Raw genomic sequence first — 62,654 nt, forward strand, 5'->3', positions numbered from 1 at the left:
ACCCTGCCCAGGGTTGGTTCCTGCCTTGTGCCTGTGTTGGCTGGGATTGGCTCCAGCAGACCCCCGTGACCCTGTGTTCGGATTCAGCGGATTAGAAAATGGATGGATGTTAAGTCCCATACTGTCGTCATGTCCATTCGTTACAGTAACGGACCTACACACTGCAGCAACAGCTTCTTGGATTAAAAAAAAGCACTAGATAATAAAAGCTCCAGATATATCCAAAAAGTTTATAGATTTTTATGTAGTACAACATTCTCAGCCCTTAGCCATTCTTAGCATGTCCGTTTTGCAAAACAACTTTAATGACTCTCTGTTAATGAATCATTTCCATTTTTGTCCACAGATGTAAATTGTTGGAGGGTCACCACAAACCAAGGTTATCTTTATATCCTGGAGATAAAGCGCATGTTGATAGGCGCACCAGGAATCATGAGAGTTCGGGTTCTTGGCTCTACTGGCTTTGCATTAACTTCTGGCTGGAACTCAAAATGCTGGATCAGCTGATAAAAGAAAAAATGTAGATCAGGAAAATCAGAATATTGAGTTGGTCATATTGCCTGCACAAGTAAAGTTGCTGAAACAATTCCATGTCACTTGACTGATAAGCACTAAAAAAGTACCTCAGGACCAGTTTTAAATATTAATTAAATGCTGGGCCAAAAGGGACACATTATGAAGAGGAACTATATTTGATCATGCTCAAGGGCAACCTTATTATTTGGAGACCTTATACAGGAAAAGGTGATCTTAGGCCAAAAGATACTCCAACACTGACAGTTAAGACAATGTTGTTCATTTAGTAGGAGGCACTTGCTCTGACCCACACTGGCTCTCTGGTAGTATAGGATTTAGGCCATTTTCAGCATTTCTTTAAGACAGTGGTTAACTGACCAACTTGTCTGAAAGTCATTTTGGATAAAGGAGTGTTGGAACCATAGGATGGGGAGGTTCTTTCTTTAGATTAGACGGCCAGCACAGACTCCACTACAGAAAACCCAGGAGTGATTAGGCGGCCAGTTGACTGAGGTCCTAGGACTGTGACTTTTTTAAATTTCACTTTTACATTTTAATCTCCACCGTTGTCAACAGGCCATAGTTCAAGTAATTAATGGACAGAAATCAGTTTCTAACTTGTTCTTTGCGTGCTTTAACAAATTTGCATTTGTATGTGTACTAGTTCTGTATTTAGTTATCAGTATAACCTATACTTCTATTTTATCTGAGAATTATTCCTAGCCTGCACTAAGTGAAGAGCACTATACAAAATAAAAAATATTTTCAGTATCAACGACAAATGTTCCACATCTTTAACTGACCCAAGCAGCAACTGAGATGGTGAACATCCCTCATTTATGAGTATATTTCTGCACTGCTAGATTGCATGAACTATATAAAACTGCCTGGGTTTCAAGAAAGAGTTAACAGCGGAATTGGACAATCTTCAGGTACTGAAATGAATTAAAATTAGGACAACTTTATTACCCTTGCAAGTGCCAAGTACATTTCCAGCTCTGCCACTCTTCTGCCCACACAGGCCCGCACACCAACTCCAAAAGGTACTGAGCTGAAGGGGTGATGTTTGAATTTCTCTGGACCCCTCAGCCATCGCTCTGGAAGAAATTCACTGGCCTTTGGAAAGTTGTCTTCATCCCAAGATGCAGCATAATGGCACAGATGAAACTGCGTCTGCAACCAGAAAAAGTACATTTAATACATTGTTATAAATGGACTTTTTAATTATATTGGTTCTTCCTATGTTATTAAAGTGTATACTGTTAAGTAAGGCTATTTTATTTTTATTAATTTCTTTCATTATTTTGCTAATATCAGCATGCTGCCATTATGTTTGTTGGCTCTCAGTGGGCACTAGTCCATTTTATGCTGTACATACAGGGCTTGAGTTATAATTGAGGTCTGTTGCTATATAAGTTGGAACTTGTGCTGAAAATGTTCACTCATAAAAAATGTCAATTAATGACAGTGAAACAATATTACAGTACTTACAGTATACTACAAAAAACAAATAACTTTATTAAAATGAACCATGGAGAGGTAAAGTATGTTGACCTTATACTTATAAATTCTACAGTTTCTGATAAGGAAACAGTACCTCATTAGAATTAGAAAAGGCACAATGATGGATTAAAAATTATCAGTAAGTAATGATTGATCCCTCAGCAGAGAAATGCTGTCTTTACTAAGGGTATGCTCAGAGTGTCAGCACCCATCTCAGCAACTATACTCCCTGAAGTGACATAGCAGAGATGCATACCTGGTGCCTGGCAAATTATATGCAGTTGTTTCTACAGCTCAGTTAAACAGCCAGCTGCTGATTAAGCTGTTTATCTGTGTCAGAACTTACTGTGAGACTGCTCATGGTCCCAGTTACTTTCAGTGGTACAGTATGTGTGTACAAAAGTGGAAAATGATTGAAAAGTCTGTATTGTGTAATACTATTCCTCACCATTATTGACAACTGTTACATACTGTATCCATCTGCATCAAAGCTTGTTTTCATTGTAAGTAAGAAAAAAAATTACTATGGGAAAATTAAATGAAATTCTAGGACAGGGGTGTTGAACTCCAGGCCCGCAAGCCAGATCTGGCTGGTGGACCTATTTAATGTGATCAGAGTCATCCATATTCAAAACATATTACATACAGCACATGATGACAGGTTGGGTTTCTAAAAAAAAAGTCTGAATATTGTTTCACATATCGATCATATCTGTATATAATTTAGCTGGATTACATTTACACCAGCTATTAAAAGGCATCTCCAGTTTCTGATTGCATTTATTAGCACAGCATATCAAGCACATCACTGCTACTAAACTGTTAGAATGGAAACTGTTAATGACCCAACAGGAAAAAATGTGAAAATAAGGCAACACACCACATTACAATAAAGAACATTATTGATTTAACATGATGACAAGAAGATAGCCAGATATACAGAAAGCTGCCACACTGCTCACTTTTTAAAGCTACACAGATGTTAAGGCTGGTGACTCTTCCATAGTACAGACAGGTCTATACTGTCTGTGATTTTGAAAAAAAGAGTTCAGGCTTTCAGACTCTTTTCATAGAAAGTGCAAAATGGAAACATAAAAAAGCATCAAAAAATGGCAAAAGAAAACAAAAAAAGAGAAAGACAATGATGAATTGAATTGAACGTTTTTCATCTGTAAGCATCTGGTGAGCAATGTGTCAAATTCACATACAGAAACAAAATCAGCATCTGTTACTTGTAGTGAGGACATAAAAACGCACAAGACAGCCTATTACTGTTATCAAATGCACCTAGCGAACGGTTGCACAGAGCACTTACAGTAAAACAGTCAAAAAATGCTTAACTTCCACCATAGCTCACAACCATTTACTAAGTTTAGCAGTTCCACTGACTGACCACTCTGCTCTGGAAATATATGTTCTGATAAGTAATCGACAGTCTTGTGCATTAGAAAAAAAGGGTTTGTACTGTGTTTATTATTTCTGAGCGTATCATATAGTATAACATTGGTAAGAAACAAGTACTATCCATCCATTATCCAACCCGCTATATCCTAACACAGGGTCATGGGGGTCTGCTGGAGCCAATCGCAGCCAGCATAGGGCACAAGGCAGGAAACAAACCCCGGGCAGGGCGCCGGCCCACCGCAAACAAGTACTATGTAAGTGAAATTCATATTTATAATGACACCTCAAGAATTTGGAATGACTAATTAGTACAATGTAAAATAAAACTGCAGTACAATTAATTGTTAAAAATGTATTTAACAAAATAAAGGCATGTATATTAATGTTTACGCATTGTTTCAGCTGTCAGTATTATGAATTATTGTTGTATTTTAATAACACAATGATGCTGACTTAAACCAGGAAATGTCTGTAAAAGTAAAGTACTGTATATAATCTATATATATAATTCACTAAGGCAAGACAACCATGTAAAGCATGCCGGAAGGGGCGTGGATTCACTAAGCCGCCGACAAGTGAGATGCCCATGGCGCACGCAGGAAGGAGCCACGCTCACCAACTCTAAGACCATTGGATACGACGACAACTCGCAGAACCACGCCCACCAAGTTGGACGCGACGACACAGGAAAAAAGCCGTCATTTATGTTCGTCTGTCGTAGAGTCCACATGCAGCTCTGAGCCACGTTGACTGTTCATAGAGACATGTTTCTTGCGGAAGTAAATCGCTATATGCAGCGTGTAAAACAGTTTGCGAGGGGTATCCCATGGGATCCTTAAAACAATCCTTTAAAACTGAGGTTAAAACACAATGAAGGAAGCAGTCTTTAAAAACCAATAAGCCCTGTGCCTCTGTTTCATTACCATCTCACCTGCTTCACCAATGCAGGCCCTGCAACAGTCGAGACGCTCTCTCAGCAGCTGGGGCCTCATGTATAACACCGTGCGTAGAACTCGCACTATAACATGGCGTAAGCACAAAAGCCGAAATGTGCTTACGCACAGAAAAATCCAGATGCAGGAATCTGTGTGTACTCCAACTTCCACGTTCTTCCGCTACATAAATCCCGATCAGCGTGAAAACTAGCGCTCGTTACACGCATTATGTAACGCCCCAAATCCTCCCAGAATTACGCCTAATTGAATATGCAAATCAATATAAATCGCCCTTAAGCGCAGCTTTCTGTGAAAAGACAATGGGAAAAGCACGGGGGGAAACATAAGAATTTCAGCGAATACCAAGTGGAGGCAAATGAAAAACATACTATTTGTTCAAATAAACCGTGGTATAATCAACAAAAGGAAGTTGATCGAGTGATATAGCGTGTTGGAGAAACATGAAAGCTCACATCCACAAAATCGCACAGTGCCGGAAATAAAAAGAAGTCACATATCAAAGTCGCGTGGAAAGCCGAGTTGTAAGCCCACTGTCTGAGTGTCATATGAAAGCTTATTAGGGTACAGAGAAAAAAGCCACACGGTAGGGAAAAAGCACGAAAAGTCCACTTCAATCTCGACATTTCCACTTTAATCACGTAGTTTATTTTGTCATTAAAGTAGAACATCATAAAATTCATCTTAAAATCGTTTAATTAACCAGTTTCTAAAATCACATCGTAATTAAAGTAGCACGTTAAATGCTTTGTTTTGTATTTGATTTTCTATGTGCTCTATATGTGTGAATCACTACTTGTTTCTTAAACCGGCTCTCTTCCTCCAACTGGACACAGAATCCATTACATTCGTGATATTACAGCTCTCTGAATAACTAAAATACTGAGATGTATACGTGATGTCATTTTCATGATGATAGGAGTTAAAGCACGTTATTAAACATGTTTCACTTCGATGAAATAATTTATTGCAGCAGTACTCAGGGGTGGCTCTGAGCTTGTGGTGGCACTGGGCATAGGAAGAATCGGTGGCTGGCTCCTTCGCCCGCAAATGTCAGTAAAGTATCTTATGCACGGTGGATGGCCACGTATGTTGCAGACACTAGCCGCCTCGTGCTCATGACACAAGCATTTAACTTTTGCCGAAATTTGTCGCTGCGTTTTTAGCTGTGTTGTAATTTTATCTTTCTGTTTTATATTCAATATATATTGGCGTAGCCGTCACTGCAGTCAGTGCTTTTCTTTCCCCAAGTAACCGATCGCCATACAATCAGCTCTGTAATAGACGTTAAGCCATCTGTAAGCTTAGCGCCGATTCTTCTAAACGTTTAAAGAACATTGAAATATCTTCGTAGTACATTTTAATTATTCTATCCTTAAAGACACTCCCAGTGAAGAATATAGATTATTTAAATGAAGTTAAAGTTTTATCTGTATAATTTAACAAACATATTTTGCTTCATTTCACCTTAAAAATGATATCGTCATCATATGTAAATACGCGCTTTATAAAGTGGCTCAGGTTGTGCGATATTATAACTATAGTGCAAGTTTACAGTGGGGTGATTGTACTTATAAGTACAAACAGTTCTACAAGGAGCACTTGATTGGCTGCATTTAAAGTTCTTGGGATTAAACTGTTTTGAACCGCGAGGTCCGTACAGGAAAGGCTTTGAAACGTTTTGCCGTGGCAGAGACAGCGTGTGCTTAATGCCGTATACCGATAATTCTCTTTCCGATCAGCTGCTGCTGTGATTCACACTCAGATACAGTGATATAAATACTCCGAGTGGTGCAGTGAGAGAAATATGGAAAAACATGATCCGCTGTGGCAACTCCCAACAGGAGGAGCTGAAAGAAGAAGAAGAAGTGAGAGTAACAACGCTAAAGCAGTTATGGCATTTGGAATACTATGGCTGTTCCCTGGACCATTATATTGTTACGAGTTAATTACAATCAGATGCATTACACTAATAAACAATATGCGGTTAGTTTCTGTGTATTTATAAAGCCGCGTCATGAAAATAATGAGTAATCACACAAGAACAGTAGCACTGCTTTGACGCTGGGTGCCGCCAGTTTGCAAAACCGAGCAGAGAACTTGCGTACGACAAGACATGAGGTACCGTGGAAAAGTGCGTGGCTTTACGCCAAGTGTAGGTTTTATACATCGCGATTTGAACGTGGAAAAGTTCTTACCCAACATTTCTGTGCGTACACACCGTTTATACATGAGGCCCCTGATCTTCTCTGTGCCTGACCGGTTCACACAGGCGCCACACGACGCGGCAGGACTATCTAAGAAGAGGCATGTTTGTCACGGATGTAAATCACTGTATGCGGCGTGTAAAACAGTTTGTCGCGGATGTGAATCATTGTATGCAGCTTGTAAAACAGTTTCCGAAGGGTTTCCCATGGTCTTAGACTCGGTGGCCGGGTCTCTGTCAGTTGCTCTTGCGACCGGGCTCATGACCAGGGGCCTCATGTATAAGGGCGTGCGTAGAATCCGCACTATAACATGGCGTAAGCACAAAAGCCAAAATGTGCTTACGCACAGAAAAATACAGACGCAGGAATCTGAGCGTACGCCAACTTCCACGTTCTTCCACTACATAAATCCCGATCAGTGTGAAAATTAATGCTTGTGCACGCGCTTTATGTAACGCCCCAAATCCTCCCAGAATTACGCCTCTTTGAATATGCAAATCAATATAAATCGCCCTTAAGCGCAGCCTTCTGTGAAAAGACAATGGGAAAAGCACAGGGGAAAATATAAGAATTTCAGCGACTACCAAGTGGAGGCAAAGGAAAAACATACTATTTGTTTAATTAAACCGTGGTATAATCAACAAAAGGAAGTTGATTGAGTGACATAGCGTGTTGGAGAAACTTGAAAGCTCACGTTCACAAAATCGCACAGTGCCGGAAATAAAAAAAGAAGTCACATATCAAAGTCGCCGTGAAAAGGCGAGTTGTAGGCCACTGTCTGAGTGTCATATGAAAGCTTATTAGGGTAGGCCTACAGAGAAAAAAAGGCACACAGTGGGGAAAAAGCACGAAATGTCAACTTCAATCTCGACATTTCCACTTTAATCACGTAGTTTATTTTGTCAATAAAATAGAACATCATAAACTTCATCTTAAAATCGTTTAATTAACCAGTTTCTCAAATCACATCGTAATTAAAGTATAGCACGTTAAATGCTTTGTTTTGTATGTGATCTTCTATGTGTTCTGTGTGTGTGAATCACTATGTGCTTCTTAAACCGGCTCTCTTTCTCTGACAGGACACAGAATCCATTACATTAATGATATTACAGCTCTCTGAATAACTAAAATACTGAGATGTATACGTGATATTATTTTCATGATGATAGTTAAAGTATGTTATTAAACATGGGTTTCAACTCCTAACGGGAGCAGCTGAAAGAAGAAGAAGGTGCAGTGAGAGTAACAACGCTAAAGCAGTTATGGTATTTGGAATACTATGGCTATTCCCTGGACCATTATATTGTTACAAGTTAATTACAATCAGATGCATTACACTAATAAACAATATGCGGTTAGTTTCAGTGTATTTATAAAGCCGTGTCAGGAAAATAAAGAGTAACCACACAGGAACAGTAGCATTGCTTTGACGCTGGGTGCCGCCAGTCTACAAAACCGAGCAGAGAACTTGCGTACGACAAGGTATGAGGTACCGTGGAAAAGTGCGTGGCTTTACACCAAGTGTAGGTTTTATACATCGCGATTTGAACGTGGAAAAGTTCTTACGCAACATTTCTGTGCGTACGCACCGTTTATACATGAGGCCCCAGGCAGTGTGTATGCTTCGAGTGCGAGGGTGGACGCAACAGGACCATCTAAGAAAAATCATGTCGTGGCTGTGAATCGCTGTATGCAGTGTGTAAAACGGTTTGTTTGCCGCAGATGTAAGTCACTGTATGCGGCGTGTAGAGCAGTTTGCGAGGTGTATTCCATGGTCTTACCGTTGGTGGGCGAGTCTCTGTTAGTTGCTCTTGCAAGCGGGCACATGACCAGGCAGTGTGTGTCCTTCGAGAGCGTGGGAGGACGCGACAGCACCATCTAAGAAGATTCATATTTGTCACGGATGTAAATTGATGTATGCAGCATGTAAAACTCTGTATTGTATGTTGCCCTCTCCAGAGTTACATCTTTTCATTCACCTACAGTCATATACACAATGAAGCAACCAGTCTTTAAAAACCGAGTTTTGATTCTGACGCTTACAACCGCGTGCACCATAGCAAACTGTTTTACACGCTACATACAGCAATTCGCATCCGCGACAAACATGCGTCTTCTTAGATGCTCCTGCACTTTGTACACACCGCCCTCCCACCTCGCTACTACCATGGTCGTGTGTCTTGGTTGATTATATATAGAAAGGCAGCCAAAACCGCACAGAGCAATGAAAAGTCTACGTGAGTCACAGGTGCATCTGGACTGTGCAAAGATGACAACGACTCGAGTGACGAGTTGGAGGTGGGCACATGAGCAGGCAGTGCATACTGGACGAGAAATCAGCAGACTAGCATGACGGAGGGAGCGGAGTGGACGTCCTTCTCCTCTCCTTCTGTTCCACCCTCCGCGCCTGAGCGCCACATGGACGATTGTGTGTTGGTTCGTTCCGTGCATTGTTACAATGTTGCTTTTCTTGCTGATTTATTACATTACTGATTTTTCAAATGTTAATTTTCACCCTGTGCTTAAAAATCATTGAAAAAACGGCCTGATTATGCGGCGTATTGTACGCCGCGGGGTTGACTAGTACAAAATAATGTAGAATCTATGCATTATCTTAAAGTTCTGATCAACCTTGTTTAGCTTTTTTCTAACATTACATTACAAAAGTAATGAGAAGTCAAGCAAAATGACATCTTTTATTGGCTAACTAAAAATATTACAATATGCAAGCTTTCGAGGCAACTCAGGCCCCTTCTTTAGGCAAGATGTAAAAAACTCTAACACTAAACAGTGCCCGAGCAGAGGAAAACCATATACAGTGGTGTGAAAAACTATTTGCCCCCTTCCTGATTTCTTATTCTTTTGCATGTTTGTCACACAAAATGTTTCTGATCATCAAACACATTTTACCGTTAGTCAAATATAACACAAGTAAACACAAAATGCAGTTTTTAAATGATGGTTTTTATTATTTAGGGAGAAAAAAAATCCAAACCTACATGGCCCTGTGTGAAAAAGTAATTGCCCCTTGTTAAAAATAACCTAACTGTGGTGTATCCCACCAGAGTTCAATTTCATAGCCACCCCAGGCCTGATTACTGCCACACCTGTTTCAATCAAGAAATCACTTAAATAGGAGCTGCCTGACACAGAGAAGTAGACCAAAAGCACCTCAAAAGCTAGACATCATGCCAAGATCCAAAGAAATTCAGGAACAAATGAGAACAGAAGTAATTGAGATCTATCAGTCTGGTAAAGGTTATAAAGCCATTTCTAAAGCTTTGGGACTTCAGCGAACCACAGTGAGAGCCATTATCCACAAATGGCAAAAACATGGAACAGTGGTGAACCTTCCCAGGAGTGGCGGCCGACCAAAATTACCCCAAGAGAGCAGAGACGACTCATCCGAGAGGTCACAAAAGACCCCAGGACAACGTCTAAAGAACTGCAGGCCTCACTTGCCTCAATTAAGGTCAGTGTTCACGACTCCACCATAAGAAAGAGACTGGGCAAAAACGGCCTACATGGCAGATTTCCAAGGCGCAAACCACTGTTAAGCAAAAGAACATTAGGGGTTGTCTCAATTTTGCTAAGAAACATCTCAATGATTGCCAAGACTTTTGGGAAAATACCTTGTGGACTGATGAGACAAAAGTTGAACTTTTTGGAAGGCAAATGTCCCGTTACATCTGGCGTAAAAGGAACACAGCATTTCAGAAAAAGAACATCATACCAACAGTAAAATATGGTGGTGGTAGTGTGATGGTCTGGGGTTGTTTGCTGCTTCAGGACCTGGAAGGCTTGCTGTGATAGATGGAACCATGAATTCTACTGTCTACCAAAAAATCCTGAAGGAGAATGTCCGGCCATCTGTTCGTCAATTCAAGCTGAAGCGATCTTGGGTGCTGCAACAGGACAATGACCCAAGACACACCAGCAAATCCACCTCTGAATGGCTGAAGAAAAACAAAATGAAGACTTTGGAGTGGCCTAGTCAAAGTCCTGACCTGAATCCAATTGAGATGCTATGGCATGACCTTAAAAAGGCGGTTCATGCTAGAAAACCCTCAAATAAAGCTGAATTACAACAATTCTGCAAAGATGAGTGGGCCAAAATTCCTCCAGAGTGCTGTAAAAGACTCATTGCAAGTTATCGCAAACACTTGATTGCAGTTATTGCTGCTAAGGGTGGCTCAGCCAGTTATTAGGTTCAGGGGGCAATTACTTTTTCACACAGGGCCATGTAGGTTTGGATTTTTTTTCTCCCTAAATAATAAAAACCATCATTTAAAAACTGCATTTTGTGTTTACTTTTGTTATATTTGACTAATGGTAAAATGTGTTTGATGATCAGAAACATTTTGTGTGACAAACATGCAAAAGAATAAGAAATCAGGAAGGGGGCAAATAGTTTTTCACACCACTGTACATAAAAGCTATGTGTTCAACTTGCTAACAATGTGGGCTGACTGACCACCAGCCAACCCAGAAGGTGTAATTTTGCTAGCAACAAGAGGACCGACATGATGTGTTGGTATCTTGAAGAGAAACTGCAGTAATGTCTGCAATCAGAGGGTTTGATAAAAACCGAAATGAACTCCTAAAACAATGAAACAAAGTGCACTAAAGATTCTTCTATGTGACTGGAGAAAGAAACAAAGCATTCATTATACCAGAACTATAAATACACCCGCTATGATTCTGAGAACTATTACTTTGTAAGTTAGTAGTTAGGACAAAGCCAGCTAATGTATTGTAGTATTGGTGTAACTTTAAGTGAAAGCTGATAGTCTTTATGAAGGAGAACCTGGGTTAAACATCTTCCAAAATCCAGAAACAAAGTGCAGAGCAGCAATTCATCCACATGTGGACACAGGAATTATGTGTAGGGGAAACTAAGCAAGCACAGAGGCTACAGTATCTGTGAGTAGATGAAGCCACTTGCAGTGAATACAAGCTTTATAACCAGCTAAAGAATGTATCTATCTTAATCACATGAGATCATGTGAAAGTAAGTCTATAGCCACAATGAAACACAACAGAGAAACAGCAAGTGTTTAATGTGGACTTATGCTGATCTGTGATCCTTATTCATAAATTGTACAGATATTTTTATATTTCTGTTGTTCAGGGTGGAAGTGAAACAGAGATACCTCATTCAGCCTACATTTAACCTGGCATCCCTTAGGGGACATCTTGTTGATTATTTTAGTAACGGCATCGCTGAAGGCAAAACTGATAGTTAATGAACTGAGTGATCATACACTCCTTCCTACAAAGGAGTCAATATCACAAAGACATGATATGCAGTTAGGTCCTAAGTATTTGGACACAGTTTTCATAATTTTGGCTCTATACATGACCACAATGGATTTGAAATGAAATAATTACACGATTGAGGCTTTCACCATTAATTCAAACGGTTTAAATTAAATATTGTGTGAGCCATTTAGGAATTACAGCCATTTTTATACATAATCCCCCCAATTTTCAGGGGCTCAGAAGTATTTGGATAGTTGATGGACAAGCTGCTCAATAGCCAGGTGTGAGCAGGACCCCTCATTATTTCATTAACTATTAAACGGGTAGAAAGTTTGGAGTCACTTCCAAGTTTGGAATTTCAATTTGGAAGTGGTCATTGATAGTTCTCAATATTCGGACCAAAGAGCTGTCCATGCAAGTAAAAAAAAAAGTCATTATTAGGAAGGGAAAACAAAAAAAAAAAACACCAGAGAGAGCAAAAATGCCAGGTTAAAGAGAAGGAACACACTGGTAAGCTCAGCAACATCAGAAGGCCTGGACAACCATGGAAGACAACTGGTGTTAGATGATCGCTGAATTCTATCCTTGGTGAAGAAAAACCAATTCATGACATTTAGCCAAACCAAGAACACTCTCTGGGAGGTAGGACTATCATTTCCAAAGTCTACAATCAAGAGAAGACTTCATGAAAGTAAATACAGAGGGTTTACCACAATGTGCAAACCATTGTTAATCCTCAAACATAGGAAGGATAGATTATAGCTTATCAGAAAATATAAAGAAAAAAATAGTTCAGTTTTGGAACAGTTTTCTTTGGAGAAATGAAATTAAGATCAATGTGTGCCAGAATGATTGATAGAGAAGAATATGGAGAAGAGAAGGAATGACTCATGATCTGATGAATACCACATCATCTGTAAAAGGTGGTGGAGGCATAGGTATGTGACTGCCAATGTAAGTGGGTCACTGATGTTTACTGATGATATATGACTGCTGATAAAAGTTGCAGGATGATTTCTGAAGTGTACAGTGCTATACTGTCTACTCAGATTCAGACAAATGCTGCAAAACTGATAAGACGATGTTTCACAGCACAGATGGACAATGGGCCAAAACATACTGTGACAGCAAACCAAGTGCTTTTCAAGACAAACAAGTGGATTATTCTTTAATGACCAAGTTAATCAACTAACCTTAACCCAATTAGACATACATTTCACTTGCTGAATACAAAAGTGAATTCAGAAAAAACAACAAACAAACAGCACCTGAAGACAACTTCAGTAAAGGCCTGGGAAAGCATCAGTAGGGTGGGAACCCAGTACTTGGAGAAGGCCTTGGGTTCCAGCATTCAAGCAGTCATTAGGGTTAGGGATTTTCAACCAAGTATTGAAAATGATTGTTATATTCAGGATTATGTAAGTTTGTCTAAATACTTTTGAACCCCTGAAAATGGGGGAACTATTTATAAAATGTCTTTTCAAATGGCTCATACAATGTTTTTGTTAAATGCCTTAAATGAAAACTGCAAGTCTACACTTCAATCACATCTTGATTGCTTCATTTCAAATCTATTGTGTTGGTGCACACAGCCAAAATTATGAAAAGTGTATCACTTCCAAATACATATGAAACTAACTGTATTTTCTTTTAAACAATCCTTTTGTTAACAGCACAAATATTTAGAAAAGTATTGTTTTCTTTTCTGTTTTATAAAACATAAACGTCTAGTGGATGGACTAAACCTTTTCAGAATAAGCAAACAGAGACTATGAACAAACAGCTTATGTTGGATGGCACCGTGGCTCAATGGTTAGCACTGCTACCTTCTAAATTCAGGGACCAGAGTTTTAATATCAGCTTAGTAGCTGCTTGTGTCGAGTTTGCACTTCCTTTGCAATTTTAATAGCACAGTTGAAGGTGTAAATTGAAAAGTCAAGGACTTGTAAATCGAGCCCATTACTGACAGATTGTGTTGATCATAATGAAGGAACTACACATTCCTGTTATCAGTGCGAAGCATGTGTGGAAGACGAATGTTCTCTTCGTTCCCTTGTACTAATTCATGTCTGAGAAGTAAGCTTTACAAAACCATGTAATAGCATGCTTTGTTTTAGCAAACAGAAAAATGTTTGTGCAAAGGACTCAAGGTCTGAGCATTCCACACATGAGTCTGCCTTATCACGTTTTCCCTTAGCTTACATCTGAACGCCATAACAAAAGGAGCCAAGAAATCAAGTTGCACAAGGGGCGTTGAAGGGGCTAAAGGTTTGTGTATAATAAACGTGTTGACTGTTACATTTTATAATGATATTAAATTACGCATTCTAGGGGTATAAAACTGGACCCCACCCAACAGACGGGGTTCAGAAGAGCCCTGACGCTGTCATGTATATTTGATTGTCTGCTTTTCTGAAACTCTTCTCACCGTGACTTTGAAAATAAAGCTGCTTTATAACCGCACCTGCTGTCGGGTCTGAGATTTCGTCCACAGTTTTGGCGCCAGCGTGGGGCAGGAGGCGGCAGACGGCTCCTCGTGCAGGATCGTCCAGATGACCGTGGTGGAGCCGATTCCGGCCGGATCGGGTCCAGCTTCGATAAATGTAGGATTGGCCTGCCTTGGGCGTTTCTTGCGTGGGGAGTCCCTGACCTCCTCTTAGCCGATACGAGGCACGACTTGACGGGCATTTCCATGCAGGTGGATGGAGTCACGGTGAGTAGATCGGGGGATTCCTGTTAGTTTGACTGGTGTGCTGGAAGTAATATGAATATAGAAGGAAAAGGAATAAAAAGCATATGCAAAATAAAGAATAAGAAAGCATACTGTATGGAAAATACATAGGAGTGTTCTAAGGGCTCACGGAAAGTGACTTGGGACCCTACGGAAAACGGCACAGTGTGAATGTTAGCTAGTCACCCCTGTGGAAAGGATTAGAAAAGGGGCGAGTGGCACGCTCCTATAATAATTTGAGGAACGGGGGTGAAAGGGCGTATTTAGAGAATGTGTGTCTAAATAAACGGGAGGTCGAGTTTTTCATCTGCTGTCTGGTCATACTCTTGTTTCAACGGGTTGCTAAGGTGACGGAGACAATACCCTGGCAGATTGACGCATACAAACCGTCTGATGAAGGGATCGGGTAAAACCTCCATATCCTGGACTCCACGGGCGTATTGATGTAGGATTCTGCTGATGCAAATAACGGACACGAAGTCACCTGAAGCTGTAATCCGGGAATAGGAGCGGACGGCGGGTGGAACGGGGTTTATCGAGGGCTGAGTCACTTTCTGCTGAGATCCTGCCACTCACTATGGGAAAAACAATCAGTAGCCAGTCAAACAGTCCCCCAAGAGTCCTAAAAACCTAACGTTAGAAGGATTATTTTCGGGGGATCGCCAGGCTCCTAGTGCGCTGTCGGGATCGAAGGCGGGTTCCCTAGAAAGCTCATTGAAAAGAGACAGGATTAAAAAAGCATGTAGGAGGTGGAATAAGGACAGTGGAGGTGGATGGCCAGTGGAAGGAACTGGAGATATGAATTAGAAAAATACTGTGCAGAAATACACAGGGTTGTTGTAATGGAGGTCCTTATCGGATGGATATTTATGACAGATGGGAATTGGTTATTAAAGACCGTACGTTGGAAGCGGCACAAAAACGGAATGAGCTTTTAGTTGCTGAACTTAAGAATAGAAAGGAAAAGAAGAGCTGCTTATAGCTTTACAGAAAGTGTAGGCTGATACGGGACCCCAGTCTGAAGGAAGGAGGAGAAGGAGTGATAAAAAAAAAAACTTTTATATCCAGTGCTCTCTTCCGCAACACTTTACCCACAACCCGTACCACTGCCACATTCACTCATTGCCCCAACGGCTCCTGTGGTTACCGATGCCCCAGTTACTGATGATTTCTTTGATGAACAATATCAAAGCGACCCCTTCTCACTTACACATCCTGATGATGAGACTGACGGCCACTTGTTAGGGGCTATGGGAGGCTTTTCTAACTTACACAAAAAGCCCTCCATTTCACAACGTGCTAGAACCAAAACCCTCAGAGATAAGACCCCTGAAAACCTTACCCCGTTTAAGTCCCCTAAACCTTTAGCACCCACATTTTCATGCCCTTTAATTGAGGTTCCTAACCCCGACACGATCCCACACTCCCCAGGAAAGCTAACCCCACTACTGTAATGATACACGTAACTGAGATATTCAAGAGCTGAAAGACGTAGTGTCCGAATTGCCTGATCGTAAGGTAATCGGTGGGTTGAAGTTTGTGGAACAGGTGCAGCAACTAGACAACATATATAACCCAGTGCGCCGAGTGGACCCAAGTGCTACGCAGAAAGATGGGCACCATTTGAGCTACTGTCAATTATGGGCAGCATAATGGAGTACAGTGGCATTGGAATGAGGCATTGCCTCGTGGACAAAATAATGAGGGTCCTTTCCTTGCCAAATGGGAATCTGTGAAAACTGCAATAGCTGCAAAATATAAAAAGGGCACCGACTGATACCTTTTCAGCTGCCAAACAAAAGAAAGATGAGACAGTAGATGAATGGGCACACCGCATTCAGGATTTGATGACAAACCATTCTGGCTTAGAAGCCCAGATGACCGTGTCAAGGCAGCAGTTCCTCCTTTTCTGTCAGGACTCAGAAGTGATATTCAAAATAAAGTACGACGTCCTGTATTTGGATGGGAAAGTGCCACTTTTGATGAAGTTAAAAAAAAAGACACGCGAGCATGCTGAACGACAGACTAAACAAAAAGAGTCAGACACTCAGACCAAGTTAATCGCGGCACAAATGAATTATTATGCAGGTGGAGCTCAGGCAGGGGGAGAGGACGTGAAAGACGTGGATTTTTCCGAGAACAGGGGCGAAGCCGGGGGAGAGGTAGTGGATTTTTACTTCCTAATCCGAATTCTTCGTCTGCTCAGCCGCCTCTCCCCTCAGATCAAGCACCTACACATCTTGCCTGTTACGATGGGACACTTCTGCAGCAATTGCCCACATCAGCTTCCTCCCCCGCCTTCCTTACCTGAACCTGAGGATATTCCTTTCACAGGGACCCCAGCCACTCTTTTCAGTTGCCTTTGCTCACTTGCCATGGGACACAGATCCTTTATTGACTTTGCTGAATGGCACTGAAACTGCTTTCTAATCTGCCTCGAACGATACACTGACTGTTCTTAGTGCTTCTGGACAACCACATTTTTGCTGGTGTCTAAACCTCTTCGGGTTCAGCTTCATTTCAGTGGTTCCACTTTGATGCACCGTTCTTTGTTAAATCAGCTCTGCCCTGTTAATCTGTTCAGGAAGGGATGATGACTACGCTCTCCCTCTCTATTTCTCTAACCAAACGAGGGTTTCACTATTCTATTCCTAAATTCCTGTGCCAAACCTCCCCCCACACTAAGCCCTCTTTTGCAGCCTGGACCCTGAACATCTCCTCACACACCATTCTCCTTAAAGCCCTACACTCTTATATTCTTTTCCCCACTTGCAAGTCCCCAACACCCTCCACTGCACTGCCCAGTACTTCCCTGCTGAAGTGGACACACCTTGGTTAGAATCTTTTCTCTCTTCAGGTAATAGCCCAGAGACCCTCCATATCCCTTGCATTTTTTTCTCATGCACACACAGCTGCTGCTGTCAGTGCACTTCACATATTCCCAAAGCGTTTTCTATTTCGGAGGTTCGGTTCCCCATGTTTTTCTTTAGCCAATTATAGCACCGTTCACTGAGTTGAAATTGGGGATTGGGTGGAACAATGTTTCAATAGGACGGACTGGCTACATGTTGCTTCGGGTATCTTTGATACCTCAGATCATTTGATAACTAAAGTTTGTGCTTCAACATGATTTTTTAGTACATCGTGCATTGTGCTTTTTCATTGCAAACCGCCTCTCCCTCTTGGCTTTCCTCACTTCCCGATGCACTTTGGTCCCAGGGGAAAATGATTATGGAAGGATAGCACACTGTGAGCCACTGGTGATTTACCCAAAAATCCTCCTTCTGCCCGCATCGCTCCCAGTATCCTCTGTCTCCAGCAGCAGAGGCTGGCATCTCCGCCGTACATTCCGATCTCGTGAAATGTGGAGCAGTCATTCAAGTTAAATACTCTCCAGTCAACTCCCCCGTTTTACCTGTTTAAAAGGCTGACGGTTCATGGCGTTTTTGTTTAAGATCTTCGACACGTAAATTCTGCAGTTTTCCCTAGGGCACCTATTGTTACTAATCCTTCCACTATTCTTTCTACGATACCCTCGTCCGCCTGTTATTTCTCTGTTATTGACTTTGCTAATGCTTATTTTGTATTCCTTTGCACCCGACTCTCATTTCTGGTTTGCCTTTACTTTCCAAAACCCGCCGTTGGACATGGACCGTTATGCCTCAGGGATATATTGTAGCCCTTGTGTATTGGATAAGCTCTTGCTCAAAATTTAAAAGGCTTTTGGCGGAAAAGACAGTGTATTGATACAGTATGTGGAATGTTGTGTAGTACTACGAAGCAGATTGTGCACGGATACTCAGCAATTGTTATTATTTAGCAGAAAATGGCCACAAAGTTTCTAAAACAAAACTGCAGTTAATTCAAACAACTGTGAAATATTCAGGTCATGACATTTCTTGTGAAAAGAGCTCTCTCTCTCTCTAGCGACCGTATAAACACCATTCAAAATCTTCCTAGACCAAGACATGTTACAAAGCAACAGGTTGTGTCTGTATTAGGCATTATAGGATACTGCCGGCAATGGATTTTAAACTTCAATGAAAGAGCACAGCTTTTGCAAACTTTAGCGGTCACCCCTGATCTCCCCCTTTCTGGTCAGGTGGCATGGAAAGATCAAGCTGGGAAGGCTCTATGTAACTTAAAAAAAAAATGCCCTACTGTTTGCATGCGTTGGGACTGTTGACTATCTCGTCCATTCACTCTGTTTGTGGACGAAAAGGGGATATATGAATGCATTTTTTACACAACTCCATGGAGAAAAAACAAAGGCTTAGCCTATTTTTTGAAAAAATTGGATCCAGTGGCTGTGGGACATCCAACCTGTCTCAGAGCTGTAGCAGCCACAACAGAGGCCGTGCTAGCCAGTACAGATATAGTGCTCATGAGCCCCCTAGTGGTAAAAGTGCCTCACGCCGTACACTCCATTTTAGTACAGGCTAAAACCTCACATCTCATTACTGCTAGGGAAATACACTACCAAAATATACTCTGTACATTGTCAAACGTTACCATAGAAAGGTGCTCCACCTTAAATCCAGCTACATTGCTTCCAACTGAAAATCAAGGGGACACAACTGTCATGATAAAATAACTAAGGTTATAAAACCTAGACCAGACCTACAGGAAACACCCTTAGGAACAGGAGAGATATTTTTGTGGATGGATGTTCTTTATGATTGGAAAATGGAACACCTTCAACCAGCTATGCAGTGGTCAAAGGTGACCACCTGCTGGAAGCAAACCGAATTTCTTCAAGTTTAAGCACGCAGGCAGCTGAGTTGATAGCTCTCACCCGAGCTTGTCAGTTGTCAGAGGGAAAAATTGTAACTATCTATACTGATTCTAGATATGCTTTTGGAGTCTGCCATGATCATGGGGCATTATGGAAACTCAGGGATTCAAGACCAGTACTGGCAAGCCCATTCAACATAAAAAACTAAAAGAATCCCTCTTAGAGGCCATAACGAAACCATCAAAGCTAGCGATCATTAAATGTCAAGCTCACATAGGAAAACAGGATCCTGTCAGTAAAGGAAACAAATTAGCTGATCATTTTGCTAAACGGGCTGCGTATAATAACACACCAATCTTTTATTCCAACAGAGAAATGACCAGGACACTGATAATCAAATTATTTCTTTACAGAATGCAGCCACGGACACAGAGAAGAGAAAATGGTCCAAAGAAGGGTCCCTCTCTGATGGAGTCTGGACCCATAAGCAAACTAACAAACCTTTCCTCCCAAAAGCTTCTTTCCCAGGTATGGAAAAAATCGCCCATGGCCTAGACCATGCTGGAAAAGACGCCATGGTTCAAGATGTTGAAAAATATTGGGAAGCTGTAGGTTTCTCTACATATGCAGAGCAGTTCTGCAGGTGCTGTGCATTATGTCAAAAGTTTAATGTAGGAAAGGGCACCCAGGTAAGTCCCGCCATTACACCTAACCTAATGGGTCCATTCGAACACCTTCAAATGGACTTCATTGAATTAACACCATCAAAGGGGTACCGATACTGTTAAGTAATTGTTGATGTGTTCTCCCGATGGGTGGAAGCTTTCCCTTCCAAACATGCAGATGCCAAACCTGTGGCAAAAGCTTTGATAAAGGAAATCATTCCTAGATGGGGAATACCACAGAAATTACAAACTGATAATGGCACCCACTAAATTCCATTATAAATGAATTAACCACCTGGCTCCAGATAAATGTGCATCATTATTGCAAATACCACCCCCAGAGTGGAGGTATTGTGGAACGATGCAATGGTACCTTGCAATCTAAATTGGCTAAAATCTGTGAGCAAACAAATTTAACTTGGCCTGATGCTCTGCCTCTGGCCTTGATGGGATTAAGGGGAAGAACACATTGGCAGTTAGGGCTGTCGCCATTCGAAATTCTGACCGGATGGACCATGCCAGTCGGCATGGTCATAGGTAATGTTACACTGCATACTGTGGACAATGATCTTCTTTCCAGTCTTACAGGTCTCCGAGCTTCTCTGAAGGAAGTCCACGAGCAGGTGAATCAGGCCTGGAGAACTAGTCCTCCATCAAAGGACTCCCGATTCCATTAGGAACCTGGATTCTGGCTAGAGATACTCGAAGGAAACATTGGCATCACCCTCGTGGAGAGGACCGTTCCAAGTTCTGCTGTAGACACCACATGCTGTTAAAGTTGAGGGACTGCCTGCTTGGATTCACATCTCACATTGCAAAAGATGGCACCCTTGATTGTGGTCCTACTATGTCTTTCCATCCCCTTGTCGACTGCTCTGGTCACCTTGACTTTTCCTTTCGGAATCACCACATCAGTTCAGGTGGATTTCTGTTCTATTATTGACTGTGGGACTGATCGACAAATCCAGTGGAACTGGTCTGACAAATGTGTGTGTAACTGTTACAAACTCTGGATTCGAAGTAACTGTGACATGTGGGACTGGGTTTTGGCTAATACTGGAACTGATGACTGGGGTTTATTAACCCTATAAGGCCCAGAAGTATGGTCTGAAATATCGTTTTCTATTATAAAAGGACATGCCCCTCATGAATGTGCGAATACCATTGTAACCCTTTGATCATTACTCTGAAGAACCCTTCTTTACATGATTCAGGAACCTGTATTTTAGGGGCATATGTATCTGGAATAGATCCTCTAGGGAGATTTCAAATTAAGGTTGAGAACCCTGTTACTAACACCTCCCATTTCCCCACACACACACCTCTCTCTCTACCCCTGGTCCAAACCCGCCCCCTGTCAAGGTCATGAATATTTCCACCTCTTCTTCCACTTTTTCTATTGTAATTGGGTATGGGGATCAGAACCGTTGGCTGCAATGGGTATGATATTGGCTAGACAAGTGAATCAATCTGATTGCTATGCATGTGCTATAGCTAGGCCACATTTGGCCACTGTCCCTTTTCCTCTTTCTAACATATCTGATCCTACTGGCCTTCCTTGCCTACTTGCCCTTTTTATCTCTTCCTCTATTCCAATCGACTCTAATTACATTACACTTTCCCTTCTTTTCCCCTACTCTTCCCATGACTCCCCCGATGTTCCAGCCTGATGAAGGTATTTATACCTGTTTTTTTAGAAACCTTACTTCCTCTCGTGGCACAAATGTTGGTAATATCCCATCCTCTTTTGTTTCCAAACTTTTCCGATTAATTCTTCCTCTTTAGCTTCCAAATTATCAATTTTTCTGATTACTCAGAATACTGATATTTGGTGGATGTGCCATAGGTCTAAATTGCTTGACATCCTTCCACCTGACTGGACTGGCACTTCTGCTTTAATACAATTTGTTATGCCTTTCCGACTTTTCCCTTTAACTGCCTTCCATGTGTCGACCATGTTTGGCCGACATCGTCAACCCCATTCTGTGGACCCTTCCCAGTTTTCCCTACATGGCCCTGGGGTGTATTTTGATTCCATTCGAGTCCCTCGTGGAGTCCCTGATAAGTTCAAGGCAAGGGACCAAGTTGCTGCCGAATTTGAGTCTATTTTTCCTCAGGTTACTATAAACAAAAATGTAGATTGGATTAATTACCTCTATTATAATCAACAAAGATTCTTAAATTTTACTAAAGAAGCTGTTGAAGGTATCCATGAGCAACTTGATAAAACATCCCTCATGACCTGGCAAAATCGATTGGCTTTAGATATGCTCTTGGCTGAGAAAGGAGGCGTTTGTGCTATGTTTGGTGATGCATGCTGTACCTATATCCCTAATAATACAGCTCCTGATGGATCAATCACCCGTGCTTTAGCTGATTTGACATGAACTAGCTACTAATTCTGGCATTTCTAATCCTTGGGACAAATGGTTTATGTCCACTTTTGGGTCCTGGGGCCAATGCCCACTCCACTCCATCCTCCTCTCCTACCCTTTCCTACTCAACTCTCCCTGATCAAATATTTTTGTTTGCTAAAAAAGGGGGGAATGTGGAAGACGAATGTTCTCTTCGTTCCCTTGTACTAATTCATGTCTGAGAAGTAAGCTTTACGAAACCAAGTAACAGCATGCTTTGTTTTAGCAAACAGAAAAATGTTTGTGCAAAGGACTCAAGGTCTGAGCATTCCACACATGAGTCTGCCTTATCACGTTTTCCCTTAGCTTACATCTGAACGCCATAACAAAAGGAGCCAAGAAATCAAGTTGCACAAGGGGCATTGAAGGGGCTAAAGGTTTGTGTATAATAAACGTGTTGACTGTTACATTTTATAATGATATTAAATTACGCATTCTAGGGGTATAAAACTGGACCCCACCCAACAGACGGGGTTCAGAAGAGCCCTGACGCTGTCATGTATATTTGATTGTCTGCTTTTCTGAAACTCTTCTCACCGTGACTCTGAAAATAAAGCTGCTTTATAACCGCACCTGCTGTCGGGTCTGAGATTTTTGTAAAAGTCTCTACGGAACAAAGCTATATCATTTCTTTGAACCTACATGAAGGGGTGTATTGCTGTCAAAATGATGCAAGGTTAAGAGCAACAAAAGGTTGTGAAAAGTTAATCTTATGTACAGTATGTGTGTGCTTGTCACCTTGGATAGGCATTATGCCAGGGCACAAGCACAAATGAGGCAGAATTTCAGCCTGGGTAGATGTTTGTGCTTTTTTACAATGTCATTACAGGGCAGGAAAACAGCTGTTGCCAGGAGATCCAAAAGAAAGAGGCTGAGAGAGAGAAGACAGAAAGGATATAATACTACCTGCCCCCTGGAGGACACATAGTCCCATGTAGGAACCTCTTTGACCATGTTCTTCCTTTAATAGAGCGGTTTGCAATAGGGATGCATGAAAGGCTCAGTCCTTTAAAAGCAAAACAAGACCCAGTATGACCAGAGGACACTAAAAGGGGATTCTAGTCTGGTTTTCCTGGAACAAATATAGTAACATCCCTGACCCCGGAAGTGGTTCTGAGAGGATGTATAATGCTTCCTCATTGATAGAGGCATATTGAGCTGAAGGTGAGAGGACTGCAGGTGGTTGTTTTGTCCTCTATTTATATGGTATTTAGTATTCTCTTTTTATTTAATTGTCCTCTGTGGACTCAGTGTAAGAATGGTTGCCCCAAAGACACACTTCTGTCTTAAGTGACTAAAATGATAAAGCCAGAATACTTTTGTATTTCTTTGAGATGCGTCACACACCTTGCTCTGATTCTAATGGAGAATCTCAGCTTGATGTTGTATTCAGGCAACAGTACTATTAAGAAACAAGATACATCTACACAGTCCAATGCTAATAACTATAAGAAATCCAACATGCCTCTGTGCTACTGAAAATTTCTTGATAAAAAGTTAGGGGTTTATGCTTTTCTGCTGTTGCCAATGAACAGCTTAGCTCACTAAAACTGTCCTGAACATGTCACATCGAGGAAGAAAACTGGCACACATGTACTGAAGCCAGAGTAATGTTTGACATGTCCAAGTGGACAAGTTAATGTTTAGCAAGGTCAGAGAGATAAAGAGCTTTTTTGTTGCAACAAATACGTAATGAAGCAATGATTCTGAAGGAGAAACACAAAGGAAAAAGTAGTGACAAAACCAAAATTGTATGACATTTTGATATTGCTTTCATTTATATAGGATGACTTACAGCTGCAAGCCTAAAAAGCAGTATTCTTCATGGATACTTAACATCGAAAAGTCAGTTCATTCAAAGTTTCACAAATATTGCACTGGGCCACTACTTGAAACTCATTTTCTATGTCTGAATCTGAAAAGGTTGCATCAATCACAGCTCAGTGGTAATGGTACAAGCTTAAAGGTGTCTCAGTATTGCAGCGACTATCAACATGCATTGTGTTTCAGCTGGCTAGGGTTCAAATTCCTGATTGATGCCTTATTTGTTCATTTTACTATTTTAGCTATTTTAATATTGTTACTTTTGTTATTTATTTGCATTATTCTGTGTTTTTATTGTTGTTTGTATAATGTTACTTTTTATGTATTCATGCAGGTGTTACTATGTTTCATATATTTTGTGGGTGGATTCCCACCTTCACCATTTACAACAAAAATATAAAATGTCCCTTGTATGTTACATGGGAATCATTTAATGCTCTTTTTACTTAATTTTCACAATTTTCATTTTTAAATCTGAGCATAGTGCTACCACTGAAGTAGTTGCAGTCTTTCAGCATTCAGTGGGAACAAAAAAATTCAGTTACATGGTGTCACCAAGACTCGGTTTGAGAACTACTGCTATAATAAAGAAATTACCATAGTTTAACAGCTAATTAACTGGAATTCCAATCATGCAACCATCAAAAAAAGTGCTACAGTGTTTTAAAGGCAGGACTAGACATCTTGCCACTGGTTTCTTGGGTGCACATAAGCCCATTCTTTTAGGTTGATCATTGGTGCAAAGTTCTACCCCGAAACACTACTCATCATTATGTTGTATCGAGCTGTTTGAGCTGAACGTTTAACTTGTAAAACAAAATGATGGCGCCGAGATATCACTTGGTGATTGATCACTTTATCAGATAGGACATGAAGGCTGCATTCCAAGGAGCGGTCCACTGAAAAACAAGCTGATATTAAGAGTGTTCCCAGTGTAAGTTCCTTGCAAGTTCTAACAAATCTTTGCATCCATTATCTTGCATACCAGTTCCCTAAAGTAACTTTGGAGGTCAGTGAAATGTTAAGTATCCCTAACCTGAAATTGTAAAATCCCAAATGCTCCGAAATCTGAAACCTTTTGAGCACTGACACTATGGCACAAGTGGAAAATTCAGCACTAGAGGTCTATTGAAAATGCACATACCAAAAACAAAATCTGTTTATAAAACCTGGGGCATCCACATTAAGCAATTTACCTTTATACATTTCAGTCATCTTGTAAATGTATCGCCCATGAAGCTGAATGATACACAATTAATGATTTGGGGGTTGGGGTGTCCCATGAAGTATTGAGTGCTCAGAGGAAATGACATAAGATCAAAGATCAGGGACTTTGGGGAATTGGGAATATATGTGAAGCATCAAGTGCCTCAGAGCAACAAAACACAGTTCACAGAGCTTTGTCCCTGTGAAGCGACATAATAACACCTGTACTGAAGTTCAAACGTAGTGCACTGAACCGTTATAATTACTTCACTGGTACCTTAGAGGGAACATAAGCTGGGAGCCTCTCTTCTGTGTTCTGGGGTTTATCAGAATGTCACTACTTACTGTTCAGAAAAGCAGGTTCATTCTTGCTATCTGCCCTTATTGCAATATGACTTCAGTAAATTGCTCTGATCACGTTAGGAAAACTGGATGTTGGCAAAAACATGTTATGTTTTATATATGCACATGAACATCATACAAAAACTGAATGTAGTGCCTTTATTCTTTCGGTCAGTTAATGGCTCCTAGCACAGCATTATGGAGTGTAAATTCACACCACTGACCCTCTTAAAAGGGAATGAAAATACAGTCTCTAAATCATATTTATCACTTTTGAAGTGTAATATGTTTGTCATGTCAACATGCATTATAATAATGGCTAGGTAGTATGAATTATTACACACATGAGTTGTCATTTAGCTGGTTTGTCTCTATTTCCATACTTGATTAAGGGTGACCACAAGATATTTCACTATGTATATACAAATATTCCAAAATGTGAAAATATCTGAAATCTGAAATACTTCTGGTTCCAGGCATTTTGGATTATGAATACACAAATTCTATCTGTTTCTGTATAAAATATCTTTATAACATTGACAAGCCTCACAACTCTAAGAAAGTTCTATGTATGTGTACTGATTAAAGGCATACTGAATTATTTCAGGTTCCTCTAATTAGGAGAAGTCTGCTCTAGACATTTATGTCACTTGCCTCTTTTGGAAACAAGTAGTCTTCAAGAATGACCTCATTTTCCAATGTTATCCTCCCATTCCCAGGCACAACAGGGTATAACCTTAGCGAAAAAAAAACAATCACAGGTATAATTAATAAAATCAAAAAAGAGGACTATAACCCAGCCACAGGGGATGCACAAACCAGCATTTCTTTGTACTGGCTCCAAGCCCAGATAAATGGGGAGGGTTAAGTCAGGAAGGGCATCTGGTGTAAAATTTTGCCAAATCAATATGCGGATAATAATACAAATTTCCATACTGGATCAGTCGAGCCCCGGGTTAACAATGACCACTGGGTGCTGGTGGAAATTGGGCTACTGTTGGCTGAAGAAGTAGAAGACGACGGTGGAGATGTGTCCTGAGGCAGGAGGAGAGGAGGACAGTAAAGAGAGTGGAACTGAGGATAGGGAGTTTGAATGTTTACTGTATGACTGATAAGGGGAGATAATTAGCAGATGATGGAGAGAAGGAAGGTTGATATATTGTGCATGCAGGAGACTAAATGGAAGGAGAGTAAGGCCAGGTGGATAGGAGGTGGATTCAAATTGTTCTATCATGGTGTAGATTGGAGGAGAAATGGAGATGGGGTTATTCTGAAGGAAGAGTATGTTGAGTGTTTTAGAGGTGAAAAGAGTGTCAGAAAGAGTAGTGATTCTGAAGCTTGAAATTGGAGGAGTGATGATGAATGTTGTTAGTGCATATGCATCGCAAGTTGGGTGTGAAATGGATGAGAAAGAAGATTTCTGGAGTGAGTTGGATCAAGAGATGAACAGTGCACCCAAGGGACAGAAAGTGGTGATTGGTGCGGATTTCAATGGACATTTTGGTGAAGGGAACAGAGGAGACAAGGAGGTGATGGGTAGGTATGGTGTCAAGGAGAGAAAAGAACATCAGATGATAGTGGATTTTTCAAAAAATGATGGTCATGACTGTGGTGAATATGTATTTTAAAAAGAGAGAGGAACATAGGGTGATGTACAAGAGTGGAGGAAGATGCACACAGGTAGATTACATCCTATTCAGAAGAGTCAATCTGAAGGAGATTGAAGACTGCAAAGTGGTGGCAGTGGAAAATGTGGTTAAGCAGCATAGGATGCTGGTCTGTAAGATGACGCTGGAGATCAAGAAAAGGAAGCAAGTGAAGACAGAGCCAAGGATTAAATGGTGGAAGCTGAAAAAGGAAGACTGCAAAATTGAGTTTAGGAAGGAGGTGAGACAGGGACTGGGAGGCAGTGAAGAGTTACTAGACAGTTGGGCAACTAAAGCAGATGTAGTTAGGGTGACAGAAAGAAGGGTGCTTGGTGTGACATTTGGACAGAGGAAGGAGGAAAAGGAAACCTGGTTGTGGAATGTGGATGTACAGGACAGTATACAGAGGAAGAGGATAGCGAAGAAGAAGTAGGATAGTCAAAGAGATGCAGAAAGTAGACAAGAGTACAAGGAGATAAGGCACAAGGTGAAAAGAGAGGTGGCAAAGGCTAAAGAAAAGGCGTATGATGAGTTGTATGAGAGGTTGGACACTAAGGAGGAAGAAAAGGACCTGTACCGATTGGATAGAAAGAGGGGCTGAGTTGGCAAAGATGTGCAGCAGGTTAGGGTAATAAAGGATAAAGATGGAAACATACTCACAAGCGAGGAGTATGTGTTGAGTAGATGGAAAGAGTACTTTGAGGGGCTGATGAATGAAGAGAACGAGAGAGAGAAGGTTGGATGATGTGGAGATAGTGAATCAGGAAGTGCAACGGATTAGCAAAGAGGAAGTAAGGACAATTATGAAGAGGATGAAAAATGGAAAGGCTGTTGGACCAGATGAAATACCTGTGGAGGCATGGTGTTTTGGAGAGATGGCAGTGGAGTTTTTAACCAGATTGCTGAATGAATCTTGGAAAGTGAGAGGATGCCTGAGGAGTGGAGAAGAAGTGTATTGGTGCTGATATTTAAGAATAAAGGGGATGTGCAGGACTGTAGTAACTACAGGGGGATAAAATTGACAAGCCACAGCATGAAGTTATGGGAAAGAGTAGTGGAAGCTAGGTTAAGAAGTGAGGTGATGATTAGTGAGCAGCAGTATGGTTTCATGCCAAGAAAGAGCACCACAGATGTGATGTTTGCTCTGAGGGTGTTGATGGAGAAGTATATAAAAGGTCAGAAGGAGTTGCATTGCATCTTTGTGGACCTGGAGAAAGCATATGATAGGGTGCCTCGAGAGGAGCTGTGGTATTGTATGAGGAAATCAGGAGTGGCAGAGAAGTACGTAAGAGTTGTACAGGATATGTATGAGGGATGTGTGACAGTGGTGAGGTCTGCGGTAGGAGTGACTATGATGTTTGCTGATGACATTGTGATCTGCAGCAATAGTAGGGAACAGGTTGAGGAGATCCTGGAGAGGTGGAGATATGCTCTAGAGAGGAAAGGAATGAAGGTCAGTAGGAACAAGACAGAAAACGTGTGTAAATGAGAGGGAGGTCAGTGGAATGGTGAGGATGCAAGGAGTAGAGTTGGCAAAGGTGGATGAGTTTAAATACTTGGCATCAACAGTACAGAGTAATAGGGATTGTGGAGGAGAGGTGAAAGAGAGAGTGCACGCCGGGTGGAATGGGTGGAGAAGAGTGTTAGGAGTGATCTGTGACACATGGGTATCGGCAAGAGTGAAAGGGAAGGTCTACAGGACGGTAGTGAGACCAGTTACGTTATATGGGTTGGAGACGGCGGCACTGACCAAAAAGCAGGAGACAGAGCTGGAGGTAGCAGAGTTAAAGATGCTAAGATTTGCACTGGATGTGATGAGGATGGATAGGATTAGAAATGAGTACATCAGAGGGTCAGCTCAAATTGGACGGTTGGGAGACAAAGTCAGAGAGGCAAGATTGTGTTGGCTTGGACATGTGCAGAGGAGAGATGCTGAGTATATTGGGAGATGGATGTTAAGGATAGAGCTACCAGGGAAGAGGAAAAGAGGAAGGCCTAAGAGAAGGTTTATGGATGTGGTGAGAGAGACCATGCAGGTAATGGGTGTAACAGAACAAGATGCAGAGGACAGAAAGATATGGAAGAAGATGATCCGCTGTGGCAACCCCTAACAGGAGCAGCCGAAAGAAGAAGAAGAAAAAAGATGCCTATTAGTTTTTAAAGAAACACCATTATATTCCTGGCAGTAATACATAAAATCCCTACCGCAGAATCTCCTTTATGACAGCTTTCATGTATGTCATCTGGGAAAGGTGTTCCTTAGTGGGAATCTGGTGGTCCGGGCAAAGTGAGGAGACTTCAAGGTAAAGGCGTTCTTGCACAGCACAGTCTCTAGCCAAGTGATAGAGGGTCCATGACAGGGTGTTGGATGTCTGGAATCAAGAAGGAGGAAAGTGATCTGTTAAATTAGGTTAAAACATTTGTAGTATGCCATAAGCCTTTATCTAAACTTAATAAAAAAACTCTGAAGGAGATACAGTATAGAGATAAATGATCTACAAGCTAAATAAATCAGCGTGATGGACTGAATGTTCTCTTCTCATGTGTGACACATATTACATTGTAACTATGATAATAAAACAGCAACAGTCTTCCTTCATTATATTAAGAGCGGACATAAGCCGGTAGCACATTACACGTCTTCTAGTCAGAGAGGATGTAAAACTTGATGATTGGGACAACTAAAGAAACTGAAGAACTAATGTATAAATCCAGGCAGCATTACTATGAACACGGAGAGAAAGCTAATAAGCATTTAGCTCAACAAATCGACAAGCAAGAAGTTCGCAATGCAATCCCAGTAATCACCAACACGAACGGAAATGAAATCATTGACCATAAAAATATAATGCACATATTTAGAGACTACTATAAATCCTTATATTCAACTGAGTTTAAAGACGACAACACACAATCTAATGCATTTCTGGATACATTACAGATGCCACAAATAGATACTTTTAGTGCGGAGGGACTGGATAAACCTCTGGCGCTATCAGAATTACTAGAAGCTATAAAGTCACTTCAAGGCAGGAAAGCAACAGGCCCTGATGGCTACCCTGCAGAATTTATAAGAAATTCTCCGCTCAGCTAGTTCCCCTCATATTAGCAACATTTACAGAAGCTAGAGACGATCAAATTCTACCTCAAACTTTTCGCCAAGCATTAATCACTGTCTTTCCTAAACAAAATAAGGACTTATTACAATGTGCATCATATAGATCAATTTCACTTCTGAATAATGATGTTAAGATACATTCAAAACTCATAGCTAGAAGGGTGGAGAAAGTGCTGCATTCGGTCATATTGCAAGATCAAAGTGGATTTATCAAGGGTCAACACTTATCTTCCAATCTTCGACGTCTGTTTAATAGAATATACTCGCCAACAAAGTCAAACACTCCAGAAATAATATTATCATTGGATGCAGAAAAAGCATTTGACATGATTGAATGGAAATACCTTTTCACTACATTAGAAAAAATTTGGGTTTGGCCTGAACATTTGTTCATAGATCAAACTACTGTATACCAATCCAGAAGCTTCAGTTTTTATTACCAACATTTGTTCAGACTACTTTAAACTAGAATGTGACACCAGACAAGGACGCCCCTTGTCACCATTGCAATTTGCAATCGTCATTGAACCACTGGCGGTTCACTGTCGAAATTCTCATCAGTTAAAGGGAATTTTCAGAGAAGGACTGGAACAGAAAATCTCTCTCTATGCAGATGATATGGTACTGTATATATAAGACCCACAAAATTATGTGCCTGCCGTCTCAACAGCACTTACAGAATTTCAAAAGATCTCTGGTCTCAGAATTAATTTGAACAAAAGTGTACTCTTTCCAGTGAATTCTCGAACATATAATAATAGATTGGACACCCTACCTTTTATCATTGCAGATCAGTTTAAATACCTAGGGCTAAATAGCACAAGTAAATACAAAGCTCTTTATCAACAAAATTTTGCTGTCTGTATGAAAAAAATTAAGCAAGACTTGCATAGATGGTCAACCCTTCATCTCACTCTAGCTGGAAGAATTAACATTGTTAAGATGAATATTCTTCCTAAGCTTCTTTTTTATTTCAAAACATTCCTATATACATCAATAAATCATTTTTAAGCAATTAGATTCAACAATAACCACATTTATTTGGAACTCAAAACATCCACGTATCCAAAGAGCGACCCTGCAAAGAGCTAAGGCAGAAGGTGGCATGGCTCTACCTAACTTTCAGTTTTATTACTGGGCAGCAAACATACAAGCTATAAAAAACCTGGACACATATAGATGAACATACACAGGCTTGGTCCACAATAGAAGTAAAATCCTGCAGTACTTCTTTATATTCCCTGCTTTGTGCCCCAATAAATGCAAGTTATCGGCAATATACTGATAACCAAATTGTGCTTCACTCACTCAGAATATGGAACCAATATAGAAAGCATTTTAAGATGGAGAATCTTTTATCTGTGGCACCTCTGCAAGAGACCCACCTTTTTCAACCCTCGCAAACATATGCAGTTTTTAATATCTGGAAAACATTTGGGATTAAATTGCTTAGAGATCTTAATACAGACAACATCTTTGCATCCTATGAACAATTATATTCCAAATTTAACTTTCCAGCCACACATTTCTTTTACTATCTTCAAATTAGAAACTTTGTTAAACAGAACCTGCCCGATTTTCCTCATCTTGCACCCTTCCTCCATGCCGGAAAAAATGTTGCTCAATTTCAAGGACTTAGACACCATCTCTGCAATATATAAAATTATTTTGCAGTCCCTCCTTTTTAAAGATCCAAGAGGACAATGAGAAAAAGATCTCTTAATCAATATATCAGAAAAGGAGTGGAAAATAGCAATGCAGAGAATTCACTCGAGCCCCTTATTCACAAAGCATACAATTATTCAACTCTAAATTATATATCAAGCACATCTGTCTCGCCTAAAACTGTCCAAAATGTTTCCAGGGCAAGATCCAACCTGCGAACGTTGCAATCAATCCCAGCCTCACTCGGTCACATGTTTCGGACCTGCACCAAATTAACATCATTTTGGACCAAGATTTTTAAGTGCCTTTCAGACAGCCTTGGTGTCACAATCCCTCCTAACCCACTAGCAGCTGTGTTTGATGTTCTTCCAGATGGGTTTAAAGTGGAGAAGGACAAACAAACTGTGATTGCATTCACTACACTTTTGGCACGCAGACTTACTTACTTACACGACTCTTCAATTCCACCCGGGGGAGTAAATGCGAACATTAATTTTATTTTAATTTTTTTTCATTTTTATTACTATTTAATTTAATATTGTTTCTTTGTATCAGTATACTGCTGCTGGATTATGTGAATTTCCCCTTGGGATTAATAAAGTATCTATCTATCTATTTTGATAAACTGGAAGAATCCTAACTCTCCTCTTTTAAGTCAGTGGGAAACCAATGTTTTATACTATTTGAAATTGGAAAAAATCAAATATTCAGTTAGAGGATCTGTACAGAATGTTTTCAAAACCTGGTAGGATCTAATCAATAATATTTTAGAATAAGCTCTTAATGCACAGAGGAAGCAATTATCTCCACATTTCTTTTTCTTCTCCATTCATCTCTATTGCCCTATTAAACTCATCAATTTATGTATGTTTACAAGCCTTAAGTTTTACTCTGTTGGCCATGCTCTCTCTCTCTAAGGGGTGGGGGGCGACTTGTTTTCAATCCTATTTTTTGTAAAAATTGATCTATTGGTATGGAATAATTACAATAAAATTAATAAAATTAAAAAAAAAAAAAACTTGATGATTGAAATTGCTGATCTCATCACCTGAGGATGTCAGATTAAATGGCAAGAAATCACAGGAAATTACATGAATCTATGCCAACTTCAGATTTCCAAAGTATTGAATGCTTGCCCCTTTTTCTGACAGCCAATAAAGTGCTGCCTGACAAATGCTGAGCAGTATGACTTTCTATTCTATAGCAGGATGTAAAACACAATCAGTTAGGTAGATATGTCCCTCTTTGGTTTTTGAGGTACAAAACACCTACGTTCCTTATTCCTCGCATCTGCATTACATGCATTGTACTTCCAGTTGAATCGGCCCAAGGACTTAAGATAAAATCAAAACAGGTTGATTCTCATCTCCATTACTGGGTCACCTAGCCTGAATGTTATACCAGTCTATTGTTGGTCACATTCACATACTCATTCTGGGCCAATGCAGAGTCACAGATTAACCTAACAAGTATGTCTTTATACCGGAAAAATTGGTGCATTTTAATCATAACAGGTATTTAATAATAAAAACTGGCACAGTGCATCACAATGACCCATATAGACTATTTAATTTAATTTCTAAACAACTGATACTTCAGCAGAATGTGGTTGCCTCTATTGTTTTCAGTATCAACTCCTCCGTAACCCTGCATTCATTTGCACAGTTTGCACAGGCTCATTACAAGTACTTTATCTATATAGACCTGTCCCCTCAAGCATTGGCCCTTGACTTTAAATGTAATATTGGCCAAAGGTACCTAAGATCTAATTTTTAACAAAAGAATACATATATGCAGTAGACTGTATGGACCAGAAAAGAGTTTTAACAACATTAAAAAGTATGACAGCTGTTTTGATATTACAGTAGAAGGAGCTCTAAACTAAAGTGATTGGTGTATATTATTGGATGAACCAGAAATGAGACTTCTTGGCAAAAAGTGAACACATACTTTCTCTCAAAATTTAGTAAACTGCCATCAATATTGGGCATTCCAAAGCTGTCCTAAAACTCATATAAAGCCAAGGAGAGCACAGAAATAAGTGTTTATTATAAAAACATACAAAAGGGATTGATACGTGTATGGAATAAAGCAGTACAAAAATGAACAAAATCTTAACTGCCCCTTCATGGGCTAGACCAAACAGGATTTACACCACTGTCTAACTAGTTAAGTCCCTTGTGCACTTTCTCACCAAAAGTAGCCCACAAACACCAGTACATAATGGATTGACTGTGTCTACACTGGACCCTACATTAATATAAGAAATAATGTCTCCTGTAAATGACATTCCAGCTCCATCAGCTTGGCTGTAAGTATTTCATATGTCAGCAGACCCTCTGCCAGGCCAACATAAGACCTGAACAATATTCAAAATACTTGCAGCCCTGGTCTCAAACTGAGTACCTCTTATACCAGGTCATAAATTTGAAGTGGAAACCTCTGGCAACTTTTAAAAAGTATTTAGATGACATACTGGAACGTTTTAACTATTAGGTATCACTTCAAGAGAGGCCCACAGAATTCACAAGCTAATTAAAAAGGCAAACTCTGGACTCCTTGGTGGTAGTAGCAAAGGAGATAATTAAAACAAAACTGAGTGTCATTATGAACAATGCTCTCTCTGATACACTAACACTGAGGACTTTCAGCCAACAAAGTTCTCAGCAGAAGTGTGTCAAGAAACACTACTGGGGCTCCATTATGCCAATGGCAATACGTCTGCATAATGCGTCACTGTGACTGCGACAGCAATGTCAGAAGTTTTCTTTCTTTTAAATTTTATTGCTTTACATTCATTCTGGTGTGTTCAGACCAAAGCAAGCATGTATATATCACAGGCGGCTGGCTGCGGTCGGCAATCAGCCGCCTATTTAAGGAGCCGCCGCCCTACAATCAAGGCTGGAGTTGGGTGAGGAGGAAGACGAGGTCGTGGCAGAGGAGGCGAGGAGAGGCCCGAGTGATTTGTGTCTGAAGACAGTGACTATTGACTTTGGGGAACTGGGGGTTTGGTGGCGGTACACTTGACATTTGTAAATAAATGTGTGGTGATGGCAGAAACGGTGTCCGCCTGTGTGTGTCCGGGTCGCTCCATTTCACAATATATTTAATTATTCACTTAAAGAGCTTCCGTAAAAAAAACTCATTTTCCCCGGGGACAAATAAAGTTCTACCTAATCTAATCTTACAGCTTATTACCCTCTAATTTTTCAAATATCTTGCACTCTTACTGGACAATGTGTAAGTGTAAGTTCCTTAAAAAAGTCGTTAGCAGAAATGATCAAGAATAAAAGACCTTTGTACTTGAATCAAAAAACAAAAATTAATACAGGATAATGGGAAAGGCTAACTCAAACACAAGAAATAAACAGTATTAAATCTTCTGAAATATCGTCCTCGCCATTAACATATTTATAATACTATCTAGCCGTTTCCTGCGGCTCTGCCCACGTAGCAGTGAAACAGAACAAACTTTAAAAACCAATAAACAAACAGCTATCGCTAGCTAAGCAGAGGCAAGGTGTGCTTCAACATGTGGCAAGAGGTACAGCGACTCGAACGGAGACTGGTGTGTGAGTGCGGAGGGCCCTGCCCGGCTCCCTACTCCTGATGCCACGCTTCCCCCTACCCTCGGCCCGCAGCCTCTGCTTTGGAATAGCGCAAATATATCATTCCTGCAAGCGAACTATGATTCATAGCATTATGAGAGAAGTCGCACAATCAACCAGAATGTTCAAGCAAATCATAGAAAAAAGCAGATCTAAATCCATTAAGTAGTTCTTTCGCAAAAAGCGGACAGACATACAGCAGACAGACAGAAATTGGATTTTACATACATAGAGATGGACCAATACAGCTCCAAATAAGTCCCTAATCACACAGAATCAAAGAGAGAAGGGATACCACACAAAACCTTGAAGGTAAGGCAAAGCCGAGTAGCTAAATCTCACTGCAGATGATCATGAAGCCTGATTGTCATCCAAAACACTAAACTAACATATTAAAAAAACCTACAAAAAAAAGACATAGGAGGAAAAAAGTGACAATGTCACAATGCCATCCATCATGCTTTCTAACATGTAAGTCAGAATTTCACTGTACTCTGTACATGTGATAATTGTTACAGCAACACTGGTGACCCCAAGCCCAGGCGCAACAGTCTCATTGTACACTCACCGTGTCAACTCCTCCCAGCAGGAGCTCCATCAAACTGCTGTACACTTCACTAAGGGAAAGTTCACGGCTGACAAGCAAATGTGTGAGATACATCCCATCCACTACCTCGCCTTTCTTGGTCTTTTCTTCAATCTCCATTACTTTTTGATCAATCAGTGACTTTGCTGGAATTAAAGAAACATACAATCTTTCAGGACTGCAATTGGATTTTTTGAGGTAGACTTTGGACCAGAGAGCACAAACTACATCATAGTTTTAAGCTCCCAGACTAGGCACCGTCTCTGTGAAGAAAAATGGTGTTGCAAAGACATGCAATGTTAAGCTAACTGATTACAGTAAACCACACCATTCTGACTGGTGTCAAATCCAGGACTGGTTTTTGCCTTGCACATAATACTGGCTGGATAGCCTCTCGCTCCTTGTGACCCTGTAAAGGGATAAGTATGTTTAAAAAATGGAAGGACATGTGATTTTTAGGTAGAATAAATAATTGTTTCAGAAATTTTTCACTTATCCTGTAGCATCCCACTTAATACATATAGATACACACACATATACAGGTATGTTATATATATACTGTATATATATATGAATATGCTATATGCATGCACATACTAGCTGTGTTGCCAGGTTTCACCAAAGGAAATTTTGTATGACAATGGTTTTTGCCTTTAGGCTTTAAACCCTCAGGTTGTGGGTTCCAATTTCTGCTCCTGACACTATTTGGCCATGAGCAAGTCACTTTACCTGCCTGTGCCCCTACTGAGAAATAAAAGAAATGTAACTTTTATTTGTAACTGCTTATCCCAGCTTTTCTGGTACATTTGTAAATATTGCAAAATGCAATTACTACAGTGGCCATGTCTTTCAGACTGTCATCCTGTCTGTCTGCATGAAACAACCAGCCTCCCAGAGGACCAATATTGTTAACTGCATCCTGCTAAATTTAGCACTTGTCCATCATTTTGTTTGTATTTCATCATATTATTACATCACAAATAAATTTGGAGGATTTGATTAATCTGAAGCACATGGGTTTACTGTCACCCCTACTCATTACTAGACCCCATTTGGGGAACATGAAAGTCTGATTCCGGATTGCAAGACACAAGTGTGAAGATTAGGGATATACCTGTATGTTTCATTGTGCAAGACCACTAGGTGGCATGGTGGGTAGTATTTATATATACAAACATCACATATTATATAGTTTCATTTTTAGAGGAAACGTAAACACTCTACAAAGAAAAAGTCAGGACATGAGATTTAAACTCAGTACACTAGATTGTTGAAGCTTTGTATGTTTACTATCTTGGTTTTGTTTGCGATAGTAATGTCACTGGTGTAAGTAGTTTTACTATAGTGGCCCAGCTATGCTGTCTGTGCATGTAGTAGCCAGGAAGGATAATATAAATATGGTCTCCCTCACCACTATCTGTATAATCCACATCATAGACTACCTAGATTCAAATTCTCTTACCTACGTTATACATGTCATCCCAGGCGCTGACAAATTTTTTCCAGAAGGGTAAAAATGAGCGGGTCCATTTGGGGAACAAGGGGACTGTCTCTGAATGAGTTAACATATCCGCTGCAGCTTGAATGAACTTCTGTGTGTCCTTGGGAATCTCCTTATCTAGGCAGCCCAAGCGAGTTTCAAAAAGGATGCTTGAGATACCTGGAGAAACAGGCAAATAATCTCAGGGTATATGAGGAGGCACAATGCACCTTGCATTTAATGACCTCATTCATTTAGAAACAATGCACATCATTACTTGTGTTGAATTAAAGCAGGGACACAAACCAATGCAGTCATGTTTACCTTCAAAGCCAAACTTGTAGAGTTCTCCAGCTAAGTTGTTAACTGTAGTTCCATCAGGATTCTGCTCTCGTAGGTAGTAGATTCTATGCAGAAGGTCTGACACCACATTGTTCACCACTGGTACATAGGCATTCACTTCATTGAGCTTCAGCATTTTAGGATTAAGTGCACTGCGAATGTGGTACCACTCCTTTCCTGTGCTGCGCAATGGAGAGCACACATTTCAATCGAAGCAAAATCATTAACAGGAAAAACACTACATTTCCCCATCAAACTGAAAAGCTTTACAGTATGTCAAATCAAGTGATGGCATAAAACTGAGTATGTTTATGTTTTTAGTCTGGTTGCTGTTTTAGTAAAATACACTGATGGAGACTTTCAGTTTCACAATGAATTTTATTTTAATTTCAATTTTTTAAATAGCAGAAATATAATAAAAGTGACAAGTTGAAAAAAAAATGTATGTTAAAATTTAGTATCCCACCAATATGCAATAATGCTCAATGCTGACTTATACTTTCCTTAAATCCCTGATGAAATTTTACTTCTTCCAATTTTAGAGTCCAGTAACTAAATTGCTCTATGAAGAGATGCAGCGACTTATTGCAAATTTAGCAATTACCATTATGCTATTTAAGAAGTATCCTCCTTGTGTAGCTGCTGAGCAAAAACCTGAAGCCATGCAACATGAAAATGCTCAATGAACTACATTGGACATACACAAAGCAGCAAGATAGTTCCTTGGCATTTACTGACATAGTAAATTATAAACTGCCAAATTCTAGAAATTTTTAATTAGTATTTCCTTGAACACAAGGTTCCCCCATGCACTTTACTGCATTTTTTGCTCAAACGCTCTAAAGATGTACATGTTAAATTAACTGGATATTTAAAATTATATGAATTTTATTTCTGTTTTTTCAGGTGAAGGTAATGGTAGCAACACAATGAGCAGGGATGAGGAAGTCTACCTATTTCCAGCAACTTTCTCCAGACCTTAATGGGGAACACCTAGATACTCCCAGGATGTTTGAGAAATATAATCAATAATCAATACATCACTGTGATTTATGCTTTACATGGTTATGCGGGCATCTGCGATTTATATCACTGAGACAAAATGTGGCATTCTTGAGCTAACGTTAAACCCAAAAAAATGTAGAGGAGTACAAAGCATATAGACATTTTGTCAAAAATGCTAATAATTGAAAGCTACTAGGCGTTGCAAAAAAGATACAAAACAATAAGGAAAATACAACATATCTACAGCTACAGCCACTGTAGATCTTCAAAGACAAGATTGGGTAACCATCAAGTAAAGTCAAGTCAAACTTCTTGTTATGTGTGTATATTACCATGAAATCTGCACTTGCATATCTCCACAGAACAAATGGCAATAATACAAAAATAAATAAATAAATAAAAGGTATAATAATGATGCAACATGCTACTTATATGCCATTATATACAATGTGTTTTTGTAAATATTATATGTTTAGGCACACTGTTTCTTATGTTACAATATGTCAATTCTAATAACTGACTTTTTAACAACCTTACAACTTGTAAACCTATCCCTGTACCCATTGGTGCTGTCTGATGGAAGAGAGGAGTGAGAAAACTGAGTGTGCAGGATTGCTGAGATCTTTAATTATACTGTTTCTCTTTCTAAGACAGCAAGTGTTGTATAAATATGTAGGTAAGTCTGGAAGAAAAGGCAGGTAGATGCTAGTGATATTCTGTACCACCACCATCACCCACTTCAGTCCTTTACATTCTTGAGCTGTGCAGGTGAATTCCTAGGATGTGATGCAACTAATGAGGATGGGCTCCACTGTGTATCTATAGATGTTTGCAAGAACATATGGAGAAATGTGAGCTGTTCTCAGATGTTTGAGGAAAAACAAACAGTGGTGACCCTTTTTTTAAGAACCAAAATGTGTTTTGCCCAGTTAAAACTGCTATCTACAGTATTTCTTTCAAAGCAGATGAAAGTCTGGTCTGCCTTTGCTTTCTGAAGTCTACAACCAACTCATTGGTTTGTGGACATTAAGGCTGAGATCACTGCCCTGGCGCTACTGTCGAGTGCCTTTATTGAGGGTCAGCATGGAGGATAATGCCAGTCCTCAGGTTAGGAAGTCCAAAATCCAATGGCAAAGGGTGGTGTCTTAAATTGAGAAGTTTTGTGGTTAACTATGATGGTGCAACAATGCTACATGCTGAGCTGTGATCTATAAACAGGACTATAGTATTTTTTTTTATTATCCAGTTGCTCCAGGATGGTATAAAGTGCAAGGGGTATAGCATTCTCTGTGGACCAGTTGTGGCATTATGCTAAGTGGAGGTGATCATGATTATTTAGAATATTCTGTTTAATGTATCCTGGCACTAGTCACACAAAGTACTTCACATCAAGCAGAATGAGTACCACAAGCTTAGTTTTTCAGATAGTCCACTTCTGTTTTATTGGGCACAGGTTTGATTATTGTCCTTTCGAAGCAGACAGTGGTCTGATACAGTGAAGTATTAAAGCTAATTGGCTGCTACAGGTTTTTAAAATATGCTCTTATATTCCATTCAGACTGGGTGCGTTTTGGACGTTAAGGGGTAAGTTCAGAATTTTTCAAGTCACAGCTTTTTCTTCACAAACATGCTATATATATATATTTGCCATTTGTTTTAAAAGTTAAGAAAGGCTTAAAAACTTACTAAATACAGTACATCCATTTTTCAAGCCAAGACAGCTGTTGGGTATTGATCCATGCCTTCTTTGTTTCTGTCACATGTTTGTGACAAAAAATGGAAATACTCATTTTATTGCAAATTCCTGGTACTATTTTTCTAGGGGTAAGGATATGCTTTCTATTCACTCGTGCAAATTGTCACGTAAATATGGAAGTAGATCAAAATAAAATGAACTACATGGCACAAAAGGTTTACTGTGATTTGGTATTTTGGGAGGAATCTACCCCCTGGAGGGGTGAAAGTTTTTTGTGCAGGAAGACTAAATGCTGAGCTATGGAACATGGCTGGGCTTCTTTAAAAATGGCTGAATCTCATAATATTGGTGTTTTTTTGCTCACAAAAGATATGTATAAACTATATTCAAATGTGTGTGTAACTGCAAGACACAGGTCAATACCTGTCCTGGCTTGAAAAATGGATGCATTTGGTTAAGTTTTAAGCTTTTCCTTCATACCCATTGACTGCAATATAAAACGCCAGTGTAGGCAAGATATTATTTTTAATTTATAGAAAGCGATTAACTTTAGAACACAATGTTGCATGCCAAATGTATATAACAGCATGTCTGTGAAAAAATAACTTTGACTTGAAAAATACCTAGCTTATTCTTGAACTCATTTAAAAATCTTCCTTACATTATGTACAGAAATAATGAAGGATGAATAATGTGGTGTTGCAGGCAATCAAATGCATGGCTACTTGTTGTGATCAAAACAGGCATAGAAAACGTTTAGTTGGTGTGGAAGGGAAAATGAAGATTATATAGGATTAGGTTTTACTTCATAGTGTGTAAGCATCCTTAATCCCTGATAAAGTTTGCATGAATTGTTATCACTGGTAAATTCCACCTCCAGTTTACTCTCATACTGAGGTTTAGCCAGTTTGATTGCTTCTTTGAGTTTGCATCTGCATTTCTTGTATGTTTCTATGTCACCATTTTGAAATACATGGCTGTATATCTTCAGTAAAGTTCTAAAGGTTTCTTATTAAGAAACATACAGATTTCATAGATGCATAGACTACATATTTTTTGATGAATCTTGTTATGGCATTTGCATACTCATCCAGATCTTACGAGGAGTCTCCAAACATGTCCCAGTTTACATAATTATACAGTTCTGTGCTTCTTTAGTCCAGCATTGTGCCACTTTTATTGCCATTTCTTCACGTTTCAACAGTAGAGGGCGATAAACATCTTTTAACTTGGTGTAGCAATAATCAATGGTATTATCACCCATTGTGGGGAAGGTGACATACTGCTGTTGTTTAAGGTCTTTAAATTTGCTTTGTTTAAATCTCTTCCAATAATAAACCCCCCAGGATGTAAAAGATCATATTCTTAATAATGTTGTACAGCAGAGGTGTCCGCCTGGTCAAAATGGCCAGGTCAAAATGACCTACCTACATTAAAAAAAAAATTATATACATTTTTTATTATTTTTATTTTATTACTCGTTACTACCCACCTCTGATACTCAGATAGATAGATAGATAGATAGATAGATAGATAGATTCTATCTATCTATATATATATATATATATATATATATATACAGATAGATACTGAGTATCAGAGGTGGGTAATAACGAGTTACATTTACTTGAGTAACTTTTTAAAAAAAATTGCACTTCTAAGAGTAGCTTTACTGTACCATACTTTTTAGTTTTACTTGAGTACATTTGTGAAGAAGAAACGCTACTCTTACTTCGCTACATTGGGCAACACTCGAATCGTTACTTTTTTTCCATTAGATAAAGTCTGACAGACAATTTACAGTCTGCTCTGTGTAGCATATACTGTTAAGTTGCGCACACGCCTTCCATTGCGTCTGACGTGAGGTTTTTGAGGCGCTGCAGCTTTGAGGACAGATGTTGCATTTTTCGTTTGAAAGCATTAACTGAGCTAATCATATTGACCATGGTTTTGTCTTTTCCTTGCAGCTGTAAATTAAGCTCATTCAACATGTTGGTCATATCGGAAAAAAATCCCAAGTCTAGCGGCCATTGATCATTATTAAGTTGCTTGTATTCTGCATGTTTAATGACAAGGAGAAACTCCTTTTTCTCCGGCCAGGGGTCTTGAAATCTCAGCAGGAATTTCTCCCTAGCCATCTGTCTCAACGAAGGTATCTTTTATCATCTCTCCATCTTGGAAGGACTTCTTATGCTTAATGATTGAGTGACTCATCCGGAACGATGCTTTGGTGTGTCTGCCTTTGCTTTTGAATTCAGCCAAGTGAAAAATGACGGCTTTCCGATTAACTGTGATTTTAGTTCCCTCTCCTTTCTCTTTCTCAGATCGCTTTTCGGAAGGAAGTCAGTTTCATAGTTTTTATGAACAGTTCGAAAGTGCCTTTCCATATTTTCCTTCTTTGGAATAGCCATGATAGATTGACAGATCAGACAAACGCACTTTGATTGTGACATTGTGAGAAAAAGAAATCCTCTTCCAATTCCACATCCAGCCCATAACCAACAATTTTTTTAAAATCCCTTATTTAGTCGATATAAACTGGAAGGCTAAGTAGATCAATTAGATAGCCGGAGGTTTGCAGTAGCTCGCGCGTTTGATCATGCGTGCAGGATGACCAGTGTGTTTGAAGAAAAGAGATCTCAGACTGGCCGCCCTGTGTGTCAATCGAGTGGCAAATGCCATAGGGAGGATATATGATAGACTAACATTTAAAAAAAGATTTTTTTGAATGCAATGCAGTCTACCTGCACTACCTTTCCGATCGCGATCAATGTATTGGGCACCCCTGCTGTACAGATTATTGAGTGCATTGTTTACATTGGCTTGTAAAGGAATATAAACAGCACAACAAAAACACTGGATATTTCCCTCGGAAGATAAACTGGATGACACTTAATCAACAGATATTCCACACCAGGTGAATTTTAGAAATAAGGTGTAGAATGTTTATGACTTATGCAACAGACCAGATCTACTGACAGAGCTCAACAGGCACAAGTACCACTGAAGTCAAAATATTCAAAATATGTGACATTCAAAAGTCCATGGGTTTTACATCATATTACAGAACACAAAACTGAGTCTTTAATACTTTTTTTTTCTAAGCTATATTATTATTGTCTACAATTCCTTCATTGCACCCCACGGGATGAGAAGAGCATGCTATAAATCATACCAGTGAGGGCACTGTTAACAGGCCAGAAAATACAGAAAAACAAATGACTCTCAAACTGCAGAAGGTCATTGCGGGCATAATCCAAGTTCTAAAATATTGTCAAAAAAGACCCTATACAAAAGGCCTACAAGGCTTCAATAAATTTAGATTGCACCCCAACTATGACATGGCTGAAACCACTCATAAAAAACAGTGAAAAATCATCCTGATTTTTTGGAGCTAAGCTAATTCTAACTACTTCAGTTCCATGTGGATGGATGCTATTTTGCATTAAAAAGTGTTCCAGTTAGACAAAAGAGAAATCTACAGTTAAGTGAAATATAGGAAGGCTTGGGTAAAAGATTAAGCAGATCCTATTAACATAGGAATGTTAATGATAGGGTTAATTCTGCGTGCGCTGCTCTAATCATACAATAGTTTATCTGACTGCACTTGTCTGTAGAAAACCAAGTACCACTCCAATGAGACCTAGAGGAGTGTTTGGAATTTCCCATTTTTCATTTTCACTTGCATTTATTCTTTTCTGTTTATTTTTCCTTTTAATACTGTGTTTCCAAGAATAACTAGAATTGAAGAAAACATTATTATCAACACCAAAGTAAATGTAGCTACTGTATATGGAAACACTTTGAAAGTCAAAGGAATTTTGGACAAGTCATATCTCGCTTTACCATATTTCTTTTCTTGTTTGACATACACAAAGGGTGGTGGGTGTCACTTACTGTACATGCAAGCCATAGTCCTGTTTTCGGAGGTCTCGGTACTCTTTCCAATGTGAGAGTATGGTGCGCACTGGATATTTCCCCTCTTGCTGGATCACCTGCTGAATCAGGTCAGCTGTCGCCACATTGACCAGTTCCAAAGAGCCGAAAGTGGAGCGCCAAATTGGACCATAAAGCTTCTTGTGCTCAATCTAGGAAGAAGAATACTTAAGATTTGAACTGTGAAATCATCAACTGATTCCAGTAACCCATAAAATGCTGATAAAATAAGTAAGTTTTCATTCTCTTCTCCTAAGGTTTGCTGCTGACATGAAATGTATTACAAAAGAGGAATGTGAACAAAGAAAATACTACATAATTTTCTAATTCTGAGAAACTTGTCCATGCTTTTATCACATCCCAAATCGATTATTATAACTTCCTACTGGCAGGTGTCCCTTCTAATCTTACATCACAGCTACATTTGATTCAAAACTCTGCTGCAAGAGTCCTTACACAAACCAGCAACAGCGAGCACATAACACCCATGCAACTTCGCCTTCACTTGGTTCTTTTGTCTTACAGGATTAAATTTTAAATTCTGTTAATAACCTACTAAGATTTAAATGGACCTGCACCGGGCTACATCAGCAACTTTCTCCATCACTGTGCTCCTGTTTGCCCACTAATTTCCTCTGATTCTGGTAATCCTGTTGTGCTCCACACTAACCTGCACTCTAAGGGTGACAGGGCATTCAGCTGTGGGTGCCCAGAGTTTGGAACGAGCTTTCTAAATTAATTAGATCAGCTGATTACATTCATTCTTTCAAAAAGCGACTTCAAACTCATCTGTTCAGGAAGGCATTTAACTTCTCTTTCAGTCCTCCTCTCAGTCCAGATGCTCAGTATAATTTTTGGGTGTGTTATGTCACAAATTATGTTATTTGCTCAGGCTTTTCTTTTTAGTATTGAAATAAGAATGCTCCTCTGGTTTATTGTACTTTATTCTATTTAATGCTTTGAAGTTTCCAATGTCACTAATTCTCCAACTTCCCGTGTAGGTGGAAGGCTGAAATTTGGCAGGCTCGTTCCTTACAGCTTACTTACAAAAGTTAAGCAGGTTTCATTTCGAAATTCTATGTGTAACGGTCAACAGCGTCCGCCATGTTGAACTTTCTTATTCATGGCCCCATCTTCATGAAATTTGGTAGGCGGCTTCCCTGCGCTAACCGAAACCAATGTACGTACTTATTTTGGTGGTATGACGCCACTGTCAGCCGCCATATTGAAATTTCCAACGTCACTAATTCTCCAACTTCCCATGTAGGTAGAAGGCTGAAATTTGGTACTTATTTCGGTGGTATGATGCCACTGTCGGCCGCCATATTGAACTTTTCAACGGTCTTTGTTACTTATGGGCCCATCTTCAAGAAATTTGGTACGCGAGTTCCCAACGCTAACTGAATCCTACTTACGTACATATATACGTCCATAGCCTGCAGCTCGGTCACCGTGAGGCGGCGTTGGGTCCCCCATCCCAACGCCTCCCATGTTGTTGGCTGCCTGTCTATATAAGGCCGTCCGTTGCTCCAGTCTCTACATTCCCTTCCTTGCTTCGCCACGGGATTCACGCCTCCCTGCTGATAACTACAGCCTTTTTATTTAATCCACGGCTTCTCCGCTGTTTTACTGTTCATTTATTACGATTATAGTTATTGTGTAGGTATTTTAGACTTACTTTACATTGTTTAGGTACCCATTTCCTTTATCATTCCAACCGTACCCGCATTAACATGTCTATCGAGGTGATCACCATCAATCAAAGAACTGTCACTTACAGAGTGGTTTCCATGCCCGGAGATGGCACCTGCCTTTTCCATTCTCTTTGTTACATATTGCACGGCCATATCAGGCTCACTCTTGATATCCGGAGGAACATTGTGTCTTATGTATTGAATGACTGGGACAGGTTCAAGGTGTGGACTGATGACGGTACAGGAGATAATTATTCTACACAGGAGCACTATAAGAGTGAAATGCTTAAGCCCTTCACCTGTGCATCTGCATGTCAATTGATGGCTGCCGCTGAATTGTTCGGTTGTCACTTTCAAGTGTACCGAAATGGCCAAATATTTTACACCTTTCGACAACCGCCAATGCCTCTTAAACATCTTAGACTCACAGGTGACGATTTCAGTAGTGGACACTTTGATGTTTATGAATGTTTAAACTCTCAAAAGCTGGATGTGAAGTTATCGATAAAACTGGTTGTATACTTACAACGCTTGACAGATGCCGAATGTCTCTTCAACACAAGTCCTACAAATACTGTCGTAATTGAAACAAACCATGAAACTCAAACCGGTTATGACAGCAGCAATCCAAGCTGTGAGATTTCAAACAAGATTACTGTTCACATGGCCAACTGTACGTTGCATGCTCAAGAGTAAGCTCAGCGCACAGCTTGGTCATATTACAACCGGAGGGCCAAACTCACAATGTGGTATACAAAGAGATCCTTAACAAATAATTATTGGTATATTTTCCCTCAGTTTAAAAAGGTTTAATTTTCTTCTTAATAAAAATTTTAAGGCAGTACTTTGCCTGCGAAGCAGCGGGTATTTTGCTAGTCTAAATATATATCACGGATTTTTCGCTGGTTCATGGATTTCTGCGTACAATGGGTCTTTTAATTTATGGTACATGCTTCCTCAGTTTGTTTGCCCAGTTGGATTTCATACAAGGGAATCTATTGGCGGATGGCTAAGAAGCTACCCAATCAGAGCACGTATTACGTATTAAGTAAAACTCCTCAATGATATAAGATATGCTTCCCGCACGGTGCTTCGCACACTTCAAAGCTCTAACAGCCCTACTGATTTTTGATTGTTTACTTCTCTCTCTCCCTCTGACATTCTCTGCTCCTGACGTGCGCACTCCTTTGAAGAGGAACATATGTTTGTATTCTTTTAATTGTGAGAAAGAACTGTCACCTCTGTCTTGTCATGGAGCACAGTTTAAACTTTTGACTAAAGGGTGTTATTTCATGTCTAGAGGGCTCTAATAATGTTAAAAAATGTATTTAGAAGGTCGTAAACAGGTTTTCTATGCTCTAACTGAGAAAATTTTAGATTTATAAATAAAGAATGCTACTTGGTGGAAATTCATTTATCTGTCTGGAGCGGATTAACCGCAACAAACGAGGGTTTACTGTATAACTGTGTGGAGAATATTTATAAACAGTGTGGGAGAGTTTCTAAGGGCTTAAAATATATAAAAATAACCATACAAACATATGGTTTCTACTTCGCGGATTTTTACCTATCGCGGGGGGTTCTGGAACACAACCCCCGCGATCGAGGAGGGATTACTGTAAAATATTTCATTTTCCTGTGGTGGGCTGGCGTCCTGCCCAGGGTCTGTTTCCTGCCTTGCGCTCTGTGTTCGCTGGGATTGGCTCCAGAAGACCCCCGTGACCCAGTAGTTAGGATATAGCGGGTTGGCTAATGGATGGATGGATGGATATTTCATTTTCCTATACAATGGCAATGATAAGTTCCACCCATTCATTTTCTTAAAGGCTATGTCCAACACCAGATAACAGTGAGTCGGGACCTAGTTTGATAGGATCAGACTCTCACTGGGGGCACATTTTCTGTGCAGACACACAATTAAACGTGTGTTTTTGGAAGTGCAAGGAAGACTAGACCAAAGCAAAACAAAATGCCAATCCAATAGAAATTAAACACGCACATATATCTGAAGCCAGCCCATATAGTGCAATTTCAACCTAACTGGAAAGGGGTCTCTCTTTGAACTGCCTTTCACAAGGTTTCTTCCATTTTTTCCCTACAAGGGTTTTTTGGGAGTTTTTCCTTGTCTTCTTAGAGAGTCAAGGCTGGGGGGCTGTCAAGAGGCAGGGCCTGTTAAACCCATTGCGGCACATCTTGTGTGATTTTGGGCTATACAAAAATAAATTGTATTGTATTGTATTTTATAATGATACAGAGAAAAGCAGAATTTTAGTTGGACATTAATGAACCTAAAGTTTTGTGTTTTAAAGGTCGGCTACTTCTAACAATCGAATGTGGGACAACAACTTACCTTTGCCTTGCATAAACTGCATGCTTCACATAAGCAAGTAAAGTGACTTTGTCCTCAGCGTGCTAAGAATTAAACTGCAGATTGACTCTTGCTGGGCAATAACATTTTCTATTAGTGCACTTTGTGCTTTTATACATCATGGTAGCTATCTTTGTATCGTCTGATAACCACAATAAATTGAAAAAGGTGTCAGTTATTATAACCTCACTTACTTACTGTATATGAGCATTTAAATGGGTACTGGGAGAGGAATAAAATCAAACACTCAGCTTTAACAAAAACAGAACTAGCTGCTGAATTTTTAGGCTGCGCTTTATAAAGACAGAAACAGTAACTTCCATTTTATAGATCTTTAGATGGCACCTTCATTAAGAGTTTGGAAGTTCCCCAAGTCTTTTTCAAATGTGTATTTTATCTGCTAATCTAGTGTTTTTATAGTCTAAAAGGTACTTAGGTATGTTGCTAATTCTTTTCTTTTTTTAGAAGATAAAACCTTTTTGCACTAAATTAAAAACCATGCACACTTAACAAAATTGGCACTGTTGGAATGGAAAAGAGTTTCTAAATTTGTACTGAACACAAGTATTATGCAAAATTAATACACACATCTGCTTATATGGGCATTTGTGCGCATTTATCCATCCACCAACTTAATGGACTACCTAATTTAATTACGTTCACAGGGGCAGGAGCATATCCTCACAGTGCTGGATAGGATACCAGCCTGTTACTGGGCACATTTAGAGTGTCCTTTAGCCCATGGTCTATATTTGGTGATGTGAAAGAAAATAATGGAGAACCTAAAGAAAACCTTGTGCAGATGTTAGAAGGACATAAACTCTACACAAAGTACCCAGGATGGGGTTTGAACCTAGCAGTTTTCTTAAAGGAGTGAAACAGCAGAGCTAACCACCATGCCACCAGATCACCTACCATTTGTGATTGTATTTTATTCATGGAAGTGAGGGTCATCAGTACATCAAAGTGTATTGCAAACATAATCTAAGTAGAGATGTGACAGCAAAATGAAAACAGGAAAAAGTTATACATCAACAGTGAACTTAAGTGAACTAAAACAACAGGAAATTAAAAGGTGCGGAGTTGAAGAGGAATGTTATTCCTTCGGACAAAATAAAAAGAATCATGGGGCCGTTACTAAGCACTGAGATGCAACTAGCAGTCTTTCTGGCTGACATACAACTAGCAGTCTTTCTGCCCATCTTCAATGAGACATTTTGAAAATATAACATTATGAATTCAGAATTGTGCAGATGGAGAATATCTTTATAGATTCATCTCAAAGGAGTAACCCTAGACAAGGCCACCATAGGGCCCTCTCACACACACTCTCCCTCCATGGTCACACAGGGCTAATTTAGATCTTTTTATGTCACAAAGACATTCTATTATATTTTTAGATATATTTGTTTTTGTTTAAGCCTGGTATGGGTAAGAAAGAGATATTATTAAGTTCAGTTTTGTGTCACAAACAGAGATAACTGTATACTGAATGGGTCTATTAAAACAAGCAAAAACCACACCAGACACTGAATATGAAATCATTTTTAAGATACTTTTATTTTTTCATCATTTTTGCTGAAAAAATTGTCCTTTTGCAAGCAATTTATTAATCCAAATGTAACTGGAATGAGCAATGAACAAATGGCTGAAGTAGCCTAATAAAGCAAAAACGTAAATTAATACTTCCTTCTCCACAGCACAATTGTTTATACTGTCCCACCATAACATTTATTCATGTGGTGAAAGTTAAATTTGGGGTTAAAAGAAGCAGCAAATCTTCAGAACAACTGCGTTTCACATTGCCTTGTACACATCCCAGATTTAAAGGACAAATTAACTTGGATGTGTTCATGTTTTCTGTGTTTAACTAAGTTTGTTGCCCAAGATGATAAATGAACCCTGCTCCAAGACAATGTGCTTACTATTGTCTCTTTTAATGTTGTATGTAACAAATTCCATACAGGACTGTGATGTGTTCTACTGACCAAGTTGATCTCTAAAGCCATGTCAGACAGAGAAAGTTTATGTACAGAATCTTTTATCACACGCGGGCATACAAAATTATGAAAATTCATAAAATATATTATATTGTGTTCTAACAGATATGATCATGAAATTGGGGGAGGGGTGTTACTTTGAAGAGTATGGAGCCCTAGGGGTTGAATCATTGTTTGCGCTCCACCTAACTTTACTAAAGAAACCACAGAAAAACTAGTAGAAGTATGTAGTATCAAGAGATGTGAAACGCTACTAAACAAGAATAACAAGTAGTCCTTCAAGCAAAGAGCGAAAGCAGGCAATAGATGTATGGACAGCCACCAAACAGAAACAAAGTTTGAAATTATGGACAATATCATATTATAAATATGTAACATATCAAATATTAAGAATAAAAAATGATGAAAGCTAAAAAATACTTTTATTTCAGCTAGTCTTTTCAGCCACTTTAATAGTTTTGTTAAATATTTCATTTCAGTTTATGAATTTTTTTTTTATTAATAGTTTTTGTCTTCATTGTAGTTTTCATTTATGTTGCCCCGACACAGACAGGCAGATACAGCACATGTTTATTTACAAGTACGGAAGCACTTTTCCCTTGTTCCTCACAACAGCACAGTACAAACAGCTCCAAATACACAGTCCCTTCTGTCTTCTTTTCCTCTCCTTTCTGCCTCCACTCTTCCACAGTCAAGTTTCATCCCTCATCTTCCAGACTCTGGCTTCCCAAATGGAGTGAGGCGGCTCCTTTTATGTTACATCTGGGGGGTGCTCCAGGTGACCTATTAGGATTAACTGGAACTACTCCCAGGTGTGATGGAAACCCAATTGGGGTTCCACAGCTCTCCCTGGTGGCCCCCACAGAACCCAACAGGGATGTCCCAAACTCCAACTCCCAGCATGGCCTGTGGGAGTCCGTGGTGCCACAGTCGACCGGGCAAAGTAGTGCCTTGTGGATGCTATCTCCCCCGGTCCTTTAATCCAGCTGGTGTCCCAGCCAGGTAATGGCCATAGCCATCTGTCACTATATATCTATTATATATAAAAATCTTGGTTTGAGAGGTGATCATCTCGGGGAGACACTTTGACGTCATGCGAGACTAGACATTACAACCTTAGGAATTAAGACCCGTGAGACGATGACTTTTGCATGTTACACCCTACTTACAAACAATTTAAAACAAGTTCATGGATATCTAACCTCGCAGTTGTTAGAATGCTATTGGCAGACACATTTCATGTGCTCCCAGCTCTTAAAAATGTTATATGTTCTAGATGGCATTTGAACGACTAAGCGAAGAAGAAAGAGCAGCACGTCGAAAAGAGAAAAGAAGGCAAAAAAGGACGCACAAGAGAACATTAATAATCTATGTGCAAATTCAGAAAATAAGGAAAGTAATAATCAGCCCAGACATCTCGCGAGAGACACTTTAACGTCCCGCAAAACAAATCAGTGAGACCAAAGGGCAGCTGCTGTACAGGCTTTTAAATAATCGACGAGCAGCACAACAAGCAGAACATGCAGCTTGGCAGCAGGAGCAGAAAGACAGCAGCTGATCTGTCTACATCTCCTTAGCGTGCGTTCAGCCGTCTCCACCCCTTCACAACACAAGCGGCAGAGACGTGAAGTAGCAGGTGTTTAGCGGGGGTAAGCAAGCAAAGCTACTGTACAGGCTTTGAAATGATCGACGCACAGCATCAGTAGCAGAACACGCAGTACAGCAGGAGGAGCAGTAAGCAAGCAGGTGATCCGTCCACATCTCCAAAGCGTGCATTTAAGCCCCCATTCACAACGCGAGCAGCAGAGATGCTAAGTGGCTGGCACGTGGCGTGCCCCAGAGGGGTGGGGAAAGCCCCTTAATAATTACCAGTAGGAGGTGCCATTGAGACCAAACCACAGACACAAAGTCACCCAGCACAAGATTTTTTATTTACCATTCAACCTTTCCAAGTGAACACGGCCACTAAATACACAGCAGAATGCTCTTCTACTCCTTCCGCCCTTCTGATAAAAGTCATCCACCTGCCTCCCGACTCTGTCTCACTGAGGAGATTCTTTGGGCTTCTTTTAATCCAGACGTGGGAATACTTCTGGTGTCACAGCAGTGGTCATCCAGAGCCCTTCCGTGTCATTCAGAAACAAGCAGAGGCATCTGGCCGCAGAAGTGCCATGACAGCGCGTGTTCCAAAATCCTCTTGCAACCTCAAAGGACCTAAACAGGACTCTTCTACATTCCAACTCCCATGCAACCCTGCAGCTGTCCTAACTGAGGCAAGCATGGAGGGAAAATGACACCTTTTGCGTGGGGGAATGAACTGCCTCTGGTATCAATATTAGCCCTGTCACTTCATGAGCTTTTTAACCTTTCTGGAACAAACATCACTAACCATCCCAAAAGGATTACAACATCTTCCATGCTATCCTTCCATTATGGCCTCCTGGCCAGGTGAGGAATTACTCTCTGTCCAAGTTGGGCTGCCAATACATCAAGCTTGGCACAAACAATATATTATATATAAATATATAAATGCACATATATAGTACATGCATGCATACTGAACACACACACTGCTAAAGCTACAAGAGTTCCTGTCCTTAATGGAACCATTTATGTTATTGTTCATTATTAATTCATAGATAAGCCAAATCCAATGAGTTTTTAGCTACTTAAGCACAGGGAAGGTATCCATATCGAGAATACCTGCTCCTTTGAGCAGAACATTTCCTTGTTTCTGGTTTGGTTGTTGCTGTTTGTTTTTTCATCTTCTTCTTATAATTAATATTCTCATTGATGAAACCTGCACCTGCTCTTACCCGCTCGCACTCATTTCATTCTGCTGAGTAGTACACATTACCGGCACCACCTTTCAAAGATCAGCGCTTACTCACATCCCATCCAACAAAAAAAAATGACAGAAACACCTTATTAATAAACGATAAAAGGCGACGGCTTACTCAGAGAGTTTTTATCGCATGAAAAAGCACTTATTCCTCCATTATAGGCCCACCCAATACGAGCGCGGGTCCTTCCCTGCCTCCGACGTTTACCTGCATAGCGTGGCTGCGGTTCGCGTAGCCCTTCACGAAGAGCCAATAGACAGTAGTCGCAGCACTCGGTCCGGGTAGGTCCTCCATAGATTTGTACTTCTTAATCGTTCTCTCGACTGATACGCTCGACTGAATCCCTCGAACCCCATGCCAGCAGAGAGCCCGAGGACTGTTACCAAGTTTAGCCAGAAACATGAGCAGGGTGGACCACGGCCAAAGGCGATAAGTGAGTCTCCAGCGCAGTAGTTTACGCGTATGTGACTCTCCAAAAGAGGCGGGTAGGCAATCACTACCGTCTTCGAGTGCCCGTAATTCTGTCAACGCCCGCCCAATAGCAGGCAGAGCTCTCAGGCTTGAGCTGCGATTTACTGGGGAGCCTTTAGGGGGAATCTGCATACCTTTCAAGTGCTCTTCTCGTTGGCTACGAGGCAGAAGTTGGCCAATTATTCGCAGATCCTTATTTGGCTGGCTACTTATTCTCTGCTCCTTATTCAGTTCGAGCCAGCTAATTCTGACACTTTGTACGAACTTTGAAAAGCTGCAGTTGAGCTTTACCTCGCCCAAGGTGGGTTCCTGGGTCAAAAGGACTGGCAAAGTTGGCAGACTCCTATATCTAATGAATGGGATTTACTGTGATGTTTAAATGGCACTGCAAAGGGTCAAAAAGCGTTGGGCCACCTCAGTTGTCACGCTTTTGTAAAAAGACAGATAGTTGTGTTAAGTTTCAGTTGAGTTATGCCTGGCCCAGCATGGGTACCTGGGTCAAAAGAACTGGCAAAGTTGGCACACTCCTATATCTAATGAATGGGATGCACTGTGATGTTTAAATGGCACTGCAAATGGCTAAAAAGCATTGGGCCACCTCTATTGTCACACTTTTTGAAAAAGACATAGTTTTGTTGTTTCTGTTGGGTTATGCGCAGCCCAATGTGGGTACCTGGGTCAAAAGAACTGGCAAAGTTGGCACACTCATACATCTAATGAATGGGGTTTACTGTGATGTTTAAAGGACACTGCAAAGGGTTAAAAAGCATTTTGGCCACCTCAGTTGTCACACTTTTGTAAAAAGGCAGATAGTTTTGTTAAGTTTCAGTTTTGTAATGCTTAGCCCAACGTGGGTACCTGGGTCAAAAGGACTGGAAAGGGTTAAAAAGCATTGGCCCACCCCAGTTGTCACAGTTTTGTAAAGTATAGTAGTTACATGGCATATCTTGGATTAAAAAGTTGAACATTCAGCAGGTGATATTTGTATGACTCAATAAATATTTTAAGTACTATAGTTTTGTTCAATGTGAACTGGTATACATATTAAATTGTAAAGGGAGATAATGCTTTGGTTTCTGTACTTAAGAATTTACATAGTTAAATAGTTAATCAATTATCTGTAAAACTCTGCATAACTACATAGGCCAGAATATTATTAATCAAAATCTAAATGGCATGTCTGACAACAACCAAAACCCTTTACAATACTTGTTACCCAGCCCAGTTACTTAGTGCTTGCTATGACCTATGTTTTTAAGTCATAGTGGAATAAGCTGCAAAGAGATACGTACACCATCTGTATGCCAGTTTAAATATGGTCTGCCCTGTGTGTTGTTCATTATGCTTGTGTCCGCTGCAGACGCCCCCAGCTCTTGACAGCCCCTCAAGCCCAATATCACTACCATCTTCAGTTGTTATACATTACTTGAGAGAAGGTAAACTTTTTTTTTCTCAAAAAAAAATGTGAATTTTGTATAGGGTGCCGCAGTGGTAGCACTACCGCCTCATAGTACGGAGACCTGGGTTCACTTCACCCGGGTCCTCCCTGCATGGAGTTTGCATGTTCTCCCTGTATCTGCATGAGTTTCCTCCGGGTACTCCGGTTTCCTCCTACAGTCCAAAAACATGCAGGTTCGGTGCTTTGCCGATCCTAAATTGTCCCTAGTGTGTGCTTAGTGTGTGTGTGTGTGCCCTGCGGTGGGCTGGCGCCCTGCCCAGGGTTTGTTCCTGCCTTGCACCCTGTGTTGGCTGGGATTGGCTCTAGCAGACCCCGTGACCCTGTATTAAGATATAGCGGGTTGGATAATGGATGGATGGATGGGTTGGATAATGGATGGATGGATGTTGTAAAATATTTCGAGTAACTTAATTCCTAGGCTGCAAAGCCTACTGGCAGTCACGTCCAAATTTTTTTATATTGGAAAGGTACCAATACTTTTGGCTACCTCTGTATGTGACTCCCAGTCTATGACATTTTGTCCGTAGGGTTGTCAGTGAGGCTCCATCTGAGACTCAGATGCTTGTTTTTACATTCAGGAAAAAGATTCATGGTGTTATATTCCCTGAGTCCTCCTAAATGTTATGTTTTCAAACAACAACCTTTAAATAAGCGACTATGTTGACATGGAGAAAAACACTGAACAGACTGCAGCCTAACTCTAGCAACTGGAGTTACTGTAGATGGACAGGAGAATCCAGGAAAACCTCAAGATGGATATAGGCTGATCTCCAAGATCAAGATACAACTGTTTCAAGTTGTACCATCAGTTGCTGTCTGAATGAAAGTAGCATCCCTGGAAGAAGACCCAAAAAGAACCCACTTCTGAAAGACAGACCCCAATAAGGGAGAATATGCTTGGAATGGATCAGCTTCTCTATGTTCAGTGAAGATGGGTGCCTTGCATCTGTGTGTGGCACAATGAAATCAGAAAAGTATTATGGTAATTTGGAGCAAAATGGAGAGCCTAGTGTCAGTGAGCCATGTCTTAGTTCTAGGTCATGGATCCTCCACCAGGGAAATGACCAAAAATACTTTATACAGCTAAAAGCACACATGAATGGTTTAAAGCAAAGCATTGAAATGCTCAGAAGTGGCCAGCTGTGAGTCCTGATCAGAATCCACTTGAACCTCTATGGAGAGAGCTGAACAGTCATCCATCAAAGCTAAAAGAACCTAAGCAGTTTGCTCAGATACAATGTGACAAGTTGCTAGATAAAAGGTGTGGAGAGCGTGTTCAGAGCTAAAGAAAGCGCTTGATCGTAGTTATAATGTTCATGTCATTTTTTATTTAATGTGTTAAGTTGTAAATCAAAAGCAATGATCTGCTCTGTGGTCTAAAAAAATGGTATTTCATGTTTCAAGTCAATTTGTAATTATTTTCCAATCCATATCTGTAAATAGAAGACTAATTTCTTAACAAAATATGGGATGGCAAGAAAAAAATGTCATCCTAGGAAGTGTGTAATGGGCCAGATTTTCAGAAAGTGGATGTGCACAGCCAATCTTTTTAACAAGGAAATCCTATTTTGAACTTACTGTGAACTCTTTGCTCGTATATGTGAGTCACATGGACCATTTGTTATATTTAAAAAAATATGTATTTGGATCTGAAAACACGGTTTTCACAAAGTGACGAGAAATTAAACTTTTCATTTACGTTTAATGACTCATAATATAAACACTGAAACAAATAGAAAATTGTACAAATGTTGTCTACATTTAATTCTTGAACCAGAAGCCTTGTCAACCTGTAAGAAGTGTCTTGATGAGATTTTGGACAGCTTAACACTTAGCTAAACAAACACGCTTGATGGACATGTCTAGTTTGGCAAATTTCTTATGTTCTTCACATATGTAAAAGCCATTTCTATAAACTAAAATGAATTGTATAAAATGTTTGTCTTAGAGGAAATACATATAGTTAATACAGTGTTGATATATATACTAGGGCGGTCAACCCCGAGTTGTGACCAGAATATTAGTAAAATTTTTAAATGTACAAAAGAAAAATTATTTATTGGAGTCAAAATCATGAAATTCTATAAATATGTAAAACAAAAAATAATTATTATCATGAAAGGAGAATAAAATATTTACTCTCTTACCGATTGGAGTATTCCCGTTAAACTGAGGTCCAATATGCTCGATGGGTATTTATAAGAGATTAAATAAACCATCCATTTGTTTTAACTGACATTATTATAGATAAAAAAAAACTTTTTTAAAAAAATGACTCATTTAAATAACAGGAAAAATCATGTGAAAACTAAAGTGTTATGCAATGAGTCATCATAACTTGAAATTCAGCTAACCAAATCATCTAAATACAAACATTTATGTTATGATTAGATCTTTTTTTTTAATAGTTAGTTCCTGTGAAAGAAAGTTTACCCAATCAAAAATAAAAACCACAACTTTCTTGATATTTTCGTTTATAATTTAAAAAATAAGAATAAGAACCTGAAAATCTAACAACATCAAATTAAAGTTCGATAAACTCTGAAAAGAATGATACCAAGCATATATATGTAGGTTTTAAAATAAGCCTGATTTAAAGTGTGACAAAAAACGTGACGTAAAAACGTCACATAAAATCTTTATACTAAATCGTTGCAGTTTTAGGCTTAGGATTTTATATAATTAGAGTAGATATATGCATATGCATTTAAGTGAACTATTTATAAATCATGTTAGTCTACAACTAAAGTGCTCTTTGTGAAAAATAAGCATACGGTATATTTTGAGTTAAGTCACTGCATTTTTAAAAAATAGCAAAACAAGTTCTACTACCTAACTTGCATTGGGCTGGGCAAAACTAGGCAGTGACGTATGGCTCTGAGGTTGGGATCTTCTACAGGCAATTGGAAGGTTGCATGTTTGAATCCCGTAAATGTCAGAAGTGACTCTACTCTGCTGGGCTCTTGAGCATAGCCCTTAATCTGCAATTTCTTCATCCTGGGTATGACGTTAATCTGCATCCAGCCATGCAAGCAGGTCCTCCACCTTACAGGGAAAACTTGGAGGTTGGTGGCAGGACTGGCACTCCAGTCACTGTAAAAAAACCTCACACTGTTCCAGGGTGGTGCTGAGATGTCACGCATTGCACAGCTGCACTCAGGTTCCAATCCAGGGGTTTGTCGTGTGGTGGGTGCGGCAAGGCGCAGTAATCAGCACATGCTCCCAACCTATCTTTTTATAAAAGTGTGACAATTGGTGTGGCCCAATGCTTTTAAACCCTTTGCAGTGTCCTTTAAACATCACAAGACATCCCATTCATTAAATTTAGGAGCGTGCCAACTTCACCAATCCTTTTGACTCAGGTACCCAGGTTGGGTCAGGAACAGCTCAACTGTAGTGTGACAAAGTTTGCAGAAAGTGTCAGATTTAGCTGGCTGAAATTGAATAAGGAGCAGAGAATACGTAACCACCCATGTAAGGATCTGTGAATAAGTAGTCAACTTCAGTCTCATCTTTTGGCTTTTCTACCACAGGTATGTCGAAACGGGATACTTGTTAAATATACACTGTGATAAAAGTCTGAGTCTATATTGCACCTGACCTGGCACAGACTGACCCAGAGGCACGTTTAAAAGCACACAGACTTTATTTTTCTTCAGCTGGAGGGCACGTCTTCCCTGTACTCCCTCCAGCCACAACACAGTTCCAAAAGCACTAAAGGCAACACAAAACACTTCTCTTCTGGCACCACCACTCCTCCCAGGCAACCTCGTCCTCTTCCTCCCGATTCTGGCTCCTGAGTGGTGGATGTTGGCCCTTTTTATAACCCACCCGGAAGTAATCCAGGTGCTTGATCAGCTGGTGCTAATTGAACTTCCGGGTGGGGCTGTAGAGTTGTCCAGTTTGGCTCCAGGATTCATGCAGCCCCCACCCCGCGGCAGCCACCCCAGATCCCCACAGAGTTAGGGAGAACACCAACTCCCATGAAACCCTGTGGGGAACTGAGGCACCATTGTGAACCAGGAAGGCTGCCACCAAGCGTTTCGGGAGAGGTACTGAGGAGCCCATGGCTGCTCCCCTGGAACATAAGTAGAAGGGGCGTCCCGGCCAGGCAACAATACATACTCATTTGCGGACTAGCATCCTCAAAACTGATCAATCCCAGTGTTTTATTTTCTGAAAATGCAGAGTGCGCTTGAGAGTGCAATACGATGCAGTGGCACTCCAATCTCGAAGTGTTCCTGTCTTGTAATGAGGCAGAATTAAAAATCTTAAACTAACCACCACACTGACCTGGATCCAACGACTTCAACAAGAAGTGGGTCAGTTAAACGTTTTGCAGAAAACAGGTGGACGGATGGATGGTTTAGATGGCAGAATTTGTGGAGCTGCCAGTAAACTGAAAATAAATAGGAGCTAAAAGAAAAGAACTTTCCTTTAAGCCAATATTGTGTCCTTCCTATTCTTTATCCCATTTAACTGTCAAAAACAAAGGAAACAAAGTGTGACGAACACTGTTCATAGATTACTCATTTAGATTCTCTTACTTGTACCTGATGCAATAAGAAAAAAAAAACAAAACAAACAAATGAGAACATGGAACACATTACATTACAGTTATTTTGTAATTACAAAACAAAAATACACAAACAACATAATAATAAACAATTTATGATGTACAAAAGTGCAAGTCCAGTAGCAGAACAGAATGAAATCGCAATATATATTGTTGCAAACAGATGTAAAATTACATCAAAAAGGTGCAAATGCCAAATACTACACAACACTGGAAATGCACAAATTTGCAGATTGCATATAAAAATTATTTTCCGATACGGAAGACATGCAGCTGGACCTATTTCTCACATTCATCGGTTTTATACAACAAGTTTTGTTGCATATGAAAGTGGTGTGTTGAACATGGCCAATAAGTGTTCATGCTTCATGTTATGTTCTCCACAGTTCTTACACTAAATGCAGTAACACAAAAGAAAAGAAATCCAAGAAATAAAAGACAGCACTGAGGACACACAGAGAAATAAAGGTTCAAGTGCATAAGAGGGTCCAAAACATCACAATGGCCCGGATGACACAAATTCCTTTTATAACACATTGGATTGTTCACTCCAGAAACCTTTTGAAAAATACAGAAGGAACTAAAAGCTTTATCTTTGGCGCTGTACCAGGGCATGATCCCCAACCTGACCTGGTGTCATATATGTCAGACAATGAGTGGCACTGTGCCAAGTATCCAAGCATTTGGATAGAATTACAGAAGCTAAGAGGAACTTTTTTAACAGGTTTTAATGTAGAGACCTTTGCTTTTTTTTAATATCCTGGCCTCGAGTTTTGGTTTTGTGTTTATTGCTTTGATGTGCGGTTCTTGGTATTTATTGGTATTCTGACCCCTGCCTGTTTCAAACAACCAGACATTCTGCTGGTTTCTATTTGCTTCTGTCAATCTCCTATTTTTTTCCTATTTCCTTTTTTCCTCTGGACAAAACCGCATCACTGTGTGAAATGAACTTACAGTTTTAACTAAAAGCTCTGCCAGATTCTGAAAGTTTCATAATCAAGTATAACTAACTTGGAAATGATTGCATCAGCATTGATTTTCCCAATATAACTAACACAGATATATAAAAAATCTCATTGTGACATCATCCTGGCTTTGACTCCTCCTCAGGGTTGCTGTCTGTATGTGGTTTTATGTTCTTTTCTTGCTGCCATGGCTTCTTCTCTGGTTACCCTTATTTTTTTCATCCCAAAGGTGCGCATGTTAGATTAAATGGCATTCTTGACCAACGAATGAGTGAGAAAGGCAAACCTTTAAGTCAAAAAGGTAATCCCATGAGAGTTTAGTTTGCTATTTATGATTAATGCTGATTTTTCCAAAAGATATCTATAACAATATTTTAGTAAAATAAAGCGTGTGTTTTGCACATCTTGAACATACAACTGGAGAACTGAGCAGTGGATTACACAACATGAGCAACATGAGATTTTTTTCTTTTTTCCATGGATGTTCTCCACATTACTTGTCGTTGTTGGTGTTTGATATACTCGTTTGATGAGAAATCAAGATGTTAGTCAAAAGTTTAACAAAATGGGTGCTTTCAAAGATGTTTTTTATACTGAAAACTTCTTTTTAATAGATATACATTATGTGACAACAAAGTTTTAAGAAAAATACTGTATGTTGAGACAATACTATCCCAGCTTCAACATAGTTTTAGCATACTTGGATAAAGAAAAATTTATTGAAATGCATTATCAGTTAGATGCAGAGGACAGAAAGGTATAGAAGAAGATGATCCGCTGTAGAATAAGCTGCCAAGTAGTGTGGTAGACAGTAAGACATTAGGGACTTTCAAAACTCGACTTGATGTTTTTTTGGAAGAAATAAGTGGATGCGACTGGCGAGCTATGCTGGGCTGAATGGCCTGTTCTCGTCTAGAGTGTTCTAATGTGGAGACCCCTAACAGGAGCAGCCGAAAGAAGAAGAAGAAGAATAGCAAATTTGATATATCAGAAATCCCCATTGCAAGTTAATGGTCTTGTTGGATTGGTGCTGGCAGACTGTCACCTGAAATTCTTTTAACACCAGTAGAATTGTGTACTTTTTAGGACAGAAAGTTTGGACTTAACTAACTTGTAGGCTGTTTTGTAAGGTTTAATCGATGTAGGTAGCACTCAAAGAATCAACATAAGCAGCCATGCATCAACATCTTTTACAAACTGTGTGGTATTAGAGGTCCAGTTTCTTGTCTGAACACTGGATGGGCAGTCCCCTTGCATTTTAGTATTATATGTATTCCTACAGGTGGCGCAGTGGGTAGCGCTGCTGCCTCGCAGTTAGTAGACCCAGGTTTGCTTCCCCTGTTCTCCTTGCGTGGAGTTTGCATGTTCTCCCCGTGTCTGCGTGGGTTTCCTCCGGGCACTCTGGTTTCCTCCCACAGTCCAAAGACATGCAGG

The 62,654-nt window shown here is 40.0% G+C and overlaps 1 protein-coding gene across 1 annotated transcript; it reads right to left on the reverse strand.

Annotated features, from left to right (window-relative positions):
• Positions 1 to 218: 218 nt before the first annotated feature.
• si:ch211-113j14.1 (sterol 26-hydroxylase, mitochondrial) lies at positions 219 to 54,273 on the reverse strand. Its single transcript, XM_039756544.1, has 9 exons — positions 53,957 to 54,273; positions 44,806 to 44,996; positions 38,190 to 38,389; positions 37,848 to 38,045; positions 36,368 to 36,531; positions 29,614 to 29,780; positions 26,417 to 26,498; positions 1,486 to 1,689; positions 219 to 503 (listed from the first exon to the last, which is right to left on the reverse strand). The coding sequence occupies exons 1-9, from the start codon at positions 54,149 to 54,151 to the stop codon at positions 387 to 389; spliced, it is 1,518 nt and encodes a 505-aa protein (XP_039612478.1). The 5' UTR covers positions 54,152 to 54,273; the 3' UTR covers positions 219 to 386.
• Between the last annotated feature and the right edge of the window lie 8,381 nt (positions 54,274 to 62,654).

Source organism: Polypterus senegalus, chromosome 6 (assembly GCF_016835505.1).
Source record: "Polypterus senegalus isolate Bchr_013 chromosome 6, ASM1683550v1, whole genome shotgun sequence".
Taxonomy (NCBI): Eukaryota; Metazoa; Chordata; class Cladistia; order Polypteriformes; family Polypteridae; genus Polypterus; species Polypterus senegalus.

Excerpts from the sequence above, each read along its gene's own strand:
- si:ch211-113j14.1 (XM_039756544.1), bottom strand. The coding sequence starts at position 54,151 with ATGTTTCTGGCTAAACTTGGTAACAGTCCTCGGGCTCTCTGCTGGCAT. Across the intron at positions 44,997-53,956 it reads ACCGCAGCCACGCTATGCAG|ATTGAGCACAAGAAGCTTTA; the intron begins GTAAACGTCGGA and ends TCTTCTTCCTAG. Across the intron at positions 36,532-37,847 it reads GGATGACATGTATAACGTAG|CAAAGTCACTGATTGATCAA; the intron begins GTAAGAGAATTT and ends CTTTAATTCCAG.